Source organism: Melospiza georgiana, chromosome 6 (genome assembly GCF_028018845.1).
Source record: "Melospiza georgiana isolate bMelGeo1 chromosome 6, bMelGeo1.pri, whole genome shotgun sequence".
Taxonomy (NCBI): domain Eukaryota; kingdom Metazoa; phylum Chordata; class Aves; order Passeriformes; family Passerellidae; genus Melospiza; species Melospiza georgiana.
In genome coordinates this window covers 55,283,752-55,355,840 of record NC_080435.1, presented here as the reverse complement: position 1 = coordinate 55,355,840, position 72,089 = coordinate 55,283,752, and positions in this window count along the sequence as shown.

The window sequence follows — 72,089 nt, the reverse complement described above, 5'->3', positions numbered from 1 at the left end:
AAATGGAGGGAGGGCAAAACACCTGAATAGGCTGCTGGGACCTGTGCAGTCTCTTTTGCAGAAGAGGTTAAAATATGGGCAGAGCAAACATTTTATGTAGTATTTTCAGACACTCTTTTCAACAGCAGACCTCTCCAGAGGATCTCCTGAAGCTCCCTCTGACACATCATTTCTACATCTTGAGATTTTGGTTCCTTAGACAACCTGCCATCCCAGCCAGCAGTATGAGTTTCCAGATCAGCCCAGCTTTTGCCCAGAGTGCAGAGAGGAGATGCCAAATCCCAGCAGAGCTGTTGGGTGCAGCGTGCCACCAAAGAGCTCCTGGCCTGGGCTGAGCTGGCCTGGGGCTGTGCCATGGGGATGTGTCGCAGACATCTTTTGTGAAAATCCTTTCTTAGGATTTTTCCTGCTGAGAAGCTGAGAAATTTCAGCAACAAAATGTAAACAATGGTTATCTGCTGCTGTGGAATGCAACAGGTGCATCTGTGATTGGCTCATCTTGGATGTTTATAATTAATGGCCAATCAAGGCCGAGCTATCTCAGACAGAGTCTGAGACGGCTGGCTTTTGCTATCATGCTTTTCTATTCTATTCTTAGCTTAGCAAGCCTTCTGAGAGGAAACCTTTCCTTCTATTCTTATTAGTTAGTTATAATGTAATATATATATCATAAAATAATAAATCAAGCCTTCTGAACATGGAGCTAACATTCTCCCCTCTCCCCTCACCTGAAGACCTCTGTGACCACTGTCACAGGGGTGTTTCCTTGATTTGGTGTCCCTGCACTGTATCCACTTCCTTCAGTGATGTTACATTGCATGCAAGAGGGGAAGGAAGCAGCAAATCTGTTTTCCAGTTGTGTCCACAGGAAATAAATCACCGTGTATGAATTATGGAGCGAGATGGGTACACAGCATGATACTGCTGTTATAAATGCTGGGGTTATTAGTTATGCTGGGAGGCTGGAGGAGACAAATCAGTGTGGATGGAGTGTGGATGTGCAGCACAAAGATTAGGGATGATGGATTGCTGTTGCCTGTCTCTGGGATGGCAGCACTGTCTGAGATCTGTGTGTGGTCAGGCAGCCCCAGAGGCAGAGGGGCAAAGCTCCCTGGTGGGGCAGGGGAGATCTGGTGCTGTTATGTGGGTGGGCATGTTGGGATGCACAGAAACCAGGGCTCACCCTTATTTCTTATTTCCTGCTGCTTATTTCTTATTTCCTGCTGCTCCTGAGCAACAAATGGGATTGAAAATGCAAGCCTGTGCAGCAGCAGCTCTCTCAGGGGTGTCTGTGAGGAAGTGACAGGTATAAATTGCAGCCCCTGCCAGCAGTTAGGGGGCCTGTGGGAATTGGAGGTATCATAACACGAAAATGAAGGTCAGCTGCAATGCCATCAACATGGACTGATCACCCAGTATATTACAAGGTCTTTAAGAAGCAGCAGAAGGACTCAGTCTTTTGCAGCCCTCAGGGGTCAGAGGGCTGCTCAGTGATGCCCATGAGAGCCAGGGATGTCTGCAGCATGGGGCAGAGCCACAAGCCCCCTCCAGGGATTGGTGTCTCTGTAGCTGTCAGGCAGGAGCCATTGGCTTTGGGCTTTTTCCACTGCAGTACAGCTCTCTGGGATTTAACAAACGTGGAGCAGGAGAGTTGGAGGGAAATATTGAATCTCTCCTAGCAATTAAAGCCCAGTCTTTCTGTGATTCTTCTATTCAAATTGTGGTAAAAATAAAAAAATCATCTTTATAATGACCAAAACACAGCTCATTTTCACTAAGTTATTTCACTAAAATATATTAGAATAAAAATAAAAAAAAAAAAACAAACAGAAAAGGCAACAAAGCATTTACATAGATCTTATTGCAAGAAACACAGCCTGATTTTCAGCCACAGAGATCCACATTTTACTTTGTTTTTAGTTGTTTCTGTGCTCAAAGAAGAAAAAGACAACTTTGAGGAGGAGACTTTACCCATTTTTCCAAACTGTCCAAACTTTCTGGGATTTAACAAACATGGAGCAGGAGAGTTGGAGGGTAATGGTGAATATTCCCCATCAATTAAAACCCAGTTTTCTGTGATGCTTCTATTCAAATTGTGGTACAAATAAAAAATTCATCTTTATAATGACCCAAACAGAGCTTATTTTTACCAATTTATTTCACTAAAATATATTGGAATAAAAATACAAAACCAGAAAAAGCAACAAAGCATTTACATAGATCTTATTGCAAAAAACACAGCCTGATTTTCAGCCACAGAGATCCATATTTTACTTTCTTTTTAGCTGTTTCTGTGCTCAAAGAAGAAAAAGACAACTTTGAGGAGGAGACTTTACCCATTTTTCCAAACCATCCAAACTCCCTGGGATTTAACAAATATGGAACAGGAGAGGTGGAGGGAAATGGTGAATATCCCCCATCAATTAAAGCCCAGTCTTTCTGTGATGCTTCTATTCAAATTGCGGTAAAAATAAAAAAAAAATCTTTATAATGACCAAGACACACCTTATTTTCACCAAGCTATTTCACTAAAATATATTGGAATAAAAATACGAAGCCAGAAAAAGCAACAAAGCATTTACATAGATCTTATTGCCAAAAACACAGTCTGATTTTCAGCCACAGAGATCCACATTTTACTTTGTTTTTAGTTGTTTCTGTGCTCAAAGAAGAAAAAAACATGGGTAATGTCTCTTCTTTGAGAGGAGACATTAAAACATTCAGACCTGTATGAATGACTCAGGTAAAACATTCAGAGCTGTATGAATGACTTAGAAAATTCCTATTTTCCCTTCAGAAGGGACATGGTTTGTTTGGCAGTTACAACCAGGCATTTAATGGGTAATAAAACTACCTACAACAATTTCAGAGCAAAAACAAAACTGGATCAGGACAGAGCAAGGTCCATCAGAGACGTTTTTACTGGCTGGTACAGGGAATCCAAAGCCACCAGCATGCACCTGGAGCACTGTGGACCCTGTCTGTGTGCCTTGAGCAGAGGCTGTGGGCTCCCAGGCAGGTGTGGCACATAGCATTTGCCTCTGGGCTGTTCCTCACCTTTCACTGCCTCCAATTCCCATCTAGGCAGAGGTGGGAGGCTTGGGAGATGAGCTGCCCTGAGCCCTCCCCTGCTCCTAATGGATGCTGTCTGCATGCCAAGAGTGCCTCGTGCCCAGGGACAGATACCTGGCGTGGCACAGCTGCTAAAATGAGCTTTAGTTGCAGATGTAATGGACTGCATGGATGGAGTCCAAATGGGGAGCTGTAACAGCCACTCAGCAGTGAAATATATCCCCAAACCCCAATCTGATGTGTAAGGACACTCCTCACAGCTGCAGATGAAGAGCCTTCTGGTAACAGCCTCAGTCTCTGGGAAATCCTGCAGGGATTCTGTGGGCTCTGATCCCTGCTGTACCCCAATTTCCATTGTCCACTAGGGCTCCTATGTGGGAAAGTCTGGTTTAGTTTTCAGTCCAAACCGTGCAAAAGGCAAATCCTCATCAGCCCCTAACAGATGTGATGGGCTGATCATTATTGAAGATGATGTATTTGGGATTTGTAATTAAAATTAAAGCTATTTGCCATAGAACATGTAGAATTTAATTTGTCTCATTAGATATCTTAGGCTAATTGTTGTATCCAGCAGGGAGCAAATAGCATTGTAATTGCTTGATATCTCATGCTGGTTTGATTAGAAGATGATAGGAATGGGAAAAAAGAGAGATAACTCCAAGAAGAGCTTTGTCTTTCTTTCTTTGACTTCTGCTTGGTGCCAAGCATTTCTAAAATAAAATTAAAATTTTCAGACTGACTTTCTCTTGCTGTCTCAGTGAGAAGGTTATTGGTCTGAGGAGGGAAATGCTGGTTTTGCTCACTCCTGGAGAGGTACTGGGTTGAATGGTGCTGTTTCAGGGATGTGCTCAGAAGGCACTCACTGGTCATGCAGAGGATTTCTCATCATTGTCCTTTCCATCCTTCTGTCAGGGAAACTGAGGAACTGAAAGGCAAAGTGACAGGTCTTATGGCACATAACACCAAGGCTGGCCCCAAAGACCTTCCCATTCCTTCTAGGATATAAAATTGGGAAAATGACCCTGTGAAGCTCAGAAAGGAGCTGGCTCAGGAAGCTGCCCTTGGCTCCCTGTATGGCACAAGGCAATGAGCCATGGCTGGGCACCTGTGGCTCACAGTGGAGCACCAAAGTGGAGGAATGTGAGGGGAAGAAGTGAGGTGAGCACACAAGCCTGACAGGATTTGAATTATTAACGGGAATTTGAAGACTCACTGTGGAAACCCAAGGCACTGGGAATATTTCTCTGTCTGCTCTGGGGTGCCCTGAACCCCAGGAGAGCACTGACTTTGACCCTCATTCATGGAGAAAGTTTCCCAGACTTCAAGATAGACTGGAATCCACAAAAGTGTGAAATAGATTATAGAGAGCAATGTAGGTGTATCACTTGGTGAGAAATTTGGGTTTTGGGGTTTTTAGTATGTTGTGGATGGAAGCAAGATGGAGGGCACAGGGTGTTGTCCTGGGTTTCTTCTTCATGCTTCTTCTTCCTCCTTCTTCATGGGTTTGGGTGGCATTTTGTAATTGGGCAGAAAAGTCCCCATTTGGGGGATCAGCTCTTTGGGATCAGTTATTGGGTTAAAAAGGGAAATAATGTAGAAATAATCTAGGTGTCAGTTCTTAATTGGATCTAAAAAAAGAGTCTTAAAAGACCTTGTACCAAAGGACTGTTGGCCATTTTGGGCCTTCTAAAGAAAAGCTGCCCAACTCAAGGTTGTGAGACTGTTCTACTGATAAGAAATAATAAACACCTGAGTCCCAACATGAAATACCATCTCAGGTGCCTTCAATCCAGACCCAGAGCAACCAATAGCTCACCAGAGAGGGAAAACTTTCCATGGAAGACAGAAAATGAAAAGCAGGGGAGCTGTCTTTGTGTCAGGCAGTCACAGGCCTTGGTAAAGTGAAAACAGCAGCCTCTACAGCCTCTCCTTTCAGTCTATAACATGAGATTTTCCACATTCCCCTGGTACAATAATTGATACAACAATTTCAGTTGGTGGGCCCAGCTCAGCCACTGCCTGCCACTCCATCCTCATCAGTGTGCAGCCCAAAGCCTGCACAGGAAACTTCAGCCCCCAGCAATGACCCTCTCATTAAAAAGCTGGCTGTGCATAGCCCTGCCACAATGCAAGAGGCAGGTCACACATCAGCCTTTTAAAGGTGTTTTTATGGTACTTGCTGCTTCAGACTCTGAGCACTTCGTAATCTTTATTAACATCCTCTTCTCAGCCTTTCTACAAGGTAAGAAAATGCCATTGCCTTGATTTTTGCAGGTGAGGAAAGGAGGTTGATTCACCCCATCCTTCAGGCGCTACAGATATTTCCTGACCCTACACCATAACTCATGTATCCCTGCAAGCACCCAAGTTTTGCACCTCAGATCATCTCAGGTTCCAGGAGTTAACGTAATTCCTAGCCAAGGCTGAAACCAGCTCTGTAAGAACTCCAGAAAACTGATATTTAACCAGAAAAGGTCCTGGAGGCAGGATCATGGTGCATACTTGGAGAACAGTGACTCCCAGAGCAGTCAGGCTGGAGCTGCTGTGCAGGGATGCTCCGATCCCCAGCTGCACCCTGCGAGTGGAGCTGTGACACAGGATGTGTGGTGGCACAGGGTGAAAGCAGGGTCTGGGAAGGGATCTCTTCTGCCCCCACCACTGTGCTAGAACTGGGCTTTTTAGATGGGCTTCAGGAACTTTGGGAGTGGGGGAAATTTTCCTTTGTCTCTCTGAATATTTGATTTTTTTTTCTTTATCTGCCCTCATTTTTAGTTTACAAAGAGAATTGCCACTAGGTATTTCCAGCCCTTCCTATGTGGTGACAATCTCTTATTAGAGGTTTTTTCCATCTGTGCTACCAGCTATGACTGGCTCTGCTAATAGAGGTATGCAGGCACCTTCTGTGCCTTCTGCTTTTAACTGTTTTAAATCATCTCCCCATACACACACATTAAATAAGCTTCCTGTACATGAGTTTTGTCCATGATAAACGTGGCTTTTAAGTCCAAACCCCAAACCTGCTCTGCACCAGGCTATATTAAGCCCATCTAAGCAAGACTTTTTCTAGTGAGCAGAAGGGGGAAAAGTCTCTGTGGCTGCCGCACTGTCAGCCTTCCTATCCAATTTAATTAGTTCTGTGAAGCTCCTTGACTAAATTTGCATATAATTTATTCTCCCCTCCCTTTCCTTGTTATGTGTGTTAATTATTTTCGTGCAGAACCCTCGGGGCTGCAGAGGAAGGCGGATCTGGGTGAACATCTCTGCCTGCAGCAGGTGCCCACCCCAGGGAGGCACAGCCCTGAAAGGGACAGGAGGAGGTTCTGGGTGATAAATCCAAAGTTAGCAGGGCTGAAAGGCAGCCATGGAGCAGTGGGACACTGCTGGCAGTCTGTGTCTTCTGTGGGTTTCTGCATACTTATACAGAGGTTGATGGGAAGTGGCTTTATGAAACCACATCCTGCTGCTGGCTTAAGGGTCAATCCTGTGTCAATCCCCTTTAGGATTCCAGGCTGGAGAACAAAGATTAGACTTTAAGAGAAATAAAACTGTAGCTCTACATTAAAGTGGTTTATAGGGGTGCTTATGGGGTGTGCCGAGCCATTGCCTGGGTGCAGCCTGTGCTGGGGACAGTGGAACAAGATGTCACCACCAAAGACAGTGACAGGGACAAAATCAGCAGCAGGCTGAAGACTGATGCTCCTGTCATTTCTGTTGGGGCTGCTGGAGCAATAACAACCCTCCCTCAAAACCCAGGGGCTGAGGAGAAACCTGCAGAAACCAGTTTTATTTGTTAGATAGAGACACATGAAGTGAAAAGCTGGCTGTTTTATACCCGTGTCTAAAGCACACAGGTCATCAATCAGGACTGAGTTTCACAAGCAGTCATCTCCTTTGGAAAGAGGAGAGTGCTACTGCCTGGCCATGGGGCAGGGCCAGCAGTGACCACAGGCTCACAGGTCCCCCTGCTGCTTCTTTCCTTGTGAGAAAGTGAAAAAGTAAAATCAAATTTAAAAAATCTGCCTACACGCTGACAGAATAGCAGATTTCCCCCACTCACTTGATTGCAAAACCTAGGTTTATCTCTACCTTTCCCTTCACATTTATTTACTTGCTTACAGGGACATGGAGGAATTCAGATCAGCACCCTCTTTCTCTGTGTGGTGGAGCCCTGGCTTGACAAGGCAAGGAAGGAGACTGCTCACTGCTCTGCTGTGCATCCAAATGAAGACAGCAGCAATCTAGTTCTGCATGATAAGCATAAAAATTGGTCATTTTATGCTAGATCATCTCCTGTTGTGCAAGGTAAAATGGTTTCACATATCTGTATGCCAGAGGCAGAAACACTTAAACACAGTCCAGAGGAATATTTCAGTATCCCCCTAAGTAATGACATTACTGATAACTACCAGCTAGCAGCCTATCTTTGGCCAGTGGTTTCTACTAAATTTATCAGTGGAGAAACAGTTTGTGGGAGCTATTGCATCTTGATTTTTTTATTAATCCATCTGTACAGCTCTGTTCTCCCTCCGTGGTGAATGTCAGCTATGGGAATTTCAGAGTGGACAGAGGAAACACCAGGTCTGGAAGGCACAGATTGCTGGCTAAATAAACCTTCCCCAGGAAAGCATTTGGGTAATCATGGAATCATAGAAGGGCTTAAGTTGGAAGGGACCTTAAAGATCATCAAGTTCCAATCCCTAATGGGAGCAGGGTTAGAGGAAAGGGAAAATCTGCTTCCAGACACAAAGAGAATTTAGTTTAAATTCCTCAGGCAATGGAGCAGAGATTTTTAACGTGTGACATGAGAAAATGATTCTTTTTTTTTTTTTTTTTTGAGTGATTTGTTTACTGCATAATTTAAAGGAAATTTTTTGTCACCCTTTGCTACATAATTGAATTTTTATAGTGCTGTTAATAAAAATGTACATCAAATGTGACAATTATTATTCTTCAATGGATTTTTATATTATTTCAGTCAGAGAGAGATACAAGAAAGAATTAAGGATAACTAAAGATGTATTCTGAAATAATTTCCATTATTTAATACTCCTTAAAATTGGCGAAATAGTTGGATGTCTTCACTACTTCTGTGAAGTAATTCTGGATTTTCAGAGAGTTGATGTATTTTAACAATGGTAAAAGAGGGGCCAATCCTGCAGTCACATTCAGGTAAAAATCCCATTTGTTTCCAGAGGAGTTTTGTCAGCTTGGGGAGACAGCTGCATCAAGATGCATAAATGTATGTAAAAATATGTCAGTTCCAGTATGTCATTTGTTTGAGTGTTCAAAACAGCATTATCTTTTCATGTACCATAGAGTGAGGCAGTAAATCATTTTTAAAAGGTTTGGAGTCACAGAAAAATACATTTGACCCTTTGTGCTTGAACCTGGCCCCTTACCTAAGTCCCTGCCCAGGTTTCTGGGAACATGCCCCAGAAAAAGCTGCAGAATTTCCTTGTAACCATGAATGCAACAACAGTGCAAATCTCTACAACTTGCCTTTATACTTCATGAGATATAAACTGATTGGGCTCAAAATATTTTTTTCTTTGTTATTTGTGGGGAAAGAACGGACACATTAAATATCTGACATTAGATTTATTAGGGACAGTAGTAGTTTCCAGCTGAAGCTTTTCTTGAAAGTATATTTATCCTTTGAAGAAGAAACAGCATTATTTCTGGAAGGGAGAAAACAATGATTTAAATATGTTTTCAGATAATGGAACCACTTTGTTAATGAACAGTAATTTTCTCACTACCTCTGGAGGAATTAAGCCCATGGATTATATAATACATCTGTGAAAGCTTATCTGATCGCCCAGTAATTGTGACCTCATTGTGAGTTGTGCAATTAGGCATTAAGCCACTATTTGGCACCACAATTAATTGTGTTTTACTTTTCTGATACGCTTGTTGACGACAGGGAGGAGAATCACTGCTGGCAGCAGAGGGCTGGAGGGGTGGCACAGTCTGAGCGTTGTCCCCATGCAGCACTGCAGGTGCCCCTCTCCAGTGTGGAGGAGATAATTGAGCAGGCAAAGAGCTAATGACAGCAGGGAGACTCTCACATCCACTGTGAAGGGTTCTGGGATGGGCACCAAAGCCCCCCTGCTTCCAAACCCATGTGTAGTGATGAAAGGGGCAGATGGGTTCAACATTCGAGGGAAAATCTGAGGATTTGTCTTTAGGATACAGCTTTCCGTGTATAAGTGGTTGTCTGGAAATGTGCAAGGCAACAACATGTTAGAAAAAATTATTGGGAAATTGTGACAAAAATACAGATCTTAGCCAAGTTGAAGATAGTTTTTGGGACCTATTGAGAAAGATAAGAACAAGATAAGCAAAAAAGCAATGCATACAAAATCAAATAACTCCTCACTTGGAAGGGTTCTTAACACTTCTGACCCTCCAATGTGACAAAATCTTCAGGTGGCCAAGAGCCAGGACATGCATACCTGGAGCCTCAGAGAAAGCAGGGATTTGGCAATTGTTCATGGCAGGAACCTATGTGGTCACAGCATTAATTGCACTGCAGGGATTCACATGTGGCTCTCCTGTAGGGCAATCCATTTTAGGCATCTTTGCGGATCCACGGAATTTTCTTGTCCTTCCCATTGAGGGCTTGTGCTGTGCATTGCTGCCTGCCCTGGCAGAGCCATCCTGCTTGCTGCACAACCTGGCTGAGCCTGTAAGTCAGCTCTGAACTGAAGAAAAGCCACAGGTCCCCCTACATTAATGTGCAAGGACCAGAATGAGCAACAGGATGGAAAAAAAGAGATTAATTTTTTGGTTCTTTCATGCTGAGAGAAGCAAGAAGCGTAAGTATCCACCGTGACTGATTTCATTAATGCAAGTAGGGAAGTATCAAAGGCTTTTTACTGCAGTGCAGTCATCCTTTCTCAATTAAACATGCTTCCTCTTGGACCTCCTCCCTGTTGGACTCTGCCATCTTTTGGGTAGTACATCAACAGCACACTCTTTTCTGTCGTGATCTATTGTACCCATATATCTTCAGAGTGAGCTTTCTTTCTAATGATCTATTAGTGAAATGTATCATTTCGGTGAGGATGATGATGATGATATACTACTCCATGGATGATGCCATCGAAAGGAAAGAAAAGGTCAAACAACAAATTCAATAGAGATATTGGATTAAAGTCAGGCAACACATCATCTCCAAGGCTGCCTTCCTAATGCCAAAGAGGATTGCTGATACAAGCAGTGCATTCTAGGGACCATTTCTTTTATGACTGTGCCTGAACTGATCCCTGAACCAAGTGAGGGCAGTACTTTGTATCATCTCAGTTGAGGAAATACAAAAATATTTTTGTGCTCGAGACTTTTCATGTGGGAGGTTAAACATGAAGTCCCCAGCACTGTGTATCTTCTGCTCCACTGGCCAGGTTCTGCCTTCTGGGTGCACATTCCCAAACACTGCATGTGTCTCTCTGCCTTGGCTTCTAGAAGCTGCATCTGTGCGGATCCTGATAATTTGGTTCACTGCAATCATATAAGGTGCTAGAAAATAAGGTTTTTTAGTGAGTTGAAATGACCAGTGTAGGGTTATAGAATAGCACCTACAAAACTCTTGTGTGACCGTGTTCGCAGGGGTCTCAGGTTAAGGGAAGAGACGAGGATCTGACTCCATGTTTCAGAAGGCTTGATTTATTATTTTATGATGTAAATTACATTAAAATTATACTAAAAGAATAGAAGAAAGGATTTCATCAGAAGGCTAGCTAAGAATAGAATAGGAAAGAATGATAACAAAGGCTCTGTCTCAGACTCTCTGTCTGAGCCTGCTGACTGTGATTGACCATTAATTACAAACAACCAACATGGGCCAATCACAGATGCACCTGTTGCATTCCACAGCAGCAGATAACCATTGTTTACATTTTGTTCCTGAGGCTTCACAGCTTCTCAGGAGGAAAAATCCTAGGGAAAGGATTTTCCATAAAAGATGTCTGTGACACTCTTGCTTTATTGTGATCATTTCCCTCATGAAGTCTGAAAATGTATTTTACTCACTCTGCCTCTTTTCCACAGCATTCAAAACCCTGCTATGCTCAGGTTGAGCCAGAAGTATTTGCTGTACCTTAGAGTGAATTTTAAAAACATAATATGGTTTTTTCTTGTCTCATGGATCGTATTTATTTTCTTGAAGTCCTAGAATTTTTCTATGGAAGGACACTGAGAGACAGTGTCCTAAATAATGTGCAGAGCTGTATCCCAAAATGGCTTAATTGTTTAATGTCTACTGAAATGTAAATGAAGCTTATGAGAGCACTAAGAGATTCATCTATCCATCCAAGGTCAATATATTGAGTAAGGTGCAATTTGCTAAGAGGGGGAGGGGAGGGCTCTTCCAATGAATAATCTTTATTTTCAGAAAAAGGCTTCAGGCTTGTTACCCCTTTCAAGTCCCCATATTTGCATTTGCTGATAATGATGAATGGTTTTGTAGTGCCAAGATGTGACATCTGACTGCTTGATTTTGCCATTTCATGTGTGAGACTGACATGCAATGCAGCTGCTCAGACAGTGGGAATGTGACCTGGCACTGGCCTTGGAAAATCAGAAAGGATGCTTTTGAAGCTGCGGGAGTTCTGCACTGTATGTATGGACATTTCAAGAAGCTTAGGGTGGTTGGTGCCAGCAACTGAACCATTAACACTCCATTTTCTATACAGCTTGGCATGTACTGGCAGCTCTGTCTTTACAAGGGTGGTCAGACATCTCCCAGTTGGAGTCTGTGTGTGGGGAGTGCTGTGGGATAAATTCAAAGCAAAATGCATGCACTTCATCTGTTTCACCAGGCTTTCTCCATTTGGGTTTGTTTATTTTTCTCCATTATTTTCCATTATTTACACAAAAGAATGACTATTACTAGAGAAATTGTACAGTTCCCTGGAAATCTTTGCACTCCCAATTCTCTGCCGCCCAGCCTAAGCCTACTATGAACCCCATGGAAATTTGGTGCTTTCTCCACCAGGTCTACAAGACTGTGATCACCACTTTAACCAACAGACACTGAAATTGCAACTACCAAGTCTCGTCTCACAGGTGGTGAGGCATTTTCTAACCTTATCCTTTCTTCCCTTCTCTTTCTTTTCCTTATTCATTTTCCTAAGTGTTGTTTTGATGCTTTTGGATTACTATATTACTGTAGATAATAATAACCAAAATGGCTGCACACCTGCTTTCCATAGCTATCAGATTGTTCTAAAATAAATCCTACACATATATATATATTTGTAAACACTGATCATTCAGAGTCACTTCACTGTAATCCACCCCAAGGGATATAAACAGGAACCTGGGTTACCCTCACCTTCATTGGGAGAGCTCATAACAAGGAGAAGGTAGAAAAAATTCAACCTGTCTTCAGCTTCCTGAAAGATGCAATGGCCATCTAATGGCCAGGAACAACAGTTTTGAGACCTCCAATTCTTGTGTTCTACTCAGAGGTAGCAGAAAGAGCACTGAATGGGAATTCCAAGAAATTTATTACAACTCAGAGGGAAGTAGGAATGTAAGGCAGCAAAGTCACAGAAATTTGCCAGACACAGAATAATTCCTGCAGAAGAAGCTTAGAGACTCTTTCAGCACTTTTGCCAAATTCCATAATCTTCATGTCACTTTCTTTTGTTTCAAGAAATGTATGTTCAGAATGCTGCTGCTTCCTAATTGAAGCTGTTTTAAACAAGCAGAACTGCTTCAGAGTAAAGCATGATTTTTCTGAGTTGAGTTCGGGCATTTAGCAAGATAGAAAAATGAGAAGTCAGAAGGTTTGCTTGGTTTTAAAAGTTTGATCAATTTTCTGATAATGGCATGTCAAACTTGTAAAATTACACAATTCTGTTTTATGACAGTATTTTCAGCCATTCCAGGGTTGATTCTAGTTAGAATGAAAGTGAGAACCAGTTTAGCACATAGAGATGTATTTCCACAAATCACAGAGCTAGTCCTAGGAAGTATGGGTCTACACATTCACAGCAGCAAAAGCTGGTATAAATGCAACTACAAAATAAACGCTGGAAATATATGGATGTATGGATAATAAAACAAAAGATCCTATACCACAGGCAAGCAACTCTAAGCATGTCTATGGTTTTCTGGTGGATATATTATCTATTTCACTAAATGCTTTTTTGAACAGCCACAATACACCAATTAACCCTTTAAGAGACCCAAACACACATCCCTATACTCTACAGTTGTAAAAATTTCCTAAGAGCAAAACAAAGGCTCATACTTATCAGAGAACACTTCCGGTATAAAGAATTAATAACACCTTGGTATGAAACATTTGTAGATGCATTTATCTCAGTTTAACCATCTCCTAACAGTGCAGTGACTCACTCCACATTGCCAGTGTCTGCCCATCCCAGAGCCTGTGAGATGCAGCATCAGCTCATTGCACCTGTAGCCTGATTTTGCAGTTTGGCAAACTTTCTCTTTAAAAATAAATAAAAAAATGAATGGAAGAAGTGTCATCTTGTCACTTATGGTATTTGCGTCACTTTGCAGCTGTGTTGACTTTTAAGTGAGCAGCCAGTGATTTTTGAGTTAGCTAGGTGAAGTGGAAAAATGATGATGGATCCAGCAGTCTTTTGTCACTTTTGGGCCTGAATTTTCCTGATGTCTCTGTGAGTGCTGGCTGGGTATTCCCTGTCTGTAGTGAAAAATAGATTCCAGTTCAGGTCCTGCTGGAAGAAAAAATCTGGGCCATTTAGTTTCACATCATTTCCCCTCAATTCCCCTTTATAATGAGTGTTAATAAATAACTTGGGAAAAAGGGTTCATGATCTTTTATCACTCAAATGTGCAACAATGAAAATTAAAATGGAGGAGAAACCGATAAAAATCCTAATACCTCATAAACATTCTTTATCTAAAACAATGCATAATAGGAAATAGAAGCAGCCCTTAATGGGAAGATTTGGAGGTTTGAGACCAGTCTTGATTAGGCTTTTTTGCCCTAATTTGTTGTACAGCTTATAACATTTCTTTCAAGGCAGAATAATATAGGTCAATAGTTGACTTAAAAATCTTTAAGAAGTGGGATGATTAGTGATTGAGCAAGAGCCATTAGCCAGTGCACAAACTCGTGCTCTTTCAGACATGAGCTTGTCTTTGGGCAAGGAGCATAAATCTAAAGCTTCAAACTCCATTGTTTGCATAAAATAGATCAATACTCAGCTCTACTGAGAGATGCATCGATTTGGTCCAAAGGAAGGAGGGACTGAGGGCTGCAGGCTCTTTTTTGATCTGGTTTTCTCTAGGAAATGCTGTTTATTGTATTGTGTGTGCCTGCCTCCCAATTTTAACCAGATTTGAGAAAGATTTCAGCCAGTGTGGAGGATGTTAAAGATATTGGGGTCTGACAATTTCTGTGAAAACAAGAGGTGTAGTTTGGAAGCATGAGTGAGGATACCAGGTACTACCTGCTTGCACAACAGAAACTTCTCCAAAGTTCTTGGGGCACATTTTCTGATTTGTCCATCCATGGAGAGCTGTTCACAGCCCTTGTTTGGCTTGAGCTCAGGCCATTGCTCAGCCTAAGTTTTCATTTCATGCAATACTAGGCAATAATGAGCATGAGAAGTTGACTGCTCAAGGTCCTAACATTCCTTTTGTAATCAAAGGAGAAAATTCCCTTTTCCTGTCCTGTCTTGCTTGTTTTGGGTCTAAGCAATTTGGAGATTTTTGGCTACAGTATTAAGGCCAAGGAACTCTACACTGGCTGAAGTGTTGGGATGACACAGAAATATGGATAATGTGTGTTCATGTACCTTCCTGTTTACTCATGTCCTTCTCTCCACCTCCAAGAAGAAAGGAAACTCCACCTCTTCACTTTACATAATCCAAGAGCAGACAGCATTTCTCCCGTTCTGGCCAAAATGAAAAATGAAATGGGTAACCATAATTCTATCCCTGCAGAACTGTCCCAGCTTTCCCAGTATTTTAACTTTCCAATGAGTAGATGACTTGAAGCAAAGCTCTCTTTGGCAAGCAGTGACTTTCCACGACCTGTGTTTTCCTGCAAACCATCAATCCATGAGCTTTTGGACAGAGGAAAATATATACACAAGACAAAGGAAAGTATATAAGGTGCTGCAACTGGCTTTTTAGGACCATTTAAAGGCAGCACCCGGGTGGAAGAAAGGTGTGGGGGATGCTGAAGTGTAACTTTTTGTGTTAATAATCACACACAGTTTTCTTCTGCAATCTTCCTCCTGCAGTTTCAGTCATTAAACGTGAAATTGGGCAAAAAGATTTTGATGTTGCTTTTATCTGCACGAGGTGGGAAAGGCAGTGGGAGGAGAGACAGCTCAGATCTAGACTGGAGCACCTCTCCTGCCCTGCATACTGGGGAGGGAGGCAGGAAGATGCTCACAATTAGCAATGAACATTACCATCAGGCAATTGATTTATAAATATTCCATGAAACAGGGCCCTGGATTGCACAAGCAACAGCAAATATTGTAGCAGATTTATTAGTGGAGCATGAAACATTTATATTTTTCAGATGACAGGACAGATGATGACTGTGTTATGCTAGCAGGCAGGATGAACCTCATTCGAAAAGTGCCTCGTAGGTGATGGGTGGATATGACAACAAGATGAATTAAGGTCTTTGAGCATCAAGGTGGTGTGATAGACCCTGGGAATTGAAAGCTAAACACCAGTGGTATCCTTCAGAAAGCTCAGCTGAGCTTTCTGTGTGTAAGTTGAGGTACAGCCTTGATAATTGTGCTGCCCCAGTGACATTGGCAGGGATTGAATTTTCCTGTCATCTTTCAGTGGGGTGGTTTACCGGAATAAAGGTTTAGTGCTACAAATTAGGGTTTCAGTTAGGAAGAGATTGAGAGAAACTTGTGTTCCCTAAAGATCTGGACTTCACAAAAGGGCTACCTTGAAAGGGTTTCGAGACAGTGACAACTTCCTTTTCTGCTGTTCATTAAATGCACTGCAGCCCAAACATGTCAAAGAGCTGCACTGTGGTGGCTTCTGTACAAAACGCTGATGGAGGAGAATTGCTGAATAAGATCTGACTTGGAGCTGCAGTCCAGGTAGCACTAAAGAAGTAAGTAATTATAGAAAATACATCACTTAAAGGTCTTTGGAGTTACTGGTGCTTAATTACACCATGTCAGTCCTCAGAGGGACAGGAAAAGGCCATGGAGTAGAATCAAACAGGACTTTCCCCTCAGCCATCAGCTGCTCAGAGGGAGAGACTGGCATCTTTATCTCTTCTGCACTTTGTATCCCCTTCTACATTTTGCCATTTTGAGCTGACACCTTTTGTGATATAAGCACATTTCCAGATGACAGATCTTCCTACCTTTCATTTCTGTTACCACATTTAAATACATTTCCTTGAAGCAGCCCAGTATGTGAATGAATTTCATGGCTCCTTTCAAATGGATATGCAGGTGGCTCAAAACAGTGCTTGAGATGGCAGCTAGGCTGACTTATACCCTGGGAATGTGTCCCCTGTGAAACTTCACTCTATACATCAACATCATCTACCTTTCTCATTCAGATACTTTGAACTCAGCCACATGCTGACAAATTGCAATGTCTCTTTCCCACAGAGAAGGGAGGAGGAGGTGGTGCACCTAGATGCACTTTTTCTATTTTTTCTCAAACATCAAACAAATTTTGTCTTTTTTTATAGTATTCACTAATTATAAAAACTATAGAGTTTTTATAGAGTTCACTAACTCTGCAAAATAAAAAATAAAATAAAATCCAAAGCCAAAATTTGATGTTTTCCCCTTTCTTTTTACAGGTATATAACATTGTCCATTGTTGTTTTAGTCAGGCTTGAACTAATTCATGCCAGTGTCTGACCTTCTTTCCATTTCACTGAAGAATGAGTTGCTGTTATACACTATAGTTAGTCAATTCAAATTTGTCTAGTTCCACTGAGACACTCATTTATCTCCCCTCCTAGAAGCCACAATCATTCATAACCAGCACTAAAGGGTTGTATCTTCATTTTACCAATGATCTGAGCTTCATGATGAATATTCTTATTGCTGGGAGACTTGAGGAGATAATGGGAAGCCTGCAGGACTTGAGCAGACTCCCTATCCTTCACCACTACTACACAGAGGCTGTGTTGGCTGCAAGCAAGCTGTGAGCCCTTGAGATTTAGCCTGTTTCCATTTCCAGGCTTGTTGGCTCCAGCTGCAAGCACTGCTGAACTAGTAGGAGAAAAAAAAAATATGGGAAAATGTTAGAAAAATCTGTGTTACAGGTCAAGAATGGGACAAAGGTTTAGTCTCTACAAGCTCATGAGGATTAAAAAAACATGAAAAAAATTTGAAATTATGACTTAAAATAATTGGTTCACCCCTGAGAGGTCATGCAGGCAAGGCTGTCCCTTGGCACAGAGCTTCTCCCTGCCATGCCTGCTGTCCTGGAGCACCTTTGGCATTCTGCAGTGTCCTCCATCTGGGGTCTGTCCCCATTGCTCTGGCTGACCACGGCAAGGAGACCTGAGCAGAGCTAAAGAGTTCCCCAGGAGAAATTGTCTTTCACCTTTGTGACTACTAACAGGCAATGCTTCTCCTCCTTTAACCAAACCTGGAATTTCTGGCACAGAAGAACAATATTTCTTGGGTTTTATTTTAAGTCTATTATGTATTATATCATCCTGTGGTTTTGGGCCTGTGCCCTCCCTCCTCACTCAAGACATGAGGATCCCATGCTTGTCCTACATTTCTTAGTCAAAATAAAGGTTATAGGAAGAAATAAATTCTCTTAATTTTGAACATTTGGGAGAATTGGAAGAAAAGCAATGAACTTTTGGTGTTCATTTCCCCGTGGAGAGTGTGGCATTGTGAGTAATGCTTATGGATTCATTTATGTGGCTTAATTCATCCCCCTGGACAATGGATGTTATCCTGATTTCAGTCATTTTTTCATCAAGATGTAAAATAATTTTGTGTGTTTTTAAGGAGTGTTCAAACAGTTGGATGAAAGGGCACTGATGGCTAAAATGGGTTTGCTTGAATCTGCTAGTGCAGGATGCTCAGTGCAATCTCAATTGCCTTTTGTGCCCGGCACAATGCATTCCCTGTTTATTTGCTCCTACCAGGAAATCTGGGACTAGAAGTTACATGTTTGGCAACAAGTAGGTCTCACAGGAGTTTGGATGTCAGAGCAGAATGGGCTTTCATTGAGTAATGGAGAGGAAAAAGGGAATGAAGTCCTAAAAAGGTATTTTATGAAATTCTTCCCATGAACATTGTGTTATTAGAGTAGCTAGTGAGTTAAAACAACATTTGAAATCCCAACAAGCCAAGGAAGATCATAAAACTGCAAGGAGCAGGCTAAACAGCACACAGCACACAAACACTGTAAATTAAGACAAAGCAAATGACTGTAAATGCCAGCAGTCCCTAAAACATTAGGGACTAATTTCTAACAAACCATTAGCTGCACAGGGAATTGTCAAACATTATTAAATATAATCTGCTGCATCTGCTTTATTATAGAATTCATTTGGCACATATGCTATTTATGCTGTACACTACTCTTTTTTTGCTATATGTAGTGCTTTTTTCTTTAATCCTTACACGCCACCCCAGCACAGTACAGCGAGTGAATTTGGATTTATTTCACTTCTGCTGTAGGAACTCAGTTTGTGTGTTCTCATTCACACATATGTGGACCAGTTTCCCTCCTGCCCTAGACCTCCTCCCACAAGCAGCTGCACTTGAATGTTTCTGCAGTACAATCAGCATCCAGCCCTCAGAAATGCTCTTTCAGCTGCCTAATGCTGTGAATGCATGTGTGGAGAACATGGTTTGCAGCTTTGCAGGAATACTGTTCCCATCAATATCATTGTGCCATTAATATTTAAATGGAACCATGCTCTGAATTGTACTGGGGGTTTCTTTTGAGCTAATATTCAAGGAGTAGGTGATGTCCTGTAAGCACTGCTATCAACCACATCAGCCAGCCAATGCTGTAATCTGGATCAAAAATAATAATGTCATCCATAATGCTGTAAAGATTTATTAGTTGTGACAGATCTATACATTAGCAAATCACTACATGGCCCTGAATGCCAAGTAAACAGAGCCAGTCTCATAAGGAACAGTGCAACCTTTTGGGAAACCTATTAGGGAGTGTTTCACACAGGACAAATTTGCTCTGAGAAGAATCCAGGTGTTGGTGTGTGTTCACAAGTGATGGATGGCTGTCTGTCCGCTCTTCGTCTTCCCAAGTCAGGGTGGGGATGGCTGGTAAACCAGAATGGGCACTCTAAGTGTTTTCTGGTGCAGTTCTGATTCGTGTTCTGCTGTAGCTTGAATTTGTTCTGATTTGGTTCCTCCTTTTCTTCTACAGAACTTCAGGATAACTCACATTGCAATGCTTTGGGAAGATGTCCCAGTTAGGACAACTTTTCAGCTTAATTTGACCCCTCCACTACAATTTTTTATAATTTCCTACCTTGGCAGTAAGGTGATCTTTCCTGATACTCATTTTGACAGCTTTTACCAGTTGGATGTACAACACATAAAGTCAGAATTTTCTTTGTCATTATAAAGTTTTAAAAATATGATTAAACTAATGAAAAATACAGGCTTAGATTATCCATTCATGCTCATCTCTTTCTCTAGATGATACCTAGACACTGGCCTTCACTTGCCAAAGTTTTAAACAAGGTTCATACTCTTTTCCTCAAGCTCAGGGTGAACTTACTGTGAATATACACCAACATTTATCCCTTTCCCATACTCTAAATGGATCTTTGTCTGTCTGAGAGCCATCATAATCCCAACAGTGTATGACTGTTGGAGGAATAAGGTAGAACTGAGGGTTTGTCCCTGGACCTTTCATTTTTAGTCACTAAGCTGGTGCCAGGATATGGAAGTCTCAAATCATCAGCTACCAGTTTTTGAACAGCTGATTTTGTATGGTCTTCAGGGAGTATCAGCCTTTGCCAAGCATTTGTGCAGGAAGTGGAAAAGTAAAAAAGCTGAGGATCATCTGGTGATCCAATTTGTCAAAGATTCAAAAAATTGATTTTGACTAATTTCATACTTTGGAGAGAACAAGATGCAATTCCTATTCACTGATGTCCTGTTTTGTCTTTTAAAATATTATAAAAGGTTTTATTAAAAACAAACAAACAAAAAAGCTTAGATATGTGTGAAGAACACTGAAATGCTCTCCCTCCATTTTTTGAATGTGAGTTTAATAAGATGTTTGAGATTTTGGGTTGGACTTGAGCTGAGACAGAAGGTGAAATATTGAGTCCTCCATGCTCTGCAGACTGAGGGATCTGTTTTCTTCCTGGGAAAAAGTTTCATTGTCAAAGTCATCACTCTCCTGGTGGTCTATTGATCCAGGCTGACCATGTCCTGGACAGCTTGAAAAATACAAGAGGAGCAGATGAACAGGTTTACAGCCTACTCTTTCTCCTGAAACATGCAATTTCTGGAGCTTTAATGGAAAATATGTTAGGAAAATATTTTTTGTAGTACTTGTAGGTATAGAGCCCCTGATGTTTTGGGGGGAATGTATCATAAGTTATGAATTGCACCTCTGAGGCAAAATCCAAGCACTAAAATCCTTTTTTTAAATATGAGAAAATGAGATCAGGGTTTGTGTAAGGACATCTGTCTGCCCTGTGATGGAGCTCAGGACTGAACCTTGTCTGCTGCTCACACTCCAGGTACAGAGCTGCCTTTTCTACATGTCCTACACACAGACAGAATCCTACCAGGGTTTGGGAACCTTAATTGATGTCACGTGTAACAATTGACAAATTTCCTACTTGGCAGTGGAATATGAGAATATAGAGGAGTGTTGAATATCTTTAGCATCTTTATTAACTGTGTATTAAAATATATAAAGAGTTGACAAATTGTGTCTACAAGTAATTCTAATTGAGATAGGAAGATTTTTTTTTTAGAGGATGTTATTGTCTAAAATACTGGGATATTAGGAAAAAAATGCCCAGGAAAATTATGACATGAGACATGAGACATGGACATGAGACCAAAGCAGCAATTTGGTCCCAATATTGTGACGGGACAGAGGCCATGCAAACCTATGCAAGAGGCGTAAGTTGAAACAGAATAAATTGAGCCTGGACATTGGGATAAACCACTGGGGAGAGCAAATTACAGCAACAGGTTATCTGAAGATGCTGTGCTGTCCTTGGAGGTTTTCAATCATGACTAGATGAAACCTTGAGCAAGCTGGTCTCATCTCACAGCTGCCTCAACTGTCCCATTATCCCATGGAAATGGGGCTCACTCCAACCAAGAGGCCAACCTGGGACACAGAAGTGCGGGGGTATTTTTCAACAGGAGAGTGAGGATGGGACAGGAATTATTCAGCAACTTCACAACAGAGCTAGGATGCAAGTAAAGAAACCATGACTGGGACTTTGCTGATCAGCTTGTCAATATTACAAAAAACAATCTTTGTTTTCCCTCCAGAGAGACTTCAGGCCAAAGAAAACCTTTTTGCTTTGCTTTGTCATTCTCTTGCTATACTAAAAGCAGGGCAACCCTGACAAGGAGGAGAAAAGACGAGGAGGACTCCATAATATCAGAAGGCTAATTAATGACTTTATTATACTACATTATTCTATACTATATTACACTGGATTTGCACAAGCACTCAACTCAACTGAACTGCACAGAATCTTGTGACTGTCTGCTGACTGCACACGTGCCTGGCCCTGCTAGGCCAAGGAAACAAAACACCATCACTCTGGGTAAACAATTTCCATATTGCATTCTACTTTTGCACAAACACAGGCGCAGCAAATGAGATAAGAATTGTTTTTTCTTCCTCTGAGGTTCTTCACTGCGATTCCCAGAAATGTCCTTGGGAAGTTGTGCCTTGCTTTTCTTTATGAAGAAAAATGTGGCCGCGTCTTTCCCCTCCCGTTGTGAAGACCCAAGAGAGCAGGATGTGAGCTGTGTTTTGAATTAGAAGAGGGTGCTCATATACCAGCTCATAGACCAGCACACACATTTCTAGGTACATTCTAGATACATTCTTCTATACCAGGCCTTTGTATCTTGCTTCCAAGCACTGCTTGCTCTGCAAGCAGGGGGAGGTTGATACTGTACCAATATCCCCCCATGGCAGCCTCTATGGCTGGACCATCAAATCAGTGACACAGCACCAGTAAAAAGTCATTAATCTGTCTCCACAGTGACACATCTCCCACCAAGATACCTGGGCAAGGCACTGCTGAGAATCAAAGTTACAGAAGGTGGGGGTTTTGTCGCAGACATCTTCTATGGAAAATCCTTTCCTTAGGATTTTTCCTCCTGAGAAGCTGAGAGGCCTCAGGAACAAAATGCAAACATTGATTATCTGCTGCTGTGGAATGCAACAGGTGCATCTGTGATTGTTCTCATGTGGCTGTTTCTAATTAACGGCCAATCACAGTGAGCTGGCTTGGACTCTGTCTGGGACACAAGCTTTTGTTATCATTCTTTGCTATTCTATTCTTAGCTATCCTTCTGATGAAATCCTTTCTTCTATTCTTTTAGTATAGTTTTAATATAATATATATAATAAAATAATAAATCAAGCCTTCTGAAACATGGAGTCAATTCCTTATCTCTTCCCTCAACCTGAGACCCCTGCGAACACGGTCACAGGTTTTATGCTGCAGTTGCTGTTTATGTTTGCTTTTTATACTTTTTTTTTTTTTATGCTGGTTTGTGGTTTTGTTTGGTTTTTATTTTTAAAACTGGTTTTGCTGTCACATATGCTTAGATTATTATTTTGCTCTTTTGTGCACTGGTACATAGAATTGTGGAATCATAGGTGGTTTGGGTTGTAAGGAACCTTAAAGGTCATCCAGCTCATCTTCCACCAAACCAGATTGCTCAGAGCCCCATTGAGCCTGGCCTTGAGCACCTCCATGGATGGAGCAGTCACAGCTCCTCTGGAAAACATGTGCCAGGGCCCCAGCACCCACACAGTAAAGAATTTCTTCCTTACATCCTACTGAAAAATTCTGTATTTCAGTTTACAGCTGTTATCCAGTGTTCCTCTTGTAAAATATATCTCTGGAAACAGATAATGGGTTAGGACTGAAAAAGAAAACCTTTAAAGCCTGGATCCAAGGTAACAAAAATGGTACTTACACATTCCTATAATGGGGTCATTTCATGAGAAATCCCCCAGCTCCAAACTCACAGGAGAACTGTGTGTAGCCAGGGCTGAAATCCAGACCTGAGTTCTCCACTCTGAGCTCACCTCTAATTATTAACAACCCTTTGCTGGATTAATAAACATGCCAGTGCAGGAATCTTGTTTTCATTGTACTTATTTTCTGACCTGTCTGTTTTAGCACATAACTTGAAAAAAAAAAATCTAGTTTTACTTATTGTAGTATTTGAAAGTTCTGAAAAATTGCCTGCCACTAGAGGTTATTCAAATTCTGGTCTTGATGTATTAGCCTAGACAGTTTTAAAGCCATATCTACAGCGAGTAGTTAGCCATACTGCTGAACAGACATTTTTTTAAATGAACTACAAAGAATAGTCTATTGTGGTTAGCTTATTTTATTTACAGCATTTCACATGGTGTGAACATTAAAAATTTACAGAGTAATATTGATTTGCAACTTCATCAAACCATTTCTACCCAAACTACAGACCCGAACTGTTTCAGGAAAAGGTGCCTCATTCAAATGGTTATTTGTTGCCAGGCAGCCATAAATTCATCTCCTGGCAGAAAGTTAAAGAGGAGGCTCAGAAAGTAAATAATTGCCAGGAAGCATCAGGAAAGGAGTCTGCTAGTGGATGTGGGAGAGGAGGAGGAAACTGGCGTGGCTGGGAAGGGTTTAACGAATGAGTTTTCAGTGGGTCCCCCAGCCTGCAGGGACACAGGGTGGCACTGTTGTCAGCCACATGGCTGGCTCCGGAGCATCACCCATCCGCAGCTGGTGAGAAAGAATTTTTGTCATTTCTGTCACTCTCCAGGTTAAAAAAAATGCTAACAAATTTGAATAGACCAGAGAACCAAATGGCGCTGGGTAAATGGCACACAGTTTTTTGCACCGACACTTCTGCCTGACAAGTGAATCACAAAATAAGAAAAGGGAAAAAACAAACAAAAAAACCCTCTAAAATCCAGAAAGCCAAGGAAATCCAAGTAACAAACAAAAAAATCCCACAAAAGCAAAAATGTGAATGATGGAAGTAAAGATGCCCTTCTCAACCCCATTAATGGGAACTTAATTAGGAGTAAAATTTATGAAAGACATAGGAAATGTGATCTGTTATCCCATTGGAGAAAACTCAGCTGCTTCAAGTCTGTGGGAGAGCTAGGTGAGATTTGTGTGTAAAAAGATACATCTCCATCAGGAAAGATATATTGAAAACATCTGGTGAAGTTCTTTGGTCAGTAATCTGTATGTCTTGAAAAATTATATGTAGAACCCTTTTGGTCCCCTTTGTGGAATTAAATTGTTTTACATGCCAATGTAGTAAACCAGGTTATCCAGCTTTCAGTCCCTCTGCTCACAAGTTCTGCTCAAGCTTTGGAGCTCAACATCCAGAATTTTAAAAGGAATTGAAGTGTCAGGATGACCAGACTTCACTTGTCAAGACAAAGGAGATGAAGTTCCAGATATTTTGGAAGTACTAAACCTAATTCTGCTGCTGCTAGCCTGAGTTGGATTTGTTTGTGGGGTTTTTGTTTCGTTTTTATTTTTGTTTGTTTGCTTGGTTGGTTTGGGTTTTTTTCCATGCTACTATAACCCAAACAATTTTACAGTAAAACTTTCAGATTTTCACCAAGGTAAGTTACAGCAGGATTGAATTTATCCTATTTAACTCACTACTCACACTAATTTACCCGTATAGCAAGGGCCAGAGTTACACTTAATTCACTTGAAACCATCCAGAGCAGGAGGGGTGAAAAAATGAAGAGAGGATTAGGTATCTCAGTCTAATACTGCTGAAAAAAAGCACATTAAAAGAAAATCTGGTAAGAGCAGACAAAACGTAGCTTGAAGTCTGTGGGTCAAATCCAACAAAGACCTGGACGACTGTGAAAGCTACACTGCAAGCTGTGAGGGGCTGAAGAGAGATTTCTGAGTAATTTTCAGCCATCTGAATGCATGGATTTCTCCCTGGAAGGACAAGTAGCAACAAGAACAGGCAAAGACAGTGTCTGGTCTCTGTGGCATCAGCTCCCCTTCCATGGGCTGGCTGTGGGGGGGCTCAGCATGGGGGGCTCTGTGCTGGGGGCTGTGAGAGAGGCAGCGAGCAGGAGAACACGTCAGTGCTGGTTTACAGCAGCCTCTTGCTCTGTTTTGAGGCCTTTGTCCACTGTCTAAATTACTCATGTGGGTTACTCAGCAGCTTGTGGGCAGATCTGAGGACACTCAGGCTCTTCAAGTAAATGCAGGTGATCGAGCCCATCAGTATAATCCATTACCTTCCCCAGCCTCATCTTTTAAGTCTCTGGTAATTTTTTTTTTTTTCATTGGCAAAGTAACTCCAGCACCCACAGTTTTGCTCTAGGGGATATATACAAGGAAGGAAAATTGTTCTTGTGAACACAGAATTGCTTTGGTCCATAAAATGGGGCATCCGAAAGGATTCATTATTTGTAATGTCTTATAAGTGATAGTGAGATAAAAGCAATGTGAGATTTGAAACAACATGAGTGTTTAAGGGAGATCTGAGTGACAGGAGATAGTGAGAATACCTTCCTTCCCTTTTGCTGGCATTTCAGTGTGTTCATTGAATCAAAAGCATATTTACACTGGGGAGAGAAAAAAAGGGAAAGGGAAAGGGAAAGGGAAAGGAAAGGGAAAGGGAAAGGGAGAGGGAGAGGGAGAGGGAGAGGGAGAGGGAGAGGGAGAGGGAGAGGGAGAGGGAAGGGGAAGGGGAAGGGGAAAGGAGGAAAGGAAAGGAAAGGAAAGGAAAGGAAAGGAAAAGGAAAGGAAAGGAAAGGAAAGGAAAGAAAGGAAAGGAAAGGAAAGGAAAGGAAAAGGAAAGGAAAGGAAAGGAAAGGAAAGGAAAGGAAAGGAAAGGAAAGGAAAGGAAAGGAAAAGGAAAGGAAAGGAAAGGAAAGGAAAGGAAAGGAAAGGAAAGGAAAGGAAAGGAAAGGAAAGGAAAGGAAAGGAAGAAAGGAAAGGAAAGGAAAGGAAAGGAAAGGAAAGGAAAGGAAAGGAAAGGAAAGGAAAGGAAAGGAAAAAGGAAAGGAAAGGAAATTTGGTCATAATCTAGCTAACTGCTGTCAAAATTAATGGCAAAGATCCTTTTCAATGTTATTAGGCAGAATCAACCTTCTAGTGAGAGTATGCTATGGACCTGCAGTCCCACTCCCAAAGATGTAAAGTGGGGCCCTGCCTTAACGAAAATGCAGGTCATATCACTGGGAAATTATGCAGGAGGCAGTTGCATCTCTTCCCAATTCCAATTCTTTATATTTTACAGAGATCTTTTCTTAATGGTGCAGTTCTTTGCTACCTTGTCATACAAACTGCTAAAGGAGGGAGGGGGAAGAAGACAGTTCATTCTACAGAAGTAGGTCCACTGGAGAAGTATTTAGGTTTTATAAATAAGTCTATAAATAATACATTTCTATTTCTGCTGCTTTTATTGCTATTGATATGCAATATAGTCCTCTGGGCTTAAATCTGCAGATATTTTTTTATTACTAGAGGTCGTTACCATGTTGCATTGTACAAACAGCACACTGCATTCACCTCAGCAAATGTTTATTTTTGCATGCCTCAGTGCCTGTCTTGAAACAGCAGTGGCATTGGGTGTTATCCGTCTCTTCTACCTGTCCTTAGATTTGCTAAGTGCATACTTTTATGGATCAGTTGAAAAGCCCCAATCACTCTGTAATTTAAGATTTTATGCCTGAATGCTGGATGTCATCTTAATAAGTGTGGTGGTGTGTGTGTGAGTGTCAGGAGGTATAAAAGGAAATCATGCTTTGTTTCTGTGATGGATTTCTGTGACTATTTCATGATACTGTCTGTACTTTGCTAATTGAATAAGGATTATTTTGGAATGAGGAAATCTGTAGCTGCAGAATAAAAATTCAGTCAATGCAATTAAAATGTTAACATGGATTGCTGTTAAAGATGCAATTTACTTTTTCTCATTGTGTGTAGAAAGGGCTGGGGCGGGTGGGTGGTCAGCTGCTGGGTTTTATTCTCTTCCAGCTTACAGCATGGCATACCACTAAGTCTTCAATAATTACCTTTCTGGAGCTTGTTTTAATTGTATTGTTATACATGTCAAATCACCAAATGAGACACAAGGCTGCTTGCCTGCTGCTGTGTAACTACCCAGCACAAACTTGCAGCCTTCCCTAAGATATTCATGTGCTGGTTTCTGAATTTTGCCATGTGCTGCCTAATACATGCACAAACAGCATGCTGCAAAATCGCTCTGAAGGTACAGAACTTGGATGTTTGTGGGACAGCAAAAATCATGCTCTGTGTTCCTCCAGGTGTTGAGTCTGAGCCAGGTGGAAGTTGGAGTGCAAACCAGGAGGCATTGGGCATCCCAAACTATTGTGGCATCACAGAAACAGAGAGCAAAGCTGTGGTTGCGTCCAGCTCTTCCAAATTTATCTAGCGTTTGTGTCTGGAAGGTGGTGGAAACCAAAGAGATGTGCCAATGTCTGGCCATGAAGCCCTGAGACTACACCACCACTTCCAAGCAGGGTCTAATGACATGAAAAGTGCTTCCCTTCTCCCTTTTCATCACCTCTGTCACATCATCCTGCAGAGATCAACCCCTCGCTCACAGAAAGGTTTTCTCCTAAAATGTATTAACCTCATCTCTCTCTCTCTCTCTCTCTCTCTCTCTCTCTCTCTCTCTCTCTCTCTCTCTCTCTCTCTCTCTCTCCTCTCTCTCTCTCGTGTCAGCACTCTAATTGAGACTTAATGTATTTACCTCTGCTTTTGTCACCCTCCTCCCTCTCCCCTTTTATGGGTACTGTGTTGGATTAGCATCCATAAGCACGGTGCCCTTTCCCTGCCCATGTCAGACGGGCAGAGCGCTGTCAGTGAGACCCATCATTTAACCACTGGTGTTCTGGATCATTAGCACAGTGCCACAAGCTTCGCCCTCCATCCTGGTGCTTCCCTTTAAGTAGATTTCCCTGCAAAGTCTCATATTCAAAATGATGGCTTAAGTGCACATGTTAATTGCGAGATTTAATTGTACGGTGGCGAAGTTGTGAAATTTTCCTCCTAATTAACAAGGGAAACTTGGCTCAGGAGAAAGAGTATAATGGGGAAATGCCTTTTGCATTTCATCATCACCAGTTCCTACACGTGGCTGTCGCAGTGGTGCATGCCCTGCATCATTGGCTCCCCTGGGTGAGGATGGATCAGGTGCAGGTGAAGGCACTGACAGGTACCTGCAAGCAAAGCAGTGGTGCCAGAGCTGGAGGTGAGCACAGCCTTGGCACTACAAAAGACAAATATCCAGAGAGCTTCTGGGAGCTTCTTTTTCACAGCCCTGTTGACCTGAAGCAAGCAGGGTGAGGCCAAATCAATTTTACACTGAGGTTTCTTTCCAAACTGGCATCAAGAGATTCAGTTCATATTCATATCCAGGCTTCAGGAACTACATCCCAGCATTAAATGGGAATTAGAGACTCAGACAAAAAGATGCTTCTCCCATATGATGAGACTATTTCCACAGATCTGCCTGCCTCCTAATGTGCTTTTCTAAGGTGGGACAACATGCTTTCTCTCATCCTCTTTTTTTCTGTTTCTGTTTTCTTTTCAATTTTCTAGTTCCAGGAGCCAGCTGAAATATTTAGCCTTTCTGTTAACTCTCTTTTCTCTTTCCTTCCCCAGGGCAGACTCTCAGAGAAGCTGTTCTGGCTGGGAGAATGGGCAGAGCCAACGTCAGTCTCAGTGAATGCAATGAAAGAATATGAGGTGGTTAATGCCTTCCTTTGGTAAGGCTCTCTCACAAGCCCATCCTAACCGAGCTGAAGGGTACAAAGATTCACATCAAGACAACCTCTCCCCTCTGCCCATTGCTTGTTCTCCCTTCCTTTACCCTTTGTCATTGCATTACGCCATGGGTTTTGTTTACCCTGATTGCCTCTGGTGCTAAAGGGCTGATGCCCTCAGGCATTTGAAGCACTCGGCTCTTCCCAGCAGCTTTGGCTCCTTCTGCCCACGTCACTCCTCCCAGGGCTCCAGAATCCCACTTGTCAGTAGAAGAGACTTCTCAGGCCTGGCAATCACCTTTCAGCAAAGGAAGAGTGCCTCTGGGAATTCCTGGGAGACAGGAAGGAGGAGGGCTGTGGCGACAGCCTGCAGCTCTTTTGCAGAAGCTCAGTGTGACGGAATTCATCTTGTGTAATTTTGGAGACCCCATACAAGTTGAAATTGCCATGTTTCAGGATTTCCAGATAACTGGTTTGACACAACTGAAAACTCACTCTTCTAACATATAAAAACACGTTAGTTTTGTTTTGTGTTTGTTTTTAAATCAGAAATTGCATTGTAGTGTATAATGCAACATCCTTCATAAACCTAGCATTTAAGTCTTTGATTTTGACCTGACCCAAAAAATTTGGATTTTTTTCCTCTGACCTTTTGACGAATTCAAAGCACACCCAGGGAAAGTCCTGAGAGTAGTGGTGCATTCTTTTCAATTCATCATGCAGTCACCTTATCTGACATCAGAATTTCATGTGCTTTTTCTTTAAGGCACACTGCTGGAATACATAATTTTGTACTCTCCGACTTCAGATAATGAATAATCATTTTCATGGATCAACCTAATTGGGTAGCTGAGAGTGTTGCCTACAACAGAGTGAAGAAATGTATGTATTCACAGTCAGACAACTGTTCATTAGGGGCCTGACCTTGGAGCCATTATACATACTGAGTGCTACTCACTAGAGGAGATACTCCTATTGTCTTCAGCACGCATATTACTACATAAAATATCATCTGCCAATGTTATGACTTCCTTAACATCCCAATATTTTCCACCTACAATGACACCTGGTGTAAATTATGCACGCAAATTTTTGACGGGAAGGCAGCGCTGGCAGAGGTGCTGCGCATTTTATCACATCTGCAGGAAAAATCCCTCCTGATGCAGACAGCCCATTCCCACCCTAGAGCTCAGATAATCACTACTGGCCTTGGGTATTCTCCCAGTCTGTTGCTGTGTGATTTAAGGTTTGTTTGCTTTAACCCCCTTGGGGAAACCTGTCTGCCCTTGTGCTGCAGGAGGAAATGGCCTGGCCACGCTGCAGCTGCCGGGGCAGGTACAGCAGCTGGGGGCTGTTAACACATTAAAATGCACTAATGCAATTGTAAGCAGTTGTTTCACCAGCCCCTCAGGGATGGATGGATTTGAATTGCAGATTCCTGTTTTCTCCTCTGGGTCTCTCTGTGGTTTTTTTCTGTCCATTTTTCCTCCTCTTATCCAGGACATCAAAGTCCCTCTCCCGCTCAGCCTGGTCAGTCTGAGTGCTGTGTGTGTCCTGCACACTGGCCACACGTCACATAACCCTGAGTATGTACAAATCTCTGGAAAGGGATGGTTGGGAGCAAGCTGGTACTTCCAGGACAGTTCATGCACCCATTTGTGCCCTTCCTGTGGGAATTGACAGGGAATGGGCTGCATTATTGGGTCACCTCCCTCCTTGCTGTGTTGGTAGTCAGTCACTCTTCTGTTGCAGCAGAGAACAAACAAAAGCTGTTTATCATCAGACATCCATGTAGCAGATCATCACATCATTTTTGTATTTCCCAGTGAATCCTTTCAATGGTAGAAGTGCTGGAGGCTCCTTTCTCACAGACCACACCAAGGTGAGAGGTCAGTCTAACATGGAAGAAGAAGTTGTGTTTCAGGGACAGATAATCCTTTGAAGGGCTGGGATATTCAGGTTTTCTCTTCATTTTGCCACAGACTGCCTCCAGGACCTTAAATAAATCACTGATCTCCTGCCCTGCCTTAGTGCCATATGACATGCTTGAGACCTGTATGCCCTGACAGAATATTTCCTGCTCTATCTCTGCTCTGTCTTGCCCTTTTCCATGGTTCAACCCAGCTGGAAATGAAGTACTTTGCAATTGCATGCTCACTCCCCTCCTCTGTAGTGGGATAGAGAGAAGAATCTAAAAAAGATAAAAGGTGGGCTGAGATAGAGAAGAAATAAAGTAAAATACAACCATCTCCATCATTAGCAGCACAGTAATGAAAAGGTGAGAGTAATAAGACCCAAAAGAAACAAGTGATGCACCATACAACAGCTCATTCCCTCCTGGCAGAAGCTCAGCTCATCCCTGAGCAGCATTTTTCCCCCTTTCTAGTTAACTCCTCCCAGTTTATATACTGGACATGATATCCTATGGCATGGAATACCCCTTGGGCTGTTTCAGGTCAGCTGTCCCAGCTGTGCTCCCTCCCAGATTTTTGGGCAGCTCCTCACTGACAGGGCATGAAACACTGAAAATTCCTAATAGTCAAGGAAGATAGTTACAAATGTCACTACTTAGCAGCAAATAAAACAGCAGTCTTTTATCAACATTATTCTCATACTAAATCTAAAGCACAGCTGCTGAGAAGAAAACTGACCCTATCCCAGCCAAAATGAGGACACTTTTTAGAAGGAGCCTGTGCTACCTCAACTGCTGCTCTGCAACCAGTGCTGGGACGGCCAGGCCCCTGCCTTGCCTTGCTCTGCTGTGCCCCAGACAGCAATAACCAGGCAGGCCCTGTATTTGCTTAATGCTTTGCTGTGTGACAGCTTTTCGATCGAGGGAAGCTTCGCGGGAGCAGCGGAGGTAATGAGCTCGTGTATTGGCTTAATATATCAGGGAAGAACATTCCCCAGTACAAGGCACCTTCTAACCGTGAGCCATTTGTGAGTGCTGGAGATGCTATCTGCTGCCAGCAAAGTGGGCTGGGGTTTAATATGTGAGGCATGTGCTGCTGTCAGGTTTTGTCAAAGAAAGGATGGCTTATCTTATCTTGTGATCGGGCAGCTCTGAATGAAGCCGTGGCACAGAGCGGTGACATTGACACTGGAGGTGAGCTCCAGACTGTAGGGGCATAGAACATAAGTAAATAAAGGTGGTGTAGAAAGTAATCTTACACCCCTAAAGAGTTGCAGCTGAGCCAATTACTAAGGATTAGGAGCAGGCCTGATGTTAACAGGCCGCAGCTGTAGCCAATGAGAAGAGTTTTATAAAAGAGTGGATTGGTTGGCTCAGGGGAACTGGAGTCTGTTGGCTGCTGTGAGGATAAGGAAGAGTCAGTGCCTAGAGGAGATGACTATGAGAAAATTCAAGGAGGTATGAAACTGGCAATATGGAACTGTTGCAATGTAATGACAATAGAACCCTTGCACTATAATGACAACACCAGACAGCCTTTCCAGGGAGAGCAGCTGCAAGGGGTTTGTGTCCAGCAGATCCTCTCCCCTCTCTTCTTTCTCCAGTGAGGAGCTGCCCAAGGAAATATGTTAAAACTGTTTTTACTGCGGTTATGTACAGGATCTAGTACCATTGAGTGTGTGTGTGTAGGTGCAGGGTGACTAGGTGTAGAAACCCAGAACACTGGGAATATTTCTCTGTTCTGGGGTGCCCTGACCCCCAGGGGAGCACTGACTGACCTTCACTCATGGACAATGTTTTCCAGACTTCAAGATAGACCAGAATCCACAAAAGTGTGAAATAGATTATGGAGAGTAGCGTAGGTGTTATCACTTGGTGAGAAATTGAGGTTTTGGGATTTTCAGTATATTGTGGATGGCACCAAGATGGAGGGCACAGGGTGTTGTCCTGGGTTTCTTCTTCATGCTTCTTCTTCCTTCTTCATGGGTTTGGGTGGCACTCTGTAACTGGGTAGAAAAGCCTGCATTGCAGCTCTTTGGGATCAGTTATTGGGTTAAAAGGGAAAATAATCTAGATGTCAGTTCTTAATTGGATAGTTTAGTATTAAAAGACCTTGTAACAAGAGATTGTTTGCCATTTTTTGCCTTCTAATAAAAAGCTGAAGAACTCACAGCAGTGAGAGTGTTTCACAGACAAGAAATAATAAACACCTGAGTCTCAACATGAAATACCATCTCAAGTGCCTTCAATCCAGACCCAGAGAAACCCACAACTGGTACAGCCACAATCAGATAGCAGGCAAGAGGCCCTGTGGCCAAAGAGGGGTAACACTGGACCAGCTCCCAGGCCCCAGTGAAGCTCTCACTAGCTGCTGGTGTCACTCAGGTTTCTGCCGTGTCTGATGAGAGCAAGACCAGAAACATATTCCCCCAGTCCAGGAATTATACTGGAAGGGCTTTCAAGCCCATCAATGTCTATGTTATTTCTAGAAGCTTGGGCTTAAGCATTCCTCTCCTGGCTTTTGCCAAAATCAGTACAGTGCTCTAAACTCTATTTCATGGGGAATTAGGTGAAGCTTTTGAGCCTGATGTTTGTAGAAGATCTGACTAAACTGGAAGTGATCAGCAGGTCAATAACATATTGGTATACTGTTAAAATCCATCTGGTCTGGATGGGTCAGGCATCTATTCAGATATTCTCTGAGGCACTGGAAATCTGCATTTTATTTGAGAGCATCAGGCTATCAGGTGCGGCTTATCCTGGCTGGGATCCTGCTGCTGTCCCCCTCTCTGGAGTCAGACAGATCTTGTGTAATGCGATACCCTCAGTATCTTCTCTCTTGTAGTTCTTCTCTCTTTTAAAGGCTTTCTCCTCTCTGAAACACAGGTTTATCTGAACTTTACCCCAGGATAGCACCTCAATATCCTCCTTGGGTACAGAAGCTCAAGGACAGCCCAGCACTCCTTTCCCAGCTGCCCCTCTCTGCCATGCAGCCTCTGCTGCACCCGTCACTGGGGCTGAGCTCTCAGCAGCTTTCAGATGCTCCTTTCTCATGCTGAGGGTGAGACAGAAAGTGATTGTGAGAATTATCTCAGCCCCATTCATCTGAGAAGGGCTCTCTGTCAGGGTTGTGATTTTCCCGATTCCTTTCCCATAGTGCTGGCAGTGATACAAAAGAGGAAAAACCACAGACCAGCTCTGAGTCTAAAAGAGCTGTTGCTGTACAGCAGCCCTGCGATGACTTACTGCCAACAGACATGTGAGTTTACCATAGATCTACTGTAGGTCAAAAGTGCAAAAACATATCTCGTTAATATTTAAAGATGCTTAGCACAAAAGCATGCATAATTAAACAGCACATCAGAGCTGATAATTCCAAATAATCTGTCTTCTGAAAAGGGATTTTTGTAATTTGTTAACTGGTTTGAAATCTGCAGCTTAGCAGCAGGAGTATGTTTGCATTGCAAAATGAATAATTTTAAACGTTGGGCTGTGTCCACTCTATCTGGGAAAAAAAAGAGACATAGCATGAGAGAGGATTTTTAAACAGGCACATAAGTGTGGATTCAGCATTGCCCAAAGCTCTCTGCCTGATATATATGTCTCATTTTTTAAAAGCAAAACTATATTCCTACCAGGTGTTGCATTGCTTTCTGTCCCAGGATATTTTCATAGTCCACAAGGAGCTCATTGATATTAGCCATGTCTTTCTCCAGATAACTCAATGGTGAAGTAGTGACTATAAAAATAATGATCTATTAGTTAGTGGAAAAGGTGACATACAAGACAAATATGAAAATATTAATGGTGTCAGGTATAAAATACTATATGCTGTGAGATTTTCATTACATCCAAAAGACTATCGGAGCACATTTTCTGCCTGGGTGCTAAAAATCTATGAGGAAAGAAAATGTGCTTATGATCCTTTGCAAATCATGCTTTTCAGAATGGCCAAAATACAAATTGATATGTAATCACAGCTCTAGTTTCATGTAAGATCAAAAAATGTCAAGTGTTAAGGGTGCATGCAGATCATTGATCACACAGGAGGTTTATTCACAAGGCAAATCTAAAAACCCCCTATTTTATATGTTTCACTGAAGTTATTTCTGGAAGTTACTGAAGTTGTCACAGTCTTGTTTACATGAGACAATGCTGGGACAGCAAATCACAAAAGGCACAGCTTTCCTGTGGTGAGGCTGCATCAGCTGTTATAAACCCAGGACCTGGAGCTTTGCCTTAAATCCATGCTACAATTGTGGTTTTTTTCTCTTTAGGCTGGTTGGGAGAGGTCAGGGACATTCATTGGGAACTGTCATATAAAAGTGTCCTGCTCAGTGCTGTGGTTTGTGTACCCATCCAGCACCTCATTGTCATAAGGAGCTGAATTGAAGGCTAAACTGGATGTGCTGAGTTCTGCTATGATGTAGCCAACACTGGTAATGGAGAGAGAAAGGAAGGAGACAGTGGGGGTTTGCTCTCATAACTGGAGAATGCAGTTATGAGAGCAGAGAGGTGTATTCATGAGCTCTGTCCTGGAAGTGGTGGCATCCAGAGTGAATTTACAATCAATGCAGGTATCTAAATGCATCTGACCACAGGTGAATGTCTGGCAGGGCTGCTGTACTCAAATTTAACAGGCAGTCAGGGAAGAGACAAGAGCAGCCACATCACAGCTGTCTGTGAGGGCTGACTGGTGTCACACCTGGCTCTTCTCTGGCTGTATTGGGAGCCCTCAGTACAAAAAGGTCATAATTTTCTTGAACTTAAATGTTCCAGCTATCTATCTGAATATAGCCCAGAGGAGCATTAAGGCTAACTCATGAAGAGTTAGTTAAATAACTAGTACTTGCATGTATAATTTAAAAAAGAAAAAAGAGGCTAATTTGTCTGTCTTGGCTTGTTTGGAACCAGAAGAAGAGTAGATCAAGGCAGCTGGTGCTGAGGCCCCTGTAATTGTGCTGCATTTGTTCCAGGGGTTTATTTTGTAGTAGATTTTGTCTGGTTCCCAGTGGCTCAACATCCTCAACAGACTTGAGATTCAGGGCTCCCCAAAAGACTATGTGGAAGCCAAGATGTTCCCATTATGGAGCACATCAGTAGCACACATGGAAGGCAGCTTTCCTCCCAAAAGGAACTTATGTGAATGAATCCAAACTGCTTTGTGAACTGGATCAGCCCAGAGTACACGGGGCCAAACAGGGCATTCACTTCAAAAGATGAAGCTCCAATTGCTTGGAGCTCATCACAGATGCAGACACAGACTGGTGCCTCACCTTCAGTGGATTGTGCATGAGTGGTGATGAAGCCCATGTGACTCAATGTGAAACTTTTGACTCTGCCACAAAACTGCAGTGGTCCCAAATGTACACCATCCAAGTTTAAATTATGGAGAATATGCATTTTATAGACTGGCTGTGAGGAAGAGACAAGCCTTTCCATCCAGCCACTGTAATTTATTTTTCCTCTAATTCCTTGTCTGTTGTCTCTCTGAGTTGGATGCTCTGGAAAGCCAATGACTAGTTTGACTGCTAATAATAAGGCCCTTCAGACTGGCCACAGAGGGATAATCAGAGGCTGCATAATGTGACATGTACCTCTTCTCTCTCAGAGCTGCTGCTGATATTTTCCCATTAGCAAGTCACAGATTTCTGATGAAGGACGAGGAGGACCCAGGGAGCTGCAGCATGTCAGCCTGACTACAGTGCTTGGCAAGGCCATGGAGCAGATTATCTTGAGTGCCATCACATAGCACCTACTGATGCCTGAAGAGGCTACTTGGAATGGAAGCTAGACAGTGTTAAAGGAATAAAGTAGGTATTTATTAAAAATGCCTTCAAAGGATACACCTTGGGCAGTACAAGAGCCCAGCTGATGGTCTATCCAAGATGGATGACTGGTCATGAATTTTCACACTTTTATAACTTTTGGTCCATTTACATATTAGGGTTAATTGTCCAATTACAGCTTCAGGTTATGAAGTGCCATCCACCCGGTTTGCTCTCCTCAATTCACTGTTGTTTATACTTTTTTGGGCCTGAATCTGCAACAGCATGGTTCTTGGGCTGGAAAAGGATTGCCTTATCTAAGATGTGAAGAGGATTTACTAATACATTATATGAAGTTCAGAATAGCATCCTCATGCACTACAGAATCTGGAGAATATGAAAGCTAAAACTTACGGCATCACTAAAGGACAGCTGTGGGTGAGGGTCTGTAGTGACACCCAGGCAGGTGCAAAGGAGAGCAGCTTCATTGCAAAAACCAGGCCTTTTTTATGCTATTAGGCCTTTATCAGTTACATAGTGTTAAATCTTAACAAATACAATTCAGCCAACCAAACACCCATCATACACCATGATGTGAACATGTAATGGTGATAGAACTTCTTTTTCTACCTCTAAGTCCCTTTCCCTTGGTTCTTTTCTACTTAGCCAAAGTAACAGGCCTGAGCTGTGATTTTACAAGGCCTTCCTTTCATAAGGTTTTACCTATTGCAACAGACAGCCATGGGATGAGACCCAGCCAGCAAGGCTTTAGGAAAGGCAGGTGTTGCCTGTCCAACCAGTTTTCCAAAACATTCCCTGGAGAAGCTGCAGCCCATGGCTTGGACAGGTTTGCTCTCAGCTGGATTCAGAACTGACTGGAGAGCCAGAGAGGGGTGGTGAATGGTGCTGCATCCAGTTTGTGCCTGACCACTGGAGGTGTCTCCCAGGATCAGTGTGGCCCAGTCCTGTTTAACATCTGTTTTGGTGACTTAGATGAGGAGATTGAGTCACCATTAGCAAATTCACAGCCTACACCAAGCTGGGCAGGAGTGTTGATCTGCTGGGGGGTGGGAAGGCTCTGCAGAGGGATTTGGACATATCACACATAATACATGTCTTCTAATCTAGATGGTGCTTTCAGCCTGCTGTCAAAATTTACTTCCCATGGTGCAGTGAACTTCAGCTCCAAGATTGCAAAAACTCCCGCTCTGGGCTGCTGTGACCCTCTCCTCCTCACTGAAATGTGCTGTGTGATTCAATTAACAAAGCACCAAGAAAGAATACTACAGGTTGCAGTGAGTTTTAGTCCAGAGTTTACCTATCTAAAATGATTAATGCATTCTTCATAACTTCAAAGACTTCCCATCTCTTCAGAAGGAGGGGGTTTCTTCAAAGCTTTCAGACAGATAGTCTCTCTTTTGAGTTGATGAAGGCATGGTCCCAGTGGAGATTTTACATTGCCAGTATGTACCCCTTCAAAGATTTCACTGTTGGCATGCTGTATTTGAAGATTTCCTGCCCTTTGTTACCCATTCATTTCATTTTACAAAAAAAAAAAAAAAGCAAGCATATCTTTGGGGTCTCCTTCAAAGAAATTTACATCACACCCCTGAACCCTGGAGAAGAACAGCACACACCACATTTTGGGGTTTGCTGTAGTGTAATTAGCATCTCTAAGGAAAAGAGCTGCCCTTTACTAGAAGATTTGTTTTTCTTACTGGGAATTGTCTTTGATGTGCTTTGATTCAATTGCCAGATAATTTTTTCAGATTAAATGCTGAACAATGACTCCTCAGCAAGTTCATCATTCAACTGGAAGGTTTTTGGATCAAGGACACACCCACCCATAAGTCTAGAAGGATTTAAAAATGTTTGCAAGAATATCAGAGAAAACTCTTTTAGGATTTTTAGATGCAAAAAGAAATGTTCCTCAGATGGAGAGACTGCAGGAACAGTGCATAAGTTGTTGCCTAACTGTTTGTGGAAAAAGATGTACAACAATATATTAACTCCTGGAGAGCATATTTTAAAAGTTTGCAAGGAGTGCAAAAGTTTATAGCTTCTTCATTTCCACTTCTCAGTCCTATCAATATAGTTCAAAGTAGACCTGAGAAAGATAGAATTCTTCTAATGGTTTAATCAATTTATGAATGCTGCTTTTACTCCTGTTTCTCCCTGTGGAATAAATTGTTAATTAATGTGAGTCAGAGATACGTGAAAAAAAGAGCCCCAGCCTCCATAGGCTGCTGATAAAAGGAGGTAAATTTTGAAAATATACATAGTCTATGGAAAGAGGTAGAGTTGAGACTCTGGAGCATAATCAGAGGTGCTACACCCTAACAAGCAGTAATGCTCTGTTGTTTTGAATGCCTTTTCTTTCTAGTTGTCCTTTGTGTTGCCCAGTGAGTGCATTCATCAGCTCTTCATGGCTCAGTAATTCATGAAATTCTCTTTCCATTAAAAATAAATACGGCATTTTATATCCTCGAGATGGACCCCATATTTGATTGTCTTTTCCATGGCTGTGTATATTGAAAACTATAAAATTATAATACAACTATTAATCCCCTGTATCTGCTTGTACCTAATTTTTATTAAAAATGTATTGTGCTCCAGCTGGCTCATAAATTACAATGCGGTAAAAAGGCTCCAGTTGGATTACTTCTGAAGGAGAACATATTGAAATAAAGAAAGGCTTACTGATTAATATTTTGACTTTATATACAGTGTTACTAAGGTAGCAGCTTGATTACCATAGAAAAGAATTTGTAGTTAACTATATTGCAGATCTGGTGAACGTAACAATGTGAAGCTTGAGGAAAGTGGCATTTACCAAAGAAAACACATTATCATCACTGATCAAATCTTTCAAGTCATCTTCTCCTTTTATGAATGACATAAAAAACTTACTTTGTTTCAGCAGTAAATTAATGCATTTATAGGAATGTGGCAGAACCTGGAATCACATACCATCTGTTCCCTGTCTCTCAATTGCTACCACTGATTGGTTTTGATAGCCTCTCTAAAAAAGGCCTAGAAATAGCTGAAATAGCTTTGTCTTTAGTTTTAATACCACGAGAAGCAAAATTGCTTAATTATGTCTCATTTGGGAAGTAATGGGAAAGGAGAAATGAGAATATTTGGCTTAGAAGCAGCTAGGGGCCTCCTTTCCCATTTTGTAGCCTTAACAGTCAGCACAATTTTGGGGGTAAAATTTGTAGACTAAAAAACACACCATGGAGATCAGTGAGTGAACTGAGAAATTTCAGTTGAGAGCTTAATTATTCCAATTCCCACTTGCTGCCAAAACCAAGAACACAAGTTAAACTCATAGAGTGCACCCAGTCCTGTAACTGGAGTCTGTCACTACTCATAGGGGAAGGAGGTCACTTGAAAAATGAGCTGCTGTCTATAGGTAATTGGGGACACAGACACTTGGACTATGTGGGCTGGGACACAGCCCCCATGAGGCTTGGTAGTTTCATTTTCCATCCCGAAAGTTTGGTTTCAAACTTTTATTTTACATAAAAAAACCTCTAAAGTTGTTTTCTGAACCAGCCCTTTGCTTTTTTTTGTCTATCTGTCTCACATCTTCCCCCACTCTTTCTCACACATGCACTCCAGGCTATGCTCCACTTTCATCAATAAGACAACAGAGAAGGTGAATTTTTTCTTACATTGTGAGTTAAATGAGAATAAACCCCCATTATTGTCTGAAGTTTTTTATCCCTGAAGTTTTGCCAATAATATTGTTGGCTTTATTAGCTGTGTAGGATTGAAGATGCTGTCACGGTGTCAGACCACATACCAAGATGCAGGACTGCAGATGTTTTGAATTTTCCAGTTAATTGTCTTGTCCTTTCTGGTCAGCCAAAGACTCATGAGAACACCATCAAACAATGAAAAATAAATGAAGTATTGGAAACAACAGTGGCAGCTGCATAACCTAGAAAGAAAAGCTTATTTAATGTCTGCTTTCCACAATGTTTTGGGGCAGCCAAACCAGGAGATTTACATATGCTCTCTAAAGATGTCAGTGTAGGAACATGAGCATTATCTTTGATGTACCATAATGCTGACAGACAAGATATACACATGATAACACTACTTTAGAGAGTAAAGTGGTGTGCTTTTTGATCACAGGTATTTACTGCCAGATGTAAAGCCCAATTCATTCCCTTCTTTATCTGATAACAAAGAAGTAGCACACAGGGTTTAATACAGTGTGAATACTGAGTAGTGAAACAAATAAAAATAATATTATAATATTTTGATGCCTTGCAGTATTCCTGACCTTTCTGCCCCCTTAAGCTGACCTGTACGTGTGACACCTGGGTTAAATACACAACACAGAATATGGCCTCACACCACATCTGAGTTGGAAAAAGTAATTTATTTGCATTTGTGAGTATCTTCCATTTTTTTACTCATTATGTTCTATTTTTACAGGCAAATCCTCTGCAGTTTCTGTCCTTGGTTGCTAAGAGTGTCTGAACAATAACTGGCTATGGCATCTTGCTCACGTCTGCTCACAGCTCTTTCTGGTCCTGGGACTGTGGAAAATGGAGAGCAAACAGACATGCATCAATTAATATGAGAGCCTGCCACTGCAGCAAATCCAGCTGAGTGGGGCTATTAGAGGAAAACATTAAGAAAACAATTCCAGTGATTGGACCATTTAGTTTTTGATTCCTTTCAGAATTTTCACTGCAATGCCTCCCTCCTGCCTATACTTTGGGGTTTTTTTTCTCTGTACAAAAGTGAAACACAAGACATTGAGACCTCAGCTCCTTTGAGAAAAGAGAGTTATGAGTAAAGGCTAAAAGTACTTTTATTCCTAAGGAACAGAGTGGGAAAGATATCCCACACTAAGAGGATACATCTTGGGGTTTAAATCCTCTTGGAGTTTAAAATTCACTTTAGATTTGGATTTTAATTTTTATATATAATTTTCTTGAAATTTAGAATTTGCTGCAATGAACAAAAAGGAGACTAAGTCTCCTAATTCTGTGACTTCTGTGAATGAACAAAAGGGAGACTAGCTTCAGCTGAATATTTATTACTTTGGAATTTTTTGAATGACTACTAAGAAAACTATTTCATGAAAACTGTGGGAAAGATAATGATACACTCAGCTGAGGAAATTCCCATCAAAGACCTCTGAGGGTGCAGATTTTAATTATTTATTATATATTTATTCTTAGTAGTTATTATTTATATTATTTATTACTGTCAGTGTTTTCTAGTGTACTCTCATCTTCATAAGTCAGCAAAGGCATGGCACAGATACAGGGCTTGGGATTATTACACCCCTCTACCAGTTTATTCTTCCTGGACATCACCAAATTTTCTGGTTAATTCCCACATGCTGTACAGCAACACTAGGCCACTGTCCTGGGAGGGTGCTGAACTCTATTAAAGAAGCACCAAGAGAAGTTTCTTCAGCGTAATCCACTTTACTCACTAAGCAGCATGCATCATCCTGTAGGCAGATGTGGCACCTACCATTTACTTGTGCTGGGATTTGAGGCACTTTGATGTGTCTAACTGAATAATCAGCATTGTCTTGGCTTGTGGGGACACTCTTTTTTCTTCTCCCCAATATTAATTTTACAGCAGCCAGATATCAAGGCCAGAAGTTCCCTGTATTCGATGCTTTTCAACATATCCAAGCCTGCAAATGTGTAATGAAATATGGCACCAGTGGAATTTGTAGCAGTATTAAAAAGGGTGAAATATTAAACAGGAGAAAGAAATCAGTAGCTCTGTGCTACTGTGCTAATTCATTATTACTTTACTAAAAAGTGTCCTAAGGGATTTCAAGCATGGAATTCTAGATCTGTGTGGATGAGTAATCTCTGAGGACAGAGGCTGAATGATTTCCAAATATGCTGGAATCTTGCAATCAACTCTTTCATTGATTCGCTGTTGGGATGGGCCAGGCTCACTCTGGAGGAGCCTTGCTGGGTGATCTGCAGCTAAAGGGTCTCTGGGAGATTTTGGGACAGTGCCTTTTAACTCCTGTTATTGTGCTTTGGAGGTGCACAAAGGCTGAGCACACTCAGAGCTTCCTGAAGCACCTTGGGCTGTGTCGGGCCCACCTGGATTGATGGAGCCATTAGGGCCTGAATGGACGGACTGTGATGATTCCATTCAGACCGACCCCATTTCAATGACATTGTCTCTTACAATTCCAGTAACATCAGAGCTGTTACAACCTCAGTGACAGATTATTATTTCTTTTAAAAAAGGAAAAGGAAATTAACAGAATATATTGAATTGCCCTGAATTGAGACAATAAATAATGGAATGTACCAGACACTAACCTATTCCTTCTGTAATTCCAGGAGGAAAAATAGACATATTTACCACAAAGTTGATGACATATGTAGCACTTACATTAAAATATGTGGCAAATCCTTATAACATATGGGTAGAATTATAAAACTGGCTTGGTTTCATATTGACTGCAATTTAACTTCAGGTGTAGAATCAGACAGAAAGTATCTGTCTACATCTATCTAGCAATGCTCATTGCTGTAGTCACTGAGCAAAATACACTGCTAAGTCCTCTATAATGGAAGAAACAAATTTAAATAGCTAAGTTTTTCAGAAGACACACACAACCAGTGGCAAAATGAAGTGTGACCTCTACATGAATATTTGTGTGGATAGAGGAAGGGCTGCTTGAGGGAATAACCTGAGCAGCTCTATTCCCCAAATGAAACATGCCATACTGGAAGGTCTTCCTGGAAAATATTTTTGTCCAAAAAGATTTGTTTTGACTAAGTTTTTTGTTATAAATCACAGTCTTTGACAGATCCACACCCCTGATTCATCTGATCCTGATGGGAATCTGCATAGCTCCATTGCAATTAAGTAGTAGGGTCTGTGCTTTTGTGTGCAATTTGTGTTTGAAGAGTTTGATGCTAAAACCAGCATGGTGGTCCTTGAACTGCCTTGCTGGGCTCAGCTTCAGAATGACTGTAGTGAACTTGGATGGTTCAGTTTGGAGTAGTTATTCTCATTTGGTATCCAGAACTTCAAGATACATTCCTTGAATGCACAAGCACACATTTGTGCAATGATACCAAGAGGGACTTTGACTTCCATCTCCATAATGGTTAATCCTGGTTTTTCAGCCCTTCGACTACTTCCTTTGCATTTGTGGTGTGGCAGATTGCTATCTGCTGTTTGCATTCAGAGATGGTGAGGCTCTTTTTCTTCAAGTTCCTCATTTCCAGTGTGCAGTGCTTTGGAAATCAGTGGATCTGTTGCAATTCCTTGTCCTTTACAGTAAGAAATCAGAAAAAGGAATAACAAGGACATTCCTACAACATTAAGGGGAATTCAAAACCTGTTACCTAATCCCCCTTTTCTTCAGTGGAGATATCTGCTTACTGCAGTGCCAGAGAACAGACAATCAGATGTGGCTTTTAGCCTGACAGCACCAGATATGATGGAAATGTGACAGAACTCCCCATCTTTTTCAACCCTCCCTTGTTAACAGATTTTCTGATTGAATGACTGTCCCCAAAGTAAGTTCTATGGACCTTGAGTCTTTGACTCTTAACACTTTCTGCAGATATTTTCTTTATGCTGGTGGATGGATGCTCAGGGAAGTTTCCTCTGCAAATATCTCACTCTCAAGTCCAGCATTTCTGTGTCTGAAGCCAGAGTCCATCCAGCTTCTCACAATGCCAGAACATTTGCACACCCTGGAAGTGGATCCGTTTAAAATGTGATTAGGCTCATAATGGGAAGTGAGTTTAAGCTTTAATTAGAATGAAAGAAATTCTTTTCTTTCTAATCTTTCAGGAGTGCTCTGGGCAGCTCTGCCTATCTGCACATGTATCTGTTCCCCTTTGTTTGCTGTAAATCTGCACAGAGCCTGCACAGAGTTGTGGGTATCAGAGGGGAAATCAGTGTGATGCAGTGAGAGAGGGCAGCAGACATTCCCTGCTCTCAGGTCTGGTATCCCCTGTGCCATCATGAAATCCATCATGTGTAGGAGAGAGCAGGGTGGGACAAGGCAGGAGCCTGAAGGGAGAAGTGATGGTAATTCTGGTGGAATTCAAGTGCTGTCACCTATGAGGTGTTAACACAAAGCTAAAGCAACAGCCTGATATTTCACAAGAGCAAAGTTTGATCCTGAAGGGGAAAAAAAAACCAGTAGCACAGAGTTACCATTCTGTCTTCAACCTGCTCATATCTGCATTTTGTCTTTACTGTTTCCACAGATTCATCTCTGCAGCTGTGGAAATAATTAAAATTACTGGAATGCTTGTGGATGGCTGCTTTCCTCATAGTGTCTGTAGGCTGCAGTCGAGTCTTACCACAGAGACAGCAGTGGAGTTAGTGTTGGCTATAGATCTGCAAAGCCTTTCTTTGCAATATTCACCTTTGATACTCTTAAGCTGCCTTTGTAGAGCCTTTGCTGCTGTTGTATAATCTCAGAAGTGGTCCATTGCACACTAAGACCATTATTTTAGGCTCCTCAGGTACTACAAATAGCAATGGGAGTTTTCCCCATCCCTTAATTCACACAGTGGAGGAGTTTTGTTTTACTGTAAATTGTCTTTTTCATAGGTTGGATGATTTTGCGGCATTATCAGGATACAAGACATATCACTAAGAAAAGCTCCAGCAATAGAAATTAAAAATCCCAAGCATGAGGAGAGATGACACACTGAGTTCTGATCAGCAGGGATCTTCACAAATTCACCTTGCCTTGAGGGAAAAAGAGATTCACCATTTTCACTTTCCCTTGTGATCTGACCCCATTTGGCTCCTGCCAGGATGAGCTTCCAACTGCTCACCAGAGCTTGTGTTTTGGACCAAGCACTAAGCTTGTGTTTACTAATAAACACTCATAAAACATTCTGATTTTGAAACAATTTCATGCAACTATGAGAATTTTTAATAAGATTTAGACACAATAAGCATTTGAATTTCACTTTAGATCACTTCAAAAGGAGGAGTTTTGTAACATATCCTGTTAGCTTTACAGAGTGTGTTTTTATGTGTTTGTAAAGTTGATTTTATAGCTGATTTTGTAATCAAACACAGGGGTGGGAGAGAAATAATCAGGTTCCATCAGTGTAACTGATCAATTTAAGTATTTCCACTTATAAAGAAATTGGCACATTCATTTATACATATTGTTAATTATCTTCGCTGTGGTGATCTAAATATTCCTCACAGCTAAATAACTGCAGCATCGTGGATTATCCTGAATTTGAAGAAAAAAAATAAAAATGGAAAAAGACATGCACAAAACATAATGAGATTCTCATGGGTTTAAAAATGTTTCTGCATATTCTATGCTTCTCTGAAGCCATTTAAATGAAAGAACCATTGGGGGGAAAAAAAAAATAAAAGCTCCTTGCCTTAAAGATGCACACAGACATTAAAACTTATTCCCCATGGAAATTGTGCCTCTAAATGACAATTCACTTTTATGAACAGTTTTATTACAATATAGATTTCCTGCAGCTAATTTCATCAGTTGTCCCATTCTGCTGTTACTTTCCACTGCCTCTCTAACTTCTTGTTATCTAAGTACAGGTACATTAATTGCTCTGTGATGTAAGAGAGTGGGCTGCATGCCAGAGCCATAAGCAAGGAAGCAGGAAAGCATTCTGCCTGGCAGGTCTCCCTGCTGATGCCTGCACCCAGCTGACTGTGTAGCAGTATTTAAGCAATATTTCCATGTGATGGATTAAGTGTCATTGATGGATGTGGGTAATGGAATCTCCTGAGTGTCATTTTAACAAGACATATATGTTGTTGGACGTATTTCACAAGTCTCTGCAATAATGCATTAGTCTCACTGAGAAGGAATAGGTGATTAGTAGCACTAATTAGAAAGTTCTTGGAGACAGACTTTGGTTGATGAAGTATGGTGGGAGCTTTCAGTCATTAACAATACTGCAATGAGCTCAAGGTAGAATCAATCTAGGAGGGTGATTGCACAGATGACATTAAAAATTATATATTCCTTATTAATATATTGATTTGCATTCTAAATTAAGTGATGGCATTTAATAAAGAAGAAAAAGGAGAAAGGAATTGTTTTTTTCTATTTTATTTGCTGCGTGAGTGATGTGTAGTTCAGTTTCCAAGTGAGGAGTTTAATCTTCTGTTATCTGCAGCAAGATGCGCATTTATGGTAAAAGAAAAAGAGGAGCACAACAGAGGGAATTACCCAGGAAAGCTCATTATCTTGGATCTGGGTGGGCTGGGAAGCCTTTCACACACATTGCCAGTCATTTCTTTTCTTTCCATGTGGCAAAAGTGAAGAAGAAATCAATTTCTCATTCTGCAATTTCCATTTGCAATTACCAAAGCTGAGGGAATCTTGGAAATGGATGAGAAATGGATAATATTTATGGTTCCATTCAAAATGTTCACCCATCTGGACCAGTCCTTGCTGGGAAATAGCCCTGAACACAGCCATCAGGAGACCACATGCTGTCTTTGCAGAATTGGACTGGAGGCAATAGCTTGCTATCTCTGCTTCCAGTCCCATGTGTAAGTGTTGAGTGGCTCAACAACCATTTCATCCCATTAAACCACTCAGACAGTTGTTGAAGCCCCTGCATGGAAGGAAGGGAGGCTGGGATCTGTGGAACCATCCAGCAGCAAAAGCACTTTCTCTCATTTCAGTCCTTGCCCAAACTTGCCATGGGAAAGCCCTTAAACCTTTGGTATTCCAGGGTAGTATCTTAGTACAGAGCTGCTCCTAGGCTGCCACCCATATGAGCAGCTATTCCTGCCCTGGAACTGGGGATTTTGGGTCAGTGCCTCCACTGAAGGAAAAAAAAAAAATCATTCACCAACAAAAGAAGGAAAAAAAAAAAAAAAAGATGTCAGGATCCTCAGAATGGAGATGCACCACAATGGAACACTGCGTGGTCAAGCTTCCTGCATGTGCTTGACTGCCCAAGGCAGAGACTCTCACTGGGCAAGTGCTTTCACCCCTTCTTATAGACCTGCTGGTTTCTGTGTGCCAAAGCCATCCCACAGGTGAATAGCATGAAGTTATGAAATATTTTTCTTCTTCTTTATTGATCAAAAAGATCCCTTTGTGAAGTTTTTGAGTTATCAACTCCATCACAAAGAAGACAACCCTGACACTCAGAATGCAAACCAGAGCAGGGCACAGCAGCAAAGGTGTGGGGGATGTATTTTCACTTCACAAATGGGCAGCAAGGATTACAGTAAAGGCTTGAGCAATTTCCCTGCCTAGAGATGTTGGTGGAGAAGATGCCAGTGCTCCAGGAGTGCACAGTCTGTGTGTCTCCAAGCTGGGCAAAGAAGATGAAACCACAAAAGGGTAATACAGCTGTAAGCAGCATCAGAACTTCAGGCAGGAGGTAATTCCTGTATGCTCTGTGTGCAGAGCTGTGGGTGCCATCAGCAGGGAGCAGTGGGCACCCCATGGGATTGGCTCCTGCTGAGAAGCATCTCTGTTGCACCTCAGAAAATCCTTTGAGACTTGCAGCTGCATCGTTTTCAGCCACCTAAGTCCAAACTGCACAAGAAGTCAGAGGCTCCCCATTGCCTGAAGAAAGGGAGTAGAGGAAGCAGAACTCCTGCTGGCAGTAACATGTGGTGCTAAGAAAAGGTCTCTCCAGTATGGTGTCACCTCACCTCAAGCCTTTGGCATCTGGGAGCTGATCCAGACTTCATATCTTCAGCTGATCCTTCAGCAGCCTCAGGTGATCCATGACTTCATATCTTCAATGATGCCACAAAAGCTCCCCAGCTGCCTCAGTAAAGTGCATTTAGGGAGACATCAATCCACTGTATCTAGCCTGTGCTCTACTTGCTTACTAAAATACAGAGTTAGACTCACAGATACAGTGTCAAAAGCATTTTTAATTATGATATGGATATGCTTTTGCAGTATTATCCTGCTTATGCAGCTTGGGACTAATTCTTAAGAAAGGTCTCTTCTGTCTGCCCCTCCTTTTGGAGATTCAGCTCCTTTTTCTCCTTTGTCTTACTGGGCTTAGTTGTATCTAACTATTATATAAAATTGTATCAAACTATTATTTAAATTATCCTCCGAGATTTGGATAGAAGTAGATCAGGCACATGCAAAGTGAAGACAGCTCATTTGTGGCCTCCATGCCCCCAAATGCACAGTAACTCCATGTTCAAGTACTTTCCCAGCAAGCCAGTGTAACTTAACTTCAGACAACATGTGCACATAGAAGGGGACACATGGGCTGCAGGCAGAATCCTTCAGGTGTGATTCCTTCCTCTGGCGGCAAATTTGGGAACTGATGCAGCCTCAGATCTCAGGCAGAAGCCAAGTTTGGATGTGGCTGGGAGACAATACATGTGGGATTTCATAAGCTCACCCACAGTGTCTCACTCTAGGCAGAGCAGGATGAGCTGGAAAGGGCTGCTCTAGGTCAGCAGCAGAACTTGGTACATCAAAACACAAAGGCTGTGGGACTGACACCTGACTCTGCCTTTAGTCTATCTCTGTGTCATGCACACATCTATCACATATATTAGCTCACATTCCATCCTTAAAATCATGTTTGGAGAGGGGGATAAACAGATAACCTTCAGCTCCCTAGAGAAAATTGTGTTTTGGGATAGGTTCTTATTGCCATTATAGCACAAAAGTTCTATTGTCATTACATTGCAAGGGTTCCATATTGCTAGAGTTTCATACCTCCTCAATGTTTCTTGTAGGCATCTCCTCTAGGCACTGACTCTTCCTTATACCCACAGCAGCCAACTGACTCCAGTTCCTCTCTTAATAAACCAACCTACTCTTTTATAACACTCTTTTCATTGGTTATAGGTGTGGCCTGGTAAAATCAGGCCTGCTCCTAATCCTTAATAATTGGCTCAGCTGCAAATCCTTAATGGGGTAAGATTACTTTCTATATTACCTTTATTTACGTTCTTCCTTAAGCTTCCTTCTTGAAGAAAGCTTCTCAGCAGACCATGTATTACCTGCTAAGATAATAAGAACTCCCAGTGGCACAGGACATCTGGGTCTACAGGCAGGAAAGTGGTAAGCTGGGAAAACAGGTGTCCAGAGCTGAAGCTGAGCCTTTCAAGAATTACATTTTTAGCAGATGTAGAGCACTGAGTTCTGCCAGTTGATAATTAGCAGGATGGGCATGAGAAATCTGCCCCATCCATGAGTGCCTTTTGAAGATTCTGCATTTGTGATGAGTTATTCAGATCATTTTGAGACATGACTTTCTTTTTACTGGTTTTAAAAAAAAAAAAAGAAGAAGCAGATGGTTCCTGTTACAAAAAACCCACACCAAAAAACATCTGCTCAGGGAATTTTTGGAGCCTGTCCTTTGAGTGCCTGACTGCAGACCTGGCATGCTTTGGTTTTGATGTCTGAAGTTTATGCCATGGCAGGGCACAGAGGTTTAACAACTTACCTTGTGTGCTAGGGAGAAATTAGAGTGCACCCTGCAAGGCAGAAACAGGGTCACTAAGTGTTAGTAAATCCTCTTAAGAAAGCTGAGTCAGAACTGAAAAGCCTCTCTTTAATCAAAAGATTGCTCCAAATCTTGTCTTGTCCTGAAGATTAGACAGAAATAAAGAGTCTCTGAGGAATTTATCTTATTTTAAACTAGAATTCTGCTAAATTTTGGATGCCAGCCCATGCTTAAAAATTAGGAAGCTAATTTCAAGTATCTTTTTAGATATTTTTGTGAGAAATAGAGATGTTTACAGGAACACGTGCATGAGAGGCCTTGTTAAAGGAAGAAAAATATATTTTCTGAATGCTTTCAAGCATTAAAAAGGAAGGACACAAGTGTGTAGGAAGTAATGGGAGCTACAAAAAACTTTTATATTTGAACATAAAGAAGTTATGAGCTTGTTTTACTTAATGGGTGGTGGTCAGAAGATAAATCATTAAAACCTTGGGTAGAGGGAATTTCATAGTGAATTTGTTTGTTTCATTGTGTTTATTCTTCTATCATTCTGTGCAGGAAGGTCAGAAAGGATTTTGGGCAACTTAAGACAGGTTTTTGTCTCTGCTAATTGCTGCTATTTGGCCCTTGAACAGAACTTGATTTTACATGGAGATCCATAATGTATTTTGGCACAAAATTTATGATGCCCTCATTAATTAATGAATATATGCACTCCATCAAAACAATACCTTTTGCAAAAAAAAGAAAGAGATACTTGGAAAAGTAATATTCCTTACCATGATGTTCAACCACTACAGGTGTGAATCTGAAACAGGCTGGGATAATTTCCATAGCCAACAATGATCTATTTCTCTTTGGTTTTGTTTCATACCATACCAAACCAAACACTGAAGAAAGATCAGAGAAGTTGCATCCTCTAACTGTGAGAACTCCTTGTTGGCTATAAAGAGTTTCAGGCTGGTGACTGGCTCAGACTTGTGCATCTCATTTTTACCTAACTAAAGCTGGAAGATGTAATTCCAGGCTGTGCTGTGTGAGCCTGGCTCTGCATGCTGGCAGTTTGAAAGGTGACAGGGACAGATGCTGATGCAATGTGTAGCATGTGTAACACAATGTATAACAACAAGTCCATCACCAAGATAGGAAGAAGTGAGATTTTTTTACTTGATCTTCTTGTGGAGGGGCTCCTTTCTGCGTTTGAACACCAGCTTTCTGGCATTACAGTCAAGGCTGTCATTAACATTTTGATCCTGACTCCTATACATATTCTTTAGCTTTTTTCTTTTTTTTGTTTTGGATGAGGCTGTTCTTTTGAAGCACATAATCTGATTTTTTTCCTACTTACCACGCTTTGGCTGATGTTCCATAGCAGTCTTGAAGCACACAAATTGGATTTCTTTTTGGCTGAAACTAGACTGGAAGATGCTTTCCAGATGTGCACCAGTAAGCAGCTTCTGAAGGGAAATCCATGCAAGGGCTGCTCAGGATTGAAGCCCCTTACACCACATAATGTGGGAATGGGGGCTCAGCACCAGAGGCTTCATTCCCCTCCTGCCAGAGCTCAATCTGCAACTTGACCAGGTGTATTCCTCAACAAAAAGGTAAAAGAGAAGAGATCCAGGCATGGCTTTACCAGGCAGGACTGATGCTGTTGAGGAGCTGTATCCCCTCTAAAGCTCCTACAGTTTACAGACACAGTTTATCTGATAGGAGCTGTCCTGTTTGAGAAGCAGTGAGCCTGTAGTTTACTGAAATCCATCACAGCCCAGACCTTTGCTTTCAGGCAGCATGTGAGCAGAGTTTTCTGTGTCATTTCAACAAAGATCCATTTTTTTGAAAAGCAAGGAGCTGGTTTTTGACAGCACAAGGCGTGTGGAAAGGTTGGTATACTTCTCATTGAGTGGAACCTGCTTGCACACTTGATATAAATTTAATCGTTAAACATGCCATTCTTTTTTATTAAAATAATAACATCTTCCAGGCAATTAAGCTGAGTTTCTTGAAACTCAGCAGTTTTATCAGTTTATTTATGGTGACATCAAAGTAGGGGCACTGTCATTACAGTCTGTAAATAACCAGGGTTATGTCCTTGACGGGTGAAATATTAGAGTGTTGTATGAGTGGGAGTGTCTGGCTGTTACTCATGGGAGGCTATAAATGGCACAGAAAATAATTACCTTTTTTTTTATTTTTTTTTTTTATTTTAAATTTTAGTATTTGTGATAATACAGTCATCCTTTACTGATGGGGTATATATCAAGATATATGCACTCCATCAAAACAGCCCCTTTTGCAAAAACCAGAGAGAGATACTTGGAAAAGTAGCATTCCTTACCTGGATGTTCAACCACTGCAGGTGTGAATCTGAAACAGGCTGGTCTTTGGTATTGTCTTCCATAATTCCTCAAACAGAAACTGAAGAAGTCATCAGCCTGCTCAGCCTGGTGGTTCTCTGCATGTTTAATCCCTCAAACAAGTCCATGCAGAGCAGAAGGACGAAACACAGCATTTTCAAGCAGTAAGTGCTGGAGAAAGGGTGTCAGGAAACAAAATAAGGGTTTGCTGGTGAAGCCCTTCTGAATTCTACTTCAGTTCAACCCTTCTAGTGCTTTGCCACCCAGTGACAGACCAAAAAGCTTTTGCCCATGATGGGTGTGTAGAAAGGAGGCATTCAAAGGTGACAGCTAGCAGTGGCAGCTCTGCAATTGCTCACTTCTCTGAGCCCAATGTGTATTTACAGTGACTGCCACACCTGCAAGGGATGGAGATTTCACTGCATAACTGAGATCAAGTTGAAAAGGAAGTTCTGCATGAAAACCAAAAAATGGTGAGGGAAGCTTTTTAATCAACCTGAGAATGTGGATCTCTGTTGGAGCTGTTCCACAGGCGCTGCTGGCACCCACACAAACAAAGACATAAAATCCACCCTGAGTATCTACAACTGCATCTCTAGGGCAGAAAACTGTTCCTATGTGGTAACACAAATGGAGCAAAGAAAACTTTCAATTACTGGCCTTGGGCTGATGTGATCTGCCACCAGTATCTGTGGTCACCATGGAACTGAGTGAAGCTCATCTACTCCTCCTGTCCACCACACATGTGCAGGAGCACTTGTGCTCTCCATCACCTCATCTGCAAGGATGAGGAGTCTTAACAACATGCATTACTTGGCCAGACTCAATAACTAGGCCTCACATTTGCAATTGTTCATAATTTTGGTATTTACTCATTTTTCAACATTTACCTGTGGAGATGAGATGTAAGGTGTGGGAATGTGAAATCCATTTGGCAAAATATTCATCCTGCCAACACAGTGTCTGTGATATTTACACCTATGATGCACTGATGAGTAAAACTGAGATTTTTTGTGGGGGAGATGTTCATGGACAAAGGCTTGGGTAGGTGGGAGAGCTTTTCCAGGCAATGGGATACGAGATTTCTGCCAGTCCTTAGCAGACCACTAGCCCATTGTGTGAATATTTGTTTGTGTGAATATTTGTTTGTCCTCTATCCACAGTTGTACCTGTCGTGAGTGCTTCATTTTAGCATTTCTCCAAATACTAAATGTCCTGAGCAAATGGCACTGACACAGCTGAGCCTGCCACAGAATCGCCTGCACTTTGCAGAGGTTTGTAAATTGCTTGTGTTATTATTCCTTCCTTTCTGACCTCTTTCCCTATATTTTTGTTCTCATTCAGCTGTTCTTGCACAATGACATGTGCTAAGTGTTCCCTTCAGCATGTGAATGTCAGGATAACCTGAGGTTAAATTATAGCTTGCTAAAGGGGAGCCTTGAACCATGCGACTTTGTGTTTCCATTTCTCCCTTGCTGGGGTGGGGGTAGGGGGCAGAGGGAGGAGGAAGAGGTTTCATTTATTTTGCATTTAGCAACATTATCCACATTCCAGCTTTGTGATTTTGCTCTTTATTCACACTCCCACTTAAGGTGTATGCCATGCTTGTGTGTGTGTTAAACAACATCTGAAGAAGTTGGAATACATTAGCATTTTAAGTACCGTGAAAATGTACAGGGGACCATCTGGGACTCTGCAAATTGTAATATGAAGAAACAAGTTGTATTTAAAAGCTGCACTTAATGTTTGGAATAAAATCTGTGTTTTCTTAACAGCTGAGAACAAAACATTTTCTAGAGCAAGGCTGAGCTGCCTGGGCTCTCCCCAGCGGCCCAGGGCTGTGTTAAACAGGGCAGGAGGGTCCCACTTTACATAGATTTCCTCCCTCGATGGGAAGAAAAGTCTTGATGGCTCTTTTTGTTTGCTTATTTTCTCACTCTGGAGGCAATGCTAAGAACTCATGTGCTGTGCTACAGAAAAACCCCAAAAAGCCCAAAACAACAACAACAAAAAAAGAGTTTCAGAGTAATATATCTGAAAGTTCTCAGTACTGCTAATTCCTTTTTTAAGGTTCACTTGGCCATGGCAGCTCATCAAGCCTCTCCACCCTGTCCAGCACATCTGAGGAGTGGGTGCTCTCCTGTGTGCATCCCACTGCTCTCAGAAAATCACTTCTCTGTGCTAGGGATTGATTTTGTCCTGATTTTACTTACCTGCCAAATGAGTGTTTTGCTACTTCCCTCAGAGTTCCAGGCACGGAAATTGCAGTATTAGAAAAAAAAAAAAAAAAAGACAAGTGAATATTAGACCAGGGTAATGAAGATATTTTTTGCTCCAGTGTTTCCTTATGAGCTTTGCCAAAGCTGCATTTCAGGGTAGCTGCTAAGGATCCATTATCCAGCTTGCCTTGGCTGGTGTCAGGGTGAGTTCAGCTACACTGGAGAGTGTAATGCCCAGATTAATTGAGGATAGGCTGTTCTGCTCATGGTGTTAGATTTACACACAGCTTGGATTATTAACAGACAGAGCATGCTGGAGATAATTGTCTGACACTGAATATGATGAGTGGGGGCTCTGAACATGTTCCTTGTTTCACTCACAGTTGATCCCCACAGCATATGCTGTGGGAATGGAGCTAAGCATGCTGTAGTGCCCTGATAAACTTAATCCCAATAAATTCCCAAGGAATTCCTAAGAAACCTGTAGCACACAGCACATGGCAAGATGGTGAAGCAAGAAAGTTTTATTACCAGCCTATAGAGAGCCAAAATAGGTCTTGCAGCTGTTGATAAGGCTCTAGCCAAAGAAAAACTTTGTACCATGGAGCACCACTGTATGGTCTTGTACACATCAAGGTGTGCACAGTGCTCCCCTTGCTTTGGATGGATCTGCCCTTGCAAGGGAAGAATTGAGCCTTCTGAAATGGGATCTGTGCTATCCAACAGAGCGAGCAGCTGGGAAGGAAGAGGGGTGATGGACTGACTGTTTCTGACCTGTTTTCCCAGGGCTGAGCTGGTCTAGACACAAATCTAGCCCTGAGGAAGCCTCCAAAAAACACCCTCTTCTGTTCCCTTGTGTAGGAAGGGAACTTAACTACTGTGCTAGTTAAATCTGTGGGGTATAGTTTTATACCAGAAAGATGGATACAGGATTGCCAAGAGTAGATCAGGAAATGACAAGATGTGTTTTCCTGCAGGCTCCTCTTTCTCTTCTAGCTAACAACTGGCTACATGTGATAGTGAAATCAAGGGTCTTGTTGCTTTAAAGCAGAAGAACAGTGCATTTAGGACTACAAACCCTAAATAATGAATAATAAGAGTAATGTTATTGAACAGCTGCAGCACTGCAGCGAGTACTTAAATGTCAGCTTTAAAAACCTATATGCCAAATATATCTTCTCTCAGAGAGAATATTTACCTTAATGTTCTCTAATGAAAAATATAGCTAAAAGATTTATAATTACAGTGGCACACTTGGAAAAGATTTACAAGTATCAATGTATCTACTGAGCTGAAAGAAAATCCATTAAGTTTTGTCCCCTAAAAATGGTTGCTGCCTTCCCTGTTCCCAAATAAAATAATATGAGTAGATGTTTTTCCTGTGAGCATTCCTTAAATGCTCATCAGGCATAATCTAAGTGACAGCAGAACTTCAAGACACAAATCACTCTCATGCACCCTCACACTGGATCATTCATTTAAATATGTACGTGTCTCTTCTTTTCTCTTTTTATAATGATGCCTTTCTGTTGCAAGAAGAGATGTTTGATTGTTCTTTACAGGTAAAAAATTTTTACTCCTTTTTAAAAAATCATTAGCATAATAGAAGAGTGACATTTCTCCACTTAAATTATGCACTAATAAGACAGACAATTTTAAAATACATTTTTGTTCTTTTTCTTTTAATGGAAATGTTTTTTTAAAACAAACTGCCTGAACTTAAAGAATGTTATTGCCTCCCTTCCCTAAAAAAACCTTCTCTTTACAAGGAAAACTTGAATACAAATGAAATCCTTTAGTCTACAGAGAATGGAGAAAAATAGATGCATTGAATGAAAATGGGCTGTTAAAGGAAATTAGGAGCATATGCTGCCTTTTGGAAAAGTCTCATGCATTAGTTGTAAGTCTTTTAAATTGGCTGATTGTTAGGAGAAGAATGAAATGATGTAGGACCAAGATGCAGAGAGTACACTCCAAATGCATTGCTATATTCACCAAGTTGGACTTGAAGGGAATAGCAAGGCTTATCCTAAATGGAAAACGAGGCAGGAAGGAGCATTTACATGGTCTGGTGCAGAAGAAAAGATGGTATAAATTCTGCTTAGAGGTTAGCCTGTCATTGCCTTAATAACCCAGTTGCTTGGTAAAAGGGAGAGAGGTGTTTTGGCAAACTCTCCACACGCCCATTGCTCTCAGGAGGGTGGGATGAAAAGCCGCAGGAGACTTTTCTGTGAAATGGGAGCAACTAATCAATGACTCCATTGCTTGAATGATGTCAGTCACTGTGACTGTGTTCTCAGGGGTCTCAGGTTGAGGGAAGAGACAAGGAATTGACTCCATGTTTCAGAAGGCTTGATTTATTATTTTATGATATATATTATATTAAAACTATACAAAAGAATAGAAGAAAAGGTTTCATCGCAGAAGGCTAGCTGAGCTAAAAATAGAATCATGAAGAATGATAACAAAGGCAGCTGTCTCAGACTCTCTGTCTGAGCTAGCTGGGCTGTGATTTGCCATTAATTACAAACATCCAACATGGGCCAATCACAGATGCACCTGTTGCATTCCACAGCAGCAGATAACCATTGTTTACATTTTGTTCCTGAGGCCTCTCAGCTTCTCAGGAGGAAAAAATCTGAAGGAAAGGATTTTCATGAAAAGATGTCTGTGACAAGTCACCGATGCAGCACATACATTATCATGCTTACAGAGATGCTGTTGTTAATGTGCTCAATGGAGTTATTAAATGCTGAAGAGAGCCTGCCCTAGCAGTGGATACCTGGCTGGGACTCCTCAGCATATCTTGGCTGTTTCCTCATCCATGTGCCCCCCTGGAGCAATGACAAAGCAGCAGGGTGGCAAAGCCCCCTGCCTGCTCCAAGGACTGCTTGGTGTGGAGAAAAAATTCCTTGTATAGGAAGGAAGAAAATGTGGGCAGCCTCTAACTTGATGATTTGTATGAAGGCAGCTAAGGCCCCTGCAGAGACAGAGCTGCTGAGCTGTGGACTAGTCTAGAGTCACTGTGATTAGATACTGAAGACAGTTATATCCATATTTATACACACCAGATTACAGGTGCCTATATCCCACTGGTCCCTCACTCTATTTTGCATCCATCTTCAATTCTTCCCCTCAGGGAGGAGTGCTACATGAGCAAAGCACACAAATCAAAGTTCCCAATGTCTTTCTTTGCATTCACTTGCTCTCCTGATAGCAGCTTTTTCCCTCTCCATGGATCACTTTACTATAATTTAAAGTCATCATACACCATCATCTATTTGCATTCCTGCAGTTTAGTGTCTTTCAGAGGTTGTGTGTAAAGCAGCTTCAATTCACAGGTGTAGTTTAAACAGTTATGGATCAGATCCAACTCTCAGGGACATCCATGGGGACATTTCTGCAAGCTCAATTCATTCTGCAAAAGGCAAATTGCATGGTCAAGAGGAGGGGATGCTGAATGTGATGATTTACCTGTCACTGACCTCAGGACCAAGATATCAGTCTTTATTTTCTTATCTGATGTGGAAACTCTCAGGAGAATTCTGTGATCATCATGATTCTATTCACTTCTCCTTGAAACATGCCACATTAACTTGCAAAGAAGGTACGTGGGCTGGAGATTAAAATGAATTTATAAGGCATCCATACAATATTAGCAGTGGAGGGCACAGTTCTGCTTCTAGTTCAATGACAGCAAAGCTGAGCCCAGTGGGATTATGCTTCAGCCCTTCAATATACAAAGAAGATATACCTAAAATATTTAAAAGTGTTAGTCTAGATTCTGCAGCAAACAGGAGTGATTTTATCCAGAGGTTTGCTACTTGGGAGAAACCCATCTCCCTGTTCCAAGAAGAAGCAGTATCTTATAATTAGAAAGCAGCTGACACTGTCTGTCTAGAAGAGCTAATGTGGTACAACAGCATTTCTGATTGCTTCAGAAGACAGCCAGCAGGATGAGCAGTGAGGTGAGAGCCGGAGCCGTCTGGCTCTCTGCAGAGCCAGTCTTTCCTCCAGTGGGAGTGTGAACACAGCCTGGTGTCCTCAGCCTTTTCTGCTCATTCCTGCAGGATTCCCTGTGCCCGAGGGGCCAGCTGCCCTCTGACTGTGCCCCAGGATTGTTAACATGGTTTGTGGATACAGACCAGTGACACAGTTAATGCAGTAACTCAATACAGAAAGTGCTTCCCAAGCTGGTCTGTACACAAGCTGCACCACTGTTCTTGGGCTTCAGCACGAATTTCTTCTCCTGTTTATCACTTTTGGTGTCTGATTTCCTCACACTGAGCAGTGTGCTGCAAGGACAAAGCTTACAGTCCTTTTTGATGGTTTCAGCTGCCTGTACCCCAAACCCCACCTGCATAGTGGAAAAGAAAATACTTCCCTGACTCAAAAGTTGCAAGATGATGTAGCCAGCAGCCTATATCCTTTAGTTAATGCAGCTATTTCCTTTAGTTAAGAGGTTTATAAAGAGTGGGTTCTCATAGCAAAATATGCTAGTTTTCTGCAGATTAAATTACACCATACTGGAATATGTTGAGGTCTTTATGCACAAGGTGATGAATCTGTCTGCCCTTCCATAAAAATTGAAATAGTGGTACAGGGACTAAATTCTTTTAATTGGATGTTCTCCATATTTGCTAACAGTTGTCTATTGTTGTTTTTTTTTTAATCCTTGAGAGATCAAGTGTTCCTCAAACATGCTGATTAAAAGGTATTTATCCATCATGGCCCCTCTTTTCCACAGACAGGATTTGCAGTAGCTGCTGCATAGCTCAAGAGCATTTTCTGTCAGCCTGGTACTGAGATTTATTACACTGGTGCCTGGATCTGCACTTGCACAGCCTGGCAGAGAATCAATATGTGCAACCCACCAGCTAGTCATTCCAGTAATTATGATAACCCTGTAGGCCAATAAAGTGGGAAGTGTTTTGCTGTTATTGTTTTCTGAGGCACCAGAACACATCCTCATCTTTAACGGTGTTTTACAATTATTTGAATAATCAGGAGACTTCCCTGAGAAAGGGCCTGGGAGGAGCACAAAGCAGCCCTGCAGGCTGTGAAGCTCCATGGCTGCACGAGTGGGGTCAGCTCACAGCACAACAGCAAAGCCCTGCAGCTCATTTCTGCAAAGCTTCCAACAATGCCCTTGACAGTGGCCAAGCAGCTGCTGTGCAAACTGTAATCCCATCACTGTGCCTTGTGCCTCCTTGCCTGTCTGACACACTCTCCTAGTTAGTCCCTTTTGCCTGAGATGCAGTCATGCTCCCTCTTTGTCCATGCTGGAGCAGAGGGACATGTCCAGGTTGGGCTTGTGAGGAATTGGAATTCTCTCAGTAATGACACTGCTGCTTGCTAAAATGCCCTGTTCCAGAGGCTGCTGATTCACACTGCGACTCACATGGGGAAGGAGGTTCAGATACGTCCTCTGCTGAGCTCTCAGTGCAGCTGGGCTGATAAACTCTGCAGAGCCATGGGGTATTCACTGGGACTGAGATCTGTGCTGCTGGTGCTGCGTCCATGGCCTGTGCAGGCAGGGGCTGGTCTGCATTGACTGTCTTAGCACAGACTAAGTCCTAGGACTGATGGGAACAAATCAGCAAGATCCCACTGAAATTTGGGAGCTGGTGCAGCCTCTGATAAAGTGTTGATGGGACTGAGGGGCAGTAATAACTGGAGTTATTACTCAAGGATGGGAGTGCCTAAAAAGATCTGTGAAAGAACACAAAATGTTGGGAGCAGAGAGGAAAGCCCAGCCTCTCCAGAGGCTGTGGGAGATAGATGAAAGGGCCAGCTTGACCTGTGTGATCTGCAGGATTTTTTCTCCAGAAGAGTGAGAAAGAGGGATGGGCTGGTAGAACTCCTCCAGCACACAGACAAATAGCCTTGCTTGGCAATACTACACCCAAGATGACAGAGCTTGAAGTGCTAAGATAAAACACAGGAACAAGCAACTATGGAACATGTTGCATTAAAATATCAAACTCCAGTGACAAGTCAGGTGTAGTTCAGTGTCTTCTTGGCCTTTTGATGCGCTGTAATTATTGCACAGGGAAGATAAAAGCATTGCTCAATGGTTGGGGAACAAATGTCTATGAGGCAAGAAATGACACTTCTGCCTTTGGGCCATATTCTTTGCTGCTTCAAGAGGTGAAACATGGTTGAGATAAAGGAACCTCCATCTGTTTCTCCCAACACATTAATCATTTGGCATCTTTGTGAGCACTTTCTCAGGTTTTGGAATTTGCTTCTTCCTTCTCTGTGCCCCAGAAAAAAAAAAAAAAAAAAAGAAAGAAAGAAAAAGTGGCATCTCACTAGGCAGCAAACAGCACAAAACAGTCTGTGCAGCTGTGAGAGCTGGCTGGGGGAGGATTTGGTACCTTCAAGGTAGACTATTGATTTGATGCCTGAATAAACAGAAAAAAAAAAGAGGTTTGTAACTTTTAATTATCATTTCTAGAGGTATTGAATTGTGAAACCAGTGCTGTTTTGCAGTACTGAAAACACACCCTCCTCTCAAAGTGAAATTTCTTGGAGAAGCTATTTGGTTGGAATGGCACTGGAACAGCCCTGGAACAGCCAGAGAAATAATTATCAACCCTTTTTATTCACTTACAATGACTACAGTAAGTTAAAAAAGTTGATATTGGTTTTGGTCTCAAGAAGTGTGTATGACTTTATATATATATATATATATATATATATATAACCTTATAATCTAATGTAATATGTATATTATATCTTTTGACAAATATACAAATATTTGGTAATAATTTTTTTATTGGATTGAAATTTTAAACAAGACCATGGTAGATTATTTTATTGACTGATATTTTTTTACGTCCTCTAGTATTCTTTCCATTAGGCAAACAAAACAGATACCTAAGCCACTGAAATATATGTTTTTTTGTGGTTGAGCCTTTTTCTCTAGCACAGACAGTATAATCCCAAATTAGTTTTCATTCTCTAATCCCTGGTGAGCTTTTTATACCTGATGAGACAAATTGCAGGGTATTTTCTCTTCTCCTGCTGGATGAGCAAATAAACACCTCAAGAGCAATATGAGGTTTGCTTTAAAACTTGCCTTACAGGCAAAAGCCACTGAGCTTTTATATCAGCATTTGTTGGGAGAAAGAAATCATTGCCTGGCATTTCTATCACTTCTCACCCAGCTTCATCCCCATTTCCAAAAGTGAGAGCCCATTCTCCCTTTGTCTTTTGATGTGGTCAAAACTATTTTCCCATCTTCATCCTCAAAAAATCCCCTGGGCTGTGAGCTCAATTCTTGTCTTGTATGTGGCTGTTCTTGCCCTACAGACTGCCATTGATGCCAACTTTCCTTTATAAATCCCTGCACACCTAAGTGAGGGCACCCCTTGCTCCAAGACAGCTCTTTCCCAGTGCCCCCCTGTGCATTCCCATGGATTGGGCAGGGATCACATCCTCTCAGAGCTGCATCCCTGAGGTTTGGTTGAGGCTCTGCATCTCCATCTCAACTAAAGATGCATAAGTTTTAAGCATAGAGTCCCTTCAGGAGTGGGGTAGTGGGAAGAGACTTCTTGGGACCTCTGCCACAAGGCAGTTTTATTGCATCTTAACTGAAGCAAATTGTTTTCTTCTCATTCCATTTGACTGATGGACATATCAGTGGATAAGCTGACTCTCTATCAAAGCTCTTTGTTTTCAAACATCTCATGGATTTTCACTTCTCAATAAGCTTTTGTCCTCTTTCCTGGCCAGATCGTATTCCACTTCTACAGGCTGCCCAGGACTGGGTGGATTAGCAATTGAAAATTCTGCTCCAGAACTCAGGAAGGCATATTCTGGGATGAACCCAGGGGTGCAGATGTAACAGATTCCATCCCATTCCCTCCCATCCCAATCCAGGCAAAGACTTTGTCCTACACAGTGTGCACAGGCGCCAGCCTTTGTGACAGCAGTGAGAGCTTCTCCCTCCATTCCCTTTTATCAGTGTGAAAGGATTGGTCAGAAAACTTTCTTCTAGGGAGATTCAGCATGTCAGTGCAAGTGTGCTGGTTCCTCCACAGATGAGTCTGAAGTCATCAATCCTTGTGCTGTTAATCAGAGGGGTTTTGCTGGAACTGTTACACCCAGTGACTGTGAGATGCTATATCCAGTGAAAAGCTAAGTTTCTAGTTCTCCCTTAATGAAAAGCAAGCAGTGTGTAATGGCAGTATAAAAAAAGTGCTGAGGGCTGCTCTTTATTATTGCTGACTTGGTGTTTTTATGTGCAAGGCCCAGTAAAAGCTACTGACCATGGCCATGGACCCTTCTGGTCAGTTCAGCTGAGGGCCCACTGGAACAATCATGACAGGAATAACAGGGTGGCAGCAAAAAACCCCAAAAAACAGCTGAGAAGTCACAAATCCCAACTGCCACCTTCTGTAAGATTTCTGTACCACAGAACAAACTCAGATCAAGCTGGATGTGCCTCTTCATGAATAGATATGTGAAATGGGAGTTTTCATGTAAATTGGTGTCAGCAGCCTTGGAAATAACCGGAGCTTACAACAGAACGAGCTAATACCAGGTGTTTTCAAGGGAAATCAGTCTACAGATTGATGGATGAGTTTGGGGAGGATAAATTCTTAAGCTTGTGAAGATGAAAGTCTCTATTTGCACAGGTACAAAGTTTAAGTAGCTTTTTTTTTGATTCACAATTTTGAACTGCAAAACAGCGGCGTGCATCGTGCTATGTGTAACCTAATAATCTGCTTTAAAACAAATTTAAGGCAACACCAATTAGGGCCATGTTTTTTAATGAATAGCGGCTCAGCCAGGTAAAAAAACACCATGTAGCATATTGTGCCATCCATTTTAAGCAGAACTTCATGCAGCCCTTCAAAGGCAGGCTCTGCCTAACAAATGGAAGGAGCCATGTATCTCTATTTTACAAGGCAAAAGGGAATAGTGTGGGCAGTGCATGGTGTGTGTGCGTGCTCGCAGTGCTGAAAGCACCAGATTATGCTGAACTGATTAAACAAGCTTACAATTGCATTACAGCAGACACTGTGATGGGAGCCAAAATATGATTGGCAAAATATACATGACATATTGTAAAACAGATAAAATGATAACAGCTTTTTGCCGAGGAGCATCTGCTATTCAGTTGGGAAATTAGGGTGGAATGCAACTGTTCTGATAAATCATAAAATGGCGTTGCCATCATCAAGAATTTCCTGTCATAATTTTTTAAAGTGTGATATAGTTGTTGCTCTTGCTTGTGTGACAGAAAGTTAGACTTCAATTTTTTTCTCTGAGCATGTTAGAGAGAAAAAAATTCCTTTAACTGCCCTTTAGCATTAAGTTCTTTAAACCTTGTGCTCATTGGAAAGTTTGAGGGTTAAAGCAGATCAAACGAATAACATGACCGGACATTAGGGGTTTTGATTTTGTTCAGAGGAACTGCAGAAGGAGGGAGAGCAACTCTGATTATTCTGATGTTAGCCAAGCCTCCTTGCCTTCCTGCTGTAGTGGTTTGCCATTTGTTCTGCAGGGGAGGCTGCACACACAGATTGTGTTGTTTTGTGTGTTGATCTGCTGGGATTAGACATACTCTGACTGAACGCAGTGACCTTCAGATGCTGCCATGGAAGAAGGTCTGTTTCTTAAGACAAATAATTAACCACTTCTGCATGGATGTTGCCTCACTATCTATTGAATTGCTTCCACAGGGTGTAATGACTCACTGCTTAATTGCTATGTAATTTTATTATTATCTTTAAAATGGTTTTCAGAAAGGAAAGGAATAATTGCAAACGGTCTGATGTAAACTGCCCCAGCTTTACTGACATCCAGCCATCATGTGTTAGGTCCCTGGTGGGTATAAATTTATAGCTTGAAAGGGCTGTCCTGCTGTAAGTAGCCTGCCATGCAATTCCTTTATGAGAGCAAAACACAGGAGAGAGTGTGAGACACCCAGTGCTCTTTGTGGTCTCATCTCCGATTTCATGGTGCCAGAGCAAACCATATCCAATTTTTTGCTGTGCTGACATCTTTCCAGTCTATTCTGACTGTTCTGCTGCCTGCCAGGTCATGTAGTGGACACTCATTTTGTTGTCTACCATCTGCAGTCAAAATAAATCTTGATATATTCCCTCAAACACACATGTTGCTAGATCTACCTGCCCCACACTGCATCTGCTTCAATTTACTGGCTGCTGAATATTCATTATCTTATTTTTTTCTTTCTTCTACCTGGATCAGCTTAGGAAACGCCTGTGTATATTAAGATTTTTATAGGATCATGCAGAAAGAAGAGAATCTGCCATGTAACTGGGCTGGTCTGGCAATTCTGTTTGTACCAGAGGTTTGTACACTCAGCCTTGGCACAGTGCCCTTACATCACACACCATTTTAACCTTGAACTCCTGTGCAGGTAGGGGTCATTCTTGATTTCTCTCACAATAATATGTAAACATATCCTGTGGGTGCACAAAATACAGCTTTTTTGTCTGAAAGAACTGTTTCTTTTGTCTAGTACTTGTTAGCCTGCACATCTGTCAAAGGTTGCACTCTGCATCATCCTGTGTCAACATGTGTGTTTAAATGGATTTAGTGCATGTTGGGCAGCAAATCATTCTGATCAAGGATCCCCCCCAAACACTTCTCCCTTTTTACTGGTGCTTACCCTGTGGTAAGCATTTCAAAATGCTTCTCTCTCCATTTAAAAGTCGCTGCATCTAAAGGCTCAACTGAGACCAAACAACAATTGGCAATTCTTGTGCCATCTCCTGTTCTGGCAAAACTCACGGGCACTGTCAGGTATCGCTTTTCTGAGAGCTGACCTGGGCTTTGTTTTCAAGGTTCCTTTTTTGTCACCAGTCCTTTCCAAGTCATTTCTCAGGTCTAATAGTTGGTATTAGTCTGGATAGCTGGATAGTGAAATCTGGCCACAAAGCTGTTTGCAGCTAACTGCAAAAAGTAGAGAAAGAACTTACCTTAGATTCCACTGTTTCCATAGCCAAGATCTTCATGGGCCAGGAGAGGCCTTGTATTTTGCTATGTGAGCCTTAAAGCACACGAGGTGTTGCCCTTGGGACTCATCCTCAGCAGTAGTTTCCCAGGGGAGAGATGGCTGAGAGCTGAAATGGATGTGAGCATCTTCCCAGGCTTGTGAGAAACTGTGTGCCCAGGCAGCAAAACCAGCCATCAGCATCCAGGCCTGTACCAACAGAGGAAATAGTTCAAGGAAAGTGATTATCCATTCTGCTTGGCACTTGTTAAAGCATATCTAAATAGCTTATTTAGTCTGGGCATCCAAATATGAAGAAGATATTGTAAAAGTCTAGCAAATTCAGGATAGAGCCGACAGGATACTCAGGTTGGGAACCTTTTCTCCTTTGAGGAGATCTGAGGGACCTGGAGCTGCTCAGCCTGGAGGAGGTGTGGGTTCAAGGTACCTAATAGCTTCAGCCTCCTGGTAACTAAGAGAAGATCATTGAAAAATCAGAGCCTGGCTTTTCATAGTGGAGTATGGTAGATCATGAGGAAAAAAAGAGGCATAAAATGAAATAAGAAATTGCATGTAAAGATTATAAAGATTGCATGTGTAGAGGAACTTTCTAAACATGAGAACAGTTAAGATATAGAGCAGGTTTCTCACAGAGGTTTTTCTGTCTTCATCCTTGGTAGTTTTCAAGAGTCAACTGGATGACACCTTGAGCAACCTTTTATGATCTCACAGCAGACCCTGCTTTGAGCAGGGATCTTCTAAGGCCCTAACCAGGCCATATCATCTGGTGATTGTGTGGTACTTATAGACCTGTTTAATTAAAAGCTCAAAATTTCTTCAAAACTCTTAGCTGTGCCCCTGTGCACTGAGGGCTCTTTTCCAATTTTGAAAACTCACTCATTGCTGTGACCTACTCTCCTCAATTCAACTTCTTCAAAGCCTCCAAGTTTCTCACATTCCTTCTATTAGTATCAGCTGGTCATGGTGATTGATTCACTAACTGTCCCTACTGTCCTTCAAAGACACTTGCAGCGATTGCTCAGATCTGCAGTACTTTCTAAAATCCTCTCCAGTTATACTCACATTTTGCTCACTTCTGCAGATTCATGGAGGTTTTTGTTAGACTTTGCCATGTGTCCCTTCTTGGGGAAGACCCCTTACATGACCCATGTGCCATCACACTTTGAAACAGAAATGCATTTCACCCTCCCTCTGATGGAGAGCTGAAAGACCTAAGCTTAATTTAAACCTAAAATTACCTTCCAGTGCTTCACAAATTGTTCTTATACAAACAAGAGCAAAAGTCTGTGGATTGCTTTTGTCTTATAATTTTTATTACACATTACTAAAGAGTTCAGGAGCAGTCAGTAAGTTGAACTAGAACCAATTCTCATCTGTTGTTATGGTTACCAGGAGTAGAAAATAATTTCCTGTAATTTATCTTAAGATCATTTATGTCAGATACAAACACAGATTAAGCGGAATACCACGGTAATTTCTTCTTCAATTGTGTTAGGAACCATAAGACATTCATTTTTACTTCATAAATAAGGGTTACAGTATGTCATGCTCAGTCAAAGAAGATAAAATGAATCTAATTAAGTGCCATCAGAAGATCACTTTGCTGTTTTTATTGCAGCAATAAAAGTGCCCTTACCTTCTTATTCTTAGAGAAATGACAGAGATTATTATGGAAATAGGATGAGATCAAGTAAGTCTTGCTTGACCTAGACTTGGATACAACAATATCCTTGTGTCAGTGATTGTTGAAGTGAATAAGCAGTTTACGAAATCTGATGGGCTAAAGCTCATAAGAGATGCACTTCCTTTATTAGAATGAATGAAACCATATGTAAGCCTCAGACAGGGCTTGTTTATTGGGTTTTATATAAACAATATCATCTTTTTATTGATCTGTAGGCCTCAGTGGTGATGATGGCAAACAAGGCTTTCAGATTGATGACTGCAGGTCCCTTATGTTGATTAGTTGATGTGCGCACGAGTGAAAAGAACCATTTAGCATTAGTGGTATGTGTATACCAGTATAATAATCTGGAGCTTGCTCCAGGGCACAGAAGAGCTCTGCATGGAAATAAGAACAGTGGAGAGCCCTGAGAGAGCACAGGTTAAGTGAAAGGCTGTTAAACAATATTTCAAAGACATTTTTATCAAGTTGTCACAGTCTTTAAAATGCCAGCAGGGAGTTTACAAAAAAAATAAATAACTGGGGTATGTTAAAAGTCTGCTCTAAACCCTGCCATGTTTGAGGAATCTCACTGCCTGTAACGTAAAAGAGAGTTAAGGTGACTTGTGGTAAAACACCTGACCCATGTGTTTGGAGTTTTGATGGATAATAAATCCAGCCTCCTGTGTGTTTTCAAAATAAAAAACCCAAAAAACAAACAAAAACCTCACAAAACAAACAAACTAATAAAAAAATGCCCCCAAAACCAACCCAACCCAACACACAAACCCAAAAAAGCACCAGAGCCCCCAAAAGCTAGTGTATGAAACCAAAGTTATCTAAGCAGAGATAAAAAAAAAAAATAAAACAAAAAACGCACAAAGAAGTTGAGTTAGAGTTTCCTTCACATACATATAATTTATTTCAGGTTGTTTTGATCTGAATCTTTGTATGACATATCCTCTTCCATGATCATGCCTTTTTACAACACATTTTTGAAAATTCTCAGGACTTTTTCTGCTCTGGAAAAGGTCCTGTATGTTTCTGTGTGTCTGATGCTACTTTTTTTTTTTTTGGTGCCTCCAGGACTGCACCTGAAAGGCTCTCCCATATTTTCATATTAAGACAGCATATTTTAGCACACAGGATTAAATATGCTCCCAATCTTGTTTGACTTGGTAGGGAGCTGTCAGTTTGAACAGTGCCTAAAAGTGCAATCAGTGGAAGGTACAGAATGCAGCGGGAATAGTAAACATTGAAATAATTGAAATATGGTAAAAATTGAATTATTGGTATGGTAAAAGCAACTAAACTCTGTATCTCCACTGAGAAACCCTAGGAAGTTTTTTACTCGGAATAAATGTGCTGGTTTTGGCTGGGGTAGAATTAATTCTTTTCACAGAGGCTGGTATGGGGCTGTTTTGGGGTTGTGCTGAACACAGAGTTGTTAAGACAGAGATGTTTTTGTTATTGCTGAGCAATAAGAAATTAAAAAGAGCCCAGACCTTTTCTGCTTTTTGTAAGCAAGAAATCTGGGGGGGCATGAGAGGCTGGGAAGTGTCACAGCCAGGACAGGTGACCCGAAGTGACCACAGGGATATTCCAGATCATACGGTGCCATGATCAGGAGGAAGGAGGGAATGTTTGGAGTGGTGGTGTTTGTGTTCCCAAGTCACTGTTACACTGGATGGAGTGTTTTCTTTCCTTATTAAACTGTCTTTATCTCAACCCATGAGTTTTCTACCTTTTACCTTTTACCCTTCCCCCAGATCCTCTCTGACCCTGCTGGTGTAGGAGGGAGTGAGCAGCTTGTGGGGCTTGGCTGCTGGCTGGGGTGAAACCATGACAGCAAATCATCCAGGTCAGCAGTTTCTCCATGCAAGAGACAATGCATCTACAAGTTTATATTTTTGTATGGGCTCAGGGCCCAAGTAGAGACATCATCTCATTCAGGAGAATGCTGTCCTTGCCATTTTCACTTTAGCTGATCTAGCAGAGATGTAAAGCACCACAAAAATCCAATAATGCTAATTTATTTAATTTCCTGAGCTGGAAGTGACAAGGAGCCAAGTGCACGCTATCCTGCTCACATGAAAGCTGATGTGCAAGTTGAAAATCAAAAGTATTGCCAAGGAGACCACAACTTGCATGGAGTTAACCCAGCTCAAATGAAAGCTTCTGAAATCCTTAACCTGCTTCAATAAATGACATTTCAATGCTAATAAGGAGTGAGGAAATCAGGAGAAATATTTAAAGGAAACATATTGCAGCTGCAATTGCTGAGCCAGATCCACTGCTATAAACACTGTTGAAGCAAATACAAGACATAATGATTAGCATCAGCTAGGAATGCCCCTTAGCACTATGCCATTAAAGTTCCTGAGAGTGGGAGTTAACAAAGGCAGTTTAAAGTGTATTGGAAAATGATTTTTCATTCCATTTTAAAAACTCATTTCATGCATTGTTGTGTCATCTACTTTTAAAATTACAGTACAAGCAGAAAGACCAAAACATGATACTGATCTTTTAAATCATGATCCCCAGGGCAGAAGTACAGGATTGACCTGTAGTTATTTGTTAGATCTTTCTAGGCCATTCAGCAGAATAGTATGCAGCAGAGTCATATGAGCCCCTACCTAAAGAGTAAAAGGTATTTGATTGAGAACTATATTAGAGTGAATAAATAGCAGTGAGATGGCTCACGCTGTGAAGTTGTGACTGAAACTCAAATAGCCATTTCTGCTGCCTTGATGTAATTGGTGACCCACTGCAGCCAGCTCTTTGTTGGTAATCTATATCAATGCTTGGACAATGGTACCTTTCAATTCATCATTTCCCAAGAGATTTAAAGCAGTCATAGAAACATTTTCTTTTGCTGCACACCATTTATTTCTTTGAAGGATAGAGCAGTCTCTTCTAAACACCCACTGTGCATTAAATATTATAAATTAAAATAAACTACTCCCTGACTAAATAAAACAGTAGCCACAGAAGTGGGCTGGTATCAGCTTATTTTGTAACACTTTTCTCAATTAAGGAGAAAGACTTTAGTAACTGGAATATAACAAAATGTTGCTTCTTACTCTCAGAAAATATATGTGTGCATAGGTAAAAAATACAGCTCCTGAAAATGAGAATTAATTATATTCCAATACAGATAGTGGAAGGGGAACACTGTGCAACTTCTTATTCCTAGCTTTATTACTTCATCATACTTTCTGAGCTGGAAATGCCTCTTGTGTATGTATTGAAGATAATTAGACTTGCAGCAAGATATTGACTGGAAAAATTACAATTTATGAGTAATGAGCATTTGTTGATTTCTTTTTTCTTGTGGATGAATAGAGAGAGCTGGCCAAATTTGAATTTCTCTGTTCATATCACATAGTGGGAAAGATGTCCTAAGCCATGAATCTAACTGTGTTAATGTAAGACTTCTTTGTAGTATAAAACTTTAGTTTTCTCCTTTCTATCCATCTTAACACATTTTATTTCACTAGGAACAAAAGAAAATCCTGCATGAGAGATTTCTGTCCATGTTCAGAGTCTGTTCCTTTGATCAAACTCCTGGATTCAACCCATACATTGGGATTCTGCCAAGTCGAGCATGCATGAACCACAGAAAACTCCTTTTGCTTTATTTGAATAAAGACTGTGTGTCTGCTTCCCCAGTTCCTGATATCCTTCACTATTTTCTCCTGAAAAGAGACTCTGACATATTAAGAGGGTTATTGACTTTGGCTTACACTGTCCTCTTTTAAATTTAATTTTAATTTTAGCAAGCTGCTCTCCTGTGGACGAGCAGAGAGAGAATGGATGGGAAACACAGATGGGAACCACTAGCCCCTGTCTTTTTTTTAATGACTGTTTTTGACCAATATTTTCTGTAAAGATATTTGGAGATTTTATCTGTTTTGAGAAAACACCTACACTTTAGCTCTCCAGGCTTTCAACAGCCCCAAAGTCTAATTAAATTTCAGCCCATCCCTGCCAAAACTCTTCATTACATGGAGAAGATATCTTTTCCCTATGAAACAGATATTATTCCAAGCACTAATAAACATGGGCACACACAACATTAAGCCTGATTTGACACTCTAATGTTAACTGTTATGTTTATTTGCCATTACAGATGATAACTGTTATGTTTATTTGCTATTACAGATGATAGTAGCTCGTAGCCACAACTGAAGCTTGAGTGTCAAGGCATGAAGCAGTGCAGCAGAACAAATAGCAAGAACACAGCCTGGCTTGGAGTTCAGAGGGAAAACCAAGGCATGTAGGGGTGAGCTGTCCTGCCTAAAGGCAGAGCAGGGCAATATTTGAAACCAGTGTAGCCACAGCAGCTCCCTGCTCAGTGCTGTGACTGCTGGAATGTGCTGTTAACTCAATTTCCACCTCTGCTTTGTGGGTCTCAGCACCCTGCAGAATCAGCACAATCCTCACTGCGAGCACAGAGAGGGAAAAAGCTCCATGTTTGCGTGTCTCCAGGCTGAATCTCTGTGTCCAGAGAGCAAAAATGCATCCCTCTGAATTATGATTGGATTTCTTCCCTGCTATGGGATTTCTGTTTGTTTTCAGTGTGAGGCAACAAATGCCTGATTGGAGATTAGGGGCAGGTTCTGTAATCATGAAATGTTGTGTCTTCTGTAGCCCAGAGCATTCTCTGGGGTAAAGATCCCCAATTAGATGAAAGAATATGTCTGAGGTGAAGAAGTCAGG